Source organism: Xenopus laevis, chromosome 5L (genome assembly GCF_017654675.1).
Source record: "Xenopus laevis strain J_2021 chromosome 5L, Xenopus_laevis_v10.1, whole genome shotgun sequence".
Lineage (NCBI taxonomy): Eukaryota > Metazoa > Chordata > Amphibia > Anura > Pipidae > Xenopus > Xenopus laevis.
In genome coordinates, this window is record NC_054379.1 from 2,249,430 (window position 1) to 2,321,518 (window position 72,089).

Here is a 72,089-nt window from a genome sequence, read left to right on the forward strand (position 1 = left end):
TACCCTAACCCTAGGGTTAACAATAAAGAGAGCAACCTGACATCTGTGTTATGATGGAGGATACCCACAAACAATTTCTGCACCCCCTATCTGTGTCACCTGACTGTAGCACTGCAATATCCGCCTCCTGCTCTTTACCCTCGCCTGACACTTGTATTGCATCTCAACTCTTGCCTGACACTTGCATTGCATCTGTACCCACGCCTGACACTTGCATTGCATCTGTCTGTACATCTATTGAAAAGTTATATGATTATTATTATTATTAACATGTATTTATATATATATATATATATATATGATAACAATATCCCACTGGCTTTATAGGGGTGGTCCAAAAATAAACTTTTAGCATATTATAGAATGGCCAATTATAAGCAACTTTTCAATTGGTCTTTATTTTTTATTTTTCTTTTGTGGTTTTTGCATTTTTGCCTTTTTCTGACTGTTTCCAGCTTTCAAATGGGAGCTGACCCCATCTAAAAAACAAATGCTCTGTAAGGCTACAAATGTATTGTTATTGTTACTTTTTATTCCTCCTCTTTCTATTCAGGCCTCTCCTATTCATATTCCAGTCTCTTGTTTAAATCAGTGCATGGTTTCTAGGGGAATTTGGATCCTAGCAACCAGATGGCTGAAATTACAAACTGGAGAGCTGCTGAATAAAAAGCTAATTAAGTAAAAAACCACAAATAATAAAAAATGAAAACCAATTGCAAATAGTCTCAGAATATCCCTCTCTACATCATACTAACAGTTAATTTAAAGGTGAACAACCCCTTTAATTGGTTTCCTTTCATTAGAGCGGTGTTTATTTTTTCTGACAGACCATTTAATATGAAGCCATAATATAACAGACAGGACCACACTGCTACACAAAGCCGCCATTGTTTGTTTCTAAATAGAAATGCGCGTCTTGCGCCACTACCAATATGGCCGCTGGCTCCAGGCAGTAGACATGTTGGTGGCGGCACCCGGCCGGCAGAAGTAGGCGTCCCAGAATGCAGCGCGCGTGGCTTTGCTTGTGACGAGGGAGTTTAGGTGTCAGTGATCTGGTGCCGCAGGCCTGTGTGAGTGAGTCCGTATAATCCCGGGAGAGGATGGATACCAGCGGGAAGGAGCGCGAGGCGGTGCAACTCATGGCTGATGCCGAGAAGAGAGTGAAATCCTCTCAGTCTTTCCTGAGGGGTCTGTTCGGGTGAGAGAAACAGCAGCGGGGACATGGCGAGTGGGAGGGGTCGTTCTGCGGCTTCTTATTGTCACTGTCACTTCCTCCCCCGGTATCTTCCCCTCCCCCCTCACATCCCTCACTCTCACCTCATCCCCTCACGTCTCCTCACATCGTGTCCCGGCATCCCCCGCGCGCCTGCCAGTCTGTGTGTCTGGGGAGCTGATGTACAACTCACACACATATATACACAGTTATATATATATTCTATTCTATTCTACTCATACACTGGCCCTGTTAGATCGCAAGCTCAGTGGCACACGGTTGTCACGTGATTAGTGACCCGGCTGAAGGGAGCGCAGGAATATCAGGGTCAGATACAGATCAGGTACATCATGGGCTGAGCTAAATACTCCTGTGGGATCTGTTATCCACAAAGCTCTCAATTACAGAAAGGCCGTCTCCCCTAGACTCCATTATCATCAAATCATTCATATTTGTAAAGGAGAAGGAAAGCAGTTTATTGGCAATAGATTAGCCACAATAGTACAAGCTATAACACTATATTTATTCTGCAGAATGCTTTACCATACCTGAGTAAACAGCTCTAGAAGCTCTCTGTTTAGGATAGCAGCTGCCATATTAGCTTGGTGTGACATCACTTCCTGTCCGAGTCTCTCCCTGCTCACTCATAGCTCTGGGCTCAGATTACAGCAGAGAGGGAGAGAGGAGCAAACTGAGCATGCTCAAGCCCTAGCCCTGGAGGTTTAAGCTGAAAACAGTTAGTCTGATACAGAAGCCCATGAGTACACAATAGAAGGAAAGAAATGTGCTGTTTGACAGAGGACTCAGAGCAGCATTACTTTGAGGGGTTACTGGTGTATTTATATAGATCTTTCTGATAAACCTCACTTACTTTTAGCCTTTCCATTCTCCTTCAAAAAATAGCTTATTGGAGGCAAAACAATGCTACAGAGTTTATTTCATATTTAAATGATCCAAATGATGGAAAGACCCCTTATTCAGAAAACCCCAGGTCCTCAGTTTTCTGGATAATAGGTCTGTACCTAAAGTCCATTAGCTCCTTCCTTTTCTACTCTGATACCCAGATGTGAGATTGTCCTGTCACCTCTACTCAGTGTTCCCTCTGATATAACCCCCCGAAGCCTGAGCACCTCACACACAAACAGCCCCCCAATAAATCTTACAGCTCCCCTCTGTCATTTGTCACAAGCCACACGTTGCCAGTCTGGGCTGATACCAACTCACTTGCCCCTGGCCCAGTCTCACTAATAATGACTTGTTTCTAGAGGAAAATAATATTTCCCCTCCTGACCTTCCCTATGTGTCTTATTATTATTATTATTAGTATTATTAGTATTATTATTGTTACTCTGTGTCAGTCTGACTGCGGGACATTCACTCATTGGCACAGACACCAAATATTCAGATCTTCCCAAATCAGACGGGTGGAATAGTTTGGCCTTGGGCCTACAATTGAATCACATGGGGGAAGACATTTGGGGGGCAGTGGTTTACATGAGGGGTGCTGGGGAGGCTGCTGCATCTCTTTTTGCTGTTTCTTGTTATTGATGTAAATTTGAGTTTTTCAGCTCATTTTGGGGCACTGCCCGGATGCTGGTGCAGAACATTAAAGAGATGTTTCCGGCTGCTACTAAGAACAGTCGCCCCCACTCGTGGGTAATAATTAAATATTATATTATAAAGAGGACACAGTGTGACTGTTATGATGTTGTGTATGGCACTAAGTCACACCAAAAAAGGTGATTTTGTTGCATCCGTAATAGGAGACTGTGATTGGAGCAGCGGCACTGGGTGCTGTAAGTATTTGTGATACATTCTATAGAAGTCTCACAGGCCCCACTGGGAAACTGCAAATTAATTCAAACATACATAGATGCCAGTTGTTCTGCTTTTGGCTAATGGCACCCAGGGCAACTTGTTGTCACCCAGAGGGAAATGCCAGTGGGCAAAATGTTGCAATATTTAGTTGATCCATTTGTCAGTCGGATCTATGGGGAATAAAAGTGTAACTATTGTATCAATTATAACAGTTGCCTTTAATGTCACTCAGGGATTCTGCTCAGCAGGGACAAACATAAGAAATGGATCAACTAAATGCTCGGTGGTCTCTGAGCAGCTGTTGAGACGCTAAGCGTAGGGCTCGTCACTAATGGTGGCCATAGACACACAGATCCTATCGTACCAATCAAGGATTCGTACGATTTTCAGATCGTGTGTGGCGAGTGCCGACATCTTTCGTCTGGCGGAGATTGGTCGATCGGTCGTTTGGCCGAACAATCAGATAACCCCCGATATAGCCATGCTCGTTAATGGCATATCGGGGAAAGATCCGCTCGTTTGGCGATGTTGCCAAACGAGCGGATCTTTGCGTCTATGGCCACCTTAATTATCCAGCAGAAAATGAGCTTCCTTGGCTGTAATCAAAAATCGAATATATATAAACCCCCAAAGAGGGAATACGTATAAGAAGCGATCAGTGCCTGTGGCAACAGAAATAGAAAACAAACATAGCGCAATACGTTTGCAATATAAAATATCACCCCGTGCATGCACTGGATGTTGAGTGGATGTGTTTTCCCCTTCTCCTTCAGGTGGCTATTAATAAGTAAAAGTGGCAATACAGGTGAGCAAAGGGACGAAAGAGTGCTTTTCCTGTGAAAATGGAATATGTTCCAGGGATGCAGGTGCCTCCACCTTCTGTATAAAATTCCTACTTACAAACCACTGCCGTGGTGTGATGCGTTTAACATGAAGCTACTGGGGCATCTTTGGAGACACAGATCTTTACTGCTAAAGGGCTGTGGTTGCCTTGGGCTGGTACAGAAGCACAAATCCCAAATTTACAACATTTCTACCTACTTAATTAGTTTAACTTTCCTTGTCCCTTAAGAAATCTTGAAAATGTATTTTTCATGCGCAAGCTCCATACAGTGGATCCCTGGAAGGAGAGTATGTGGTTAGTATGAATGCCACTACACATGGCTACTCATTGGCAATATAAATATGTGACTGCCAGCCTGGTCTCATGATATGATGTGGCACAAAACATTCAGATTCATTAAAGGGACAGTACACTCCCTTTTTCCAAATCTATAGGGCTTGGGTCGAACATACTTTTTGCCTTTTGTTTTAACCACAAGAAATAAATTTTTTTCTAAATTATTTCTTGAGCTAAATAGAGAGACTGAAGCTACTCCATGTTTGGTCCCTGCGAGGCACATAATACATTTCCCATTATGCAGATAATGTTTGTGTGCCTTTATTTACAAGTGCTGAATAGTCTGTACCATGTACAAAGTAATATATACAATAAGTGCCATGTGTCAGCAGGAAAGAGGTGCCTGCCCTGCAGAGCTTACAATCTATAATAACAAAAGAGTCATATGAGGGAAGGGAGGGGGTTGTATACATGGTTATACTTCCTCTTCCAAAGCATCTAGAGGAAAGTGTATGGTTCCTTACAATCAATAAATGAATCAATGTGTCTCTCGGGAGGAGATTATTTATAATAAAAACAATGTCCCATAGTAAAAGCCTCATTGAATAAATTTCCAGATGGGCCCCTGATGTTTATATGATTTTCTAGTAGACTTAAGGTATGAAGATCCAAATTATGGAAAGATCCATTATCTGGAAAACCCCAGATCCCAAGCATTCTGGATAACAGGTCCCATACCTGCATCATTAAATCTGTCTCCTGCCCCAGAGTAACCCTAATAGAGTATAATGAGACCATCACACCACTATGTATGGAGCAGATCTGACCATGGGGTTATATCGGAGCAATTCAACTCTTCCCATGAGGAACATTCTGGGATATAATTCTCTTTGGATATTTTGGTTCTGATCCGACTCCCCTCACTTCTCAGTTTGCCCACCGTATTTATTATAAGGAGAGTTGTGTCAGTTGAAAGTTTTTCTTGTCCTTTATCAGTAGAAGGAACAGTTCAACAAAAAAGAATTCTCAAAAACCCAAATTGTTTGAGTAGAATGTGATGCTGTATTAGGGGGTGACATGGGGCGACTCACTGAGAATGAATTTGCCCCCTCTCTGCCGCCAGCTTTGCCCCATGTTGAAGTGTTTTAGTTTCTGCTTTGTTGTTGTGTTTCTGGGGCAAATGTTTCATGTCACAGACAAATCGATTAAAGGGCAACTAAAGCTTTTCTGCATTTCAATTACTGTCCAGAATAACTGCCCTTGCATAGAACTTGTGTGTGTCCCTTTCTGATAAAACTTACTTACTTTTAACCTTTCCTTCTCCTTTAATGTCCTTTTATGTGACCTGCTGTTCGTCTTCTTACATAATGCCACTGAGACATCTGATACATGCCTGTTAATATTGCAATTTGTTTGATTAGATTAAAGGCCTTGCTGTAACAATAAGGATAGTTAAAATGATAAATGAATGAAGCTGTTTGGCCAGGGATGGGCAGTATGTGGCAGATATAGAGATAATACCACTCTCAGGTGTATTCTCCGTATTGACTCTCTAGGGCCTGTGAGTAGGACGGCAGCTATATTCTTATATGGTATAAAAAAAAATATTTTCTGACCCCCCCCCCACTGCTGCGGGTGGGGGGGTCCCTGTCGTGGCACACAGATGGGCACTCACAGCTCCAGTTCCTATGGGAGCCCCAGAGCTAAATATATTATTGATAGTGCTGAATGTGAATTACTACGAATTTCAGTGCCTTTATAGCTGGAACACCAAACCATTCCTCCACGGATTGACAGTTTTTATTCTCATGACAGTTGGCAAAAGGAATCCTCTTCACCTCGTGCAAAGGGGCCTTGGATGATGCCAGTCATTTGCGTGTGCATGGGCAACTTTACACTAGGGATGCACCGAACTCACTATTTGGGATTCGTTCGAATAACAAATCCTAATTTGCATATGCAAATTAGTGTCGGGAAAAGAAAAAAGGGGAAAACATTTTTTTACTGCCTTGTTTTGGTCATGAAGTCACGTGATTTCCCTTCCCGCTTCTAATTTACATATGCAAATTAGCATTCCAGTTCAGCCAGGCACAAGGATTCTGCCGAATCTGAATCCTGTATTCTGTGCATCCCTACTGTGCACACATATATATATATATAGTAAATGAACACCTTCCTGCCCGTGTGCAAATAGAAACAGTGTATTTGTAGAGAAAGAAAACACCAGCACCAGGGCTCTTTTTGCATCAAATAAGCAGTATATTGTGTTGCAGGTAAAACCGTCGTTTCGGTCCCTATTTGGACCTTTTTCAAGATGCGTTGACTAGTGATTAGGACCTTTTGTGTTGACTAGTGTTTATTGTGATTGATTGTGGGTGTTGTTGTTCAGTTTTTTTGCCGCTGGGTGCCTGAAACACATCATTACACAAATTGATGGGTGCTCATCTAACAAGCACAGTCCTCCTCTCATCATTTTACTATTCTCTCTCTTTCTTTTTTTAACTTGTGTTCTCACACTCACATAATGTAACCTCAGTGATGAGTGGCCACACTTTCCCATAGTGCACTGCAGCATTAAAGGGGACCTGTCACCCAGACACAAAAATCTGTATAATAAAAGTCCTTTTCAAATTAAACATGAAATCCAATTTCTATTTTTTATTAAAGCATTCATAGCTGTTGTAAGATCATTTAAACATCTCAGCTGTCAATCAAATATTGTCTGCCCCTCCTCTATGCCATGGGCACTTCCTACATGTCACTGCTCTCCCCACATTCCCCCCAATCTCGTCACCATTTAATTATGTAGCCAGGACATGGGGATGGACATCAGGTCCCCCATTCTGGTGCACAAACAAGATTCTGAGATGATACAAGGCTTGTCTTAATAACAGTGTCCCACAAAATGGCTCCTGCCTGCTTGTTATAATTATGAATTCCCAGACTGAAGGAAACAAGATTCAAATAATTTATATAGTGTAATTAAAGTTCATTTTGCTTGACTAATGTGATAAAATAGGATTTTGAATATTTTTTTTGGGTGACGGGTCCCCTTTAAAGGAATCATCTGATTTTTTGGGGGGTCCCCTTTAAAGGAATCATCTAATTTTTTGGGGGGTTGGTTTGTAGCTATCATCTCCTTCTACTCAATATAATTATTATTTTCTGTATATTAAATAGTTTTCTTGTGCTGATGTATAGTAGAAACATCTCTGTAGCTATTAGTACACATTACAGTGTCAGGGGGCAGTATTTGACTTTAGAACTATTCTCACTGATTTACACATACAGTCGAACCCCATTTTACATATTTCAGGGGACCAGGAGAAAATTATGTAAAATCAGGGAAAATGTAAAATCAGGGAAATGTGTTAAAGTAAATTATTTGCCTTCTTTTTCTTCTGAATTTCCAGCTTTCAAATGGGGGGTTACTTACCCCATCTAAAAAAAACAAGGCTACAAATGTATTGTTATTGCTACTTTTTATTCCTCATCTTTCTATTCAGGCCTCTCCTATTCATATTCCAGTCTCTTATTCAAATCAGTGCATGGTTGCTAGGGGAATTTGGAGCCTAGCAACCAGACTACTGAAATTACAAACTGGAGAGCTGCTGAATAAAAAGCTAAATAAGTCAAAAACCACAAATAATAATGAACAAAAACCAATTGCAAATTGTCTCAGAATATCCCTCTCTATATCATACTAAAAGCTCATTTAAATTTATACACAAATATTCTTTTTTTTATATTTTCTAGTGGAAACACAAAGGTTGAAGAAGCCTGTGAGATGTATGCCAGAGCCGCAAATATGTTCAAGATGGCTAAAAACTGGAGTGGTAAGTATCTGTTATTACTTCTTTCTGATGATTATCAATGTCTGTGTACTTCCTTATAGACGACCAATGGAAAACGAATCCTATAGCCAAACCCCCTATAGGCACCAGTGTTCCAGCATTGTAGCCCAAATCAGTCAAACTGCTAAAAGAAATGTGGCCAATGAAGGATTATTCTGGAACAGTTATTTAAAGGGATGTTGAATAAAGCACCATGTTTATATGTCTATAAGTTTTTTCATTTAATAGAGAAGCCAGCAGCTCCCTCTGTGTATAGCCTCATTCATGGTGCAATTCTTATATAAAACAGGTGACGTTTTTGGTTTTGTCCTAATAGCAGGGGCCACATATAGACGTCTTAGATTCAAAGTGCCAGGCTTTCCAATAGTTAGAAAAACTAGCTCAGGTAGATGTGTGTGTCTGTCTGTATATGCCCAGCTGAATGGGGAAATTATAATGCGGCATAAAAACGATATATAACCATTGATACATTGTCCATTAACACAACATTAAAAACCCCAGTCAGTATAAATTCATCTTGTGTCTGGTTCAATACACAATTCACTTCAAATTCAATTCCTTTCTATAATATAATAATATAATGTTCCAAGGAAGTGTATCATTATAACTAACATGCGTGTTTTTAGCTGCAGGAAATGCGTTTTGCCAGGCTGCCAGACTCCACATGCAACTGCAGAGCAAACACGATGCAGCCACCAGTTTTGTAGATGCCGGAAACGCATACAAGAAAGCAGATCCTCAAGGTGGGAATTTTATTGACGTGTCTGTAATATTCACTGTTGACAACCAATCATTTTTACCTACTTTGTATTTTCCCTTCCCTGATCTTTTTTCATCACTTGGAATTTCTTATGACTATTTATGAGCCTGTCAATTTAAGGTAACAGTACCATCTGGAAACATTAACACAAGGCAGAGCAATCACAGCCATTCATCAGTATAAAAACATGAAAAGACACCAGTGTGATCTATAAATGTGCCTCCTCTTTACTTCCCTTGGGGGATTCAGACTGACTTGTGTTATACAAACTTGTTGTTACATGAGTTCTCCTTGTTCAGTGTTTGGCTTCAGGTGCTTCACAGTTCTACACCTGCCTGAAGCTGCTTCATTTATTCATTCATAGACAACACAGTATTGATCTGTGCACCTGCCCTAGCTAAACACAGCACGGGGTTCAGCCCACAAGCAACAAATGGACCAGAAATATCACTCAATATCTCTGCTATAGATGGTGTTTCTGATGTCTTTCCTTCTCAACCTTTATTTTCATTTACCGATGAATTAAAGGGGTTTTCACCTTTAAATGAGCTGTTAATATGATGTAGAGCAGGGGTCCCCAACCTTTTTTACCCATGAGCAACATTCAAATGGGAAAAGAGTAGGGATGCACCGAATCCAGGATTTGGTTCAGGATTCGGCCTTTTTCAGCAGGATTCGGCAGGGAGGGAAATCGCGTGACTTTTTGTCACAAAACAAGGAAGTAAAAAATGTTTTCCCCTTCCCACCTATTATTTGCATATGCAAATTAGGATTTGATTCAGTATTCGGCCGAATTTTTGGCAAAGGATTCAGGGGTTTGGCTGAATCCAAAAAAGTGGATTCGGTGCATCCCTAGAAAAGAGTGTGGGAGCAACACAAGCATAAAAGTTTTTCCTGAGTGGTGCAAAATAAGTGTTTTTTGATTGGCTATTGGAAGCTCCTATATGGCCTGGCAGCCTACACTGAGACTCTGTTTGGCAGTACATCTGATCTTTATGCACCAAAACTTGTCTCCACGCCTGGAATTCAAAAATAATCACCTGCTTTGAGGCCACTGAGAGCAACATCCAAAGGGTTGGTGAGAAACATGTTACTCACACGCTACTGGTTGGGGGTCACTGATGTAGAGAGGGATATTCTGAGACAATTTGCAATTGGTTTTCATTTTTTATTATTTGTGGTTTTTGACTTATTTATCTTTTTATTCAGCAGCTCTCCAGTTTGTAATTTCAGTCATCTGGTTGCTAGGATCCAAATTCCCCTAGCAACCATGCATTGATTTGAATAAGAGACTGGAATATGAATAGGAGAGGCCTGAATAGAAAGATGAGTAATAAAAAGAAGCAATAACAATACATTTGTGGCCTTACAGAGCATTTGTTTATTTAGATGGGGTCAGTGACCCCCATTTGAAAGCTGGAAAGCATCAGAAGAAATATAATTTAATAATGAAGACCAATTGGAAAGTTGCTTAGAATTCTCCATTTTATAACATACTAAAAGTTAACTTAAAGGTGAACCACCCCTTTAAGGTTGCTAATGTATTGGTTAAAAGAGTTCACAGAAACCCAAGAGCTTACAGCTTTTTCTAAAAAGAAACCTTCATTTTATATTTTAAGAAACAGTTTCCAGGTGGTTCTTTTGCTTTAGAGTCGGCTGGCTTGTTGGTGGTGCAATTAATAAAAGTGCTGGTTAAGATTTTGTTATTGTCTTTCCTAAACGCATCAGAGGCCATCAACTGCTTAAATGCAGCCATCGATATATACACAGACATGGTAAGGAAGGAGTTAACTTGTTAAACCGATTGTGCTTGTTTTGTTGTGACATTGTACAGTAGTTGTGCTTCTCTCTCCCCTACACAATATACATTATACTGAGTTATTATTTTATTCAATAAATGCTGTTTTATACAATTGTATCTGTACATGCAGATGTAAATGTATTACACGTAGCAGGACAATTATTTCTCATATACAGGTATGGGACCTGTTATCCAGAATGCTCTGGACCTGGAGTTTTCCGGATAATTGATCTTTCCGTAATTTGGATCTTCATACCTTAAGTCTACTAGAAAATCATATAAACATTAAATAAACCCAATAGGCTGGTTTTGCTTCCAATAAGGATTAATTATATCTTAGTTGGGATCAAGTACAAGCGACTGTTTTATTATTACACAGAAAAAGGAAATCAGTTTTAAACATTTGGATTATTTGATTATAATGGAGTCTATGGGAAATGGCCTTTCCATAATTGGAACTTTCTGGATAATGGGTTTCCGGATAACAGATCTTTCCATAATTTGGATCTCCATACCTTAAGTCTACTAGAAAATCATATAAACATGAAATAAAGCCAATAGTCTGGTTTTGCCTCCAATAAGGATTAATTATATCTTAGTTGGGATCAAGTACAAGCGACTGTTTTATTATTACACAGAAAATGGAAATCAGTTTTAAACATTTGGATTATTTGATTATAATGGAGAATATGGGAGACAGCCTTTCCATAATTGCTTGGGACCTGGGGGTTTCCAGATAACAGATCTTTCTGTAATTTGAACCTTCATACCTTAAATCTACTAGAAAATCATGTAAAAATTAAATAAAGCCAATAATCTGGTTTTACCTCCAATAAGGATTAATTATATGTTAGTTGGGATCAAGTACAAGCTACTGTTTTATTATTACACTGAAAAAGAAAATCCCTATTAAACATTTGGATTATTTAGATAAAATGGAGTCTATGGTAGAGATCCGTTCCATAATTCGGAGCTTTCTGGATAATGGGTTTCCGGATTGTGGTTCCCATAGCTGTACCAGTGAAATCTGTGGAGCCTTTAAACTAACTAGGGCCAAAAGAAGCCCAATGTAGGGTCACATCCAGCCCATGGGCCTTCAGTTTGAGTAGCTATTGTCATAGTCTGGGTTGTCTTGAAATTGGCATTTTTATGATATACGGTCATCCCAGAATTAAACATCTTTTCTACAATTCAGGCACATCAAGCCCTTCTTTTATACAAAGGAGCATTTGCTCTCAGCTCAAAGCCTCAACATGTACTCAAATGAGAAACAAATTCTAAAGGAAGAATCCGATATTTCCCTTGTCGCTAGGGATTGTGGGAGCCAGGTTGCGGGTTTATTATTGTTTGTTCTTTAAATGAATGTGTTTGTGTGTCACAGGGTAGGTTTACAATCGCTGCAAAGCATCACATCACCATCGCAGAGATCTATGAGACTGAACTGGTTGATATTGAGAAGGTGAGATTTCACATTTCTATTGTAACACTGTAACACAGATCTGGTCTTTACTGACACACAACAACACAAAACTCTACAAAGCTGAATCAGAAATGTTTCTACAGGATTGTGTAAGGATAAGCGACACCTTTGCCTGATGAAATGAAGTAAAGTATAAATATATTTCACGACATAGTCTGCAGTTAATAGTGACAACCATTGCACAAATGTCACTTCTGGGGGGAGGGGCACTGGAAACACAATTCACTATTCATACGAACAGGACACGGTTTCCATTTAGCTTATAAAATATGAAATATCCAGAAAACATTATGTTTATATTTCTGTAATTTTTGTTACCTGAATTTATGTTCATTTTAAAGCAAAACATTCCTCCTTTCTGATTAAATATTTTCATAAAGCTTATTCATATTTTATCTCCTAGGCAATTGCACATTATGAACAGTCTGCAGATTATTACAAGGGTGAAGAATCAAACAGGCAAGCTTCTGGAATATCTCTTCTTACTCCTTTACTTATAAAGCACCAACATATTCCACATCACGACAGGGACTGATTACACTTTAATCCCTGGGGAGCTCACAATCTATGGTTTCTTCCGCATTCACACACCCACACTATGGACAGTATTAAAGTTTTGAGTTAACTGTTAGTTGGATATAGAGACGGATATTCTGAGACAATTTGCAATTGGTTTTCATTTTTTATTATTTGTGGTTTTTGACTTATTTAGATTTTTATTCAGCAGCTCTCCAGTTTGCAATTTCAGCCATACATTGATTAGAATAAGAGACTGGAATATGAATAGGAGAGGCCTGAATAGAAAGAGGAGTAATGAGAAATAGCCAGAAAAAACATTTTTTTTAGATGGGGCCAGTGACCCCCATTTGAAAGCTGGAAGGAGTCAGAAGAAGAAGGCAGCAAATAATTCAGAAACTATAAAAAATAAATAATGAAGACCAATTGAAAAGTTGCTTAGAATTGCCCATTCTATAACATACTAATTAACTCCTTTAACAGCAGCCGTATAGCAGGCATAAGGGTGGGAGGAGCATACACAGTGGAAACTAATGGAGGTATGGGGAGAACATGAAAACTTGTAGATTGTACCCAGGCTAGAATTTATCCTAGGCCTCCGGCACCAGGGTTTGGGGTGTTTGCCAGCTTAAAAAATTTATTTTGAAATAATTAACTGTGATGTGACAGCAGTGGGTCAGACCATTCAGGAGGAGACCCCCATATATGGACTGATCTTTCAGTAAAAAACACCCAAGTTGTGACATGAGACCTGCTGAGTGTATATAATAGAAGGACTCATTGATTTACTTACTGTGGAGAAGAACTTGTATTTCCACTCTGTATTAATACTGCTGAAACCTCACAATCATGTCCTTACACATATCAACTTTGCTGTAGGTCTCCTGTGTGATTTGGAGCAAACGTTGTTACATCACGGGGCCACACTGACAATTCTGGGAATGTGCTGTAAATCGTCAGCTCTGCAGCCATTCACTGCTGTTATTCTTATTGGACTTAATGCTGGCTGAGACTTTTATAGGCACTCCTTAAAGGACAAGGGAAGTCTAAAATAGAATAAGGCTAGAAATGCTGTATTTTGTATACTAAACATAAACATGAACTTACTGCACCACAAGTCTAATCAAACAAATGATTTATGCTTTCAAAGTTGGCCACAGGGGGTCACCATCTTGTAACTTTGTTATACATCTTGGCCTGACCCTGACCGTGCACATGCTCAGTGTGGTCTGGGCTGCTTAGGGATCGTCATAAACAAAGCTGCTTGAATTCTGCATGGCTGGGAAGTAAGGCGGGGGCTCCCCCTGCTGTACATAAGTATGATTGTTTCCCTGCTCAGCAGTTAGGGACCGTCTGACAATTCCTATCCACAGCAGTAAATGAAGGGAGAATTTCACTGCATACAGTCAGGTTTCTTATAAAAACTGTACACATTTTTTAATTAAAGTATATTGGAGAAAGGTTTCTTTTTCATTAAAGAATGTAAAAATGGGATTTTATTGTTTTGCCTTTCCTTGTCCTTTAAAAAGGAGACCTGGTGCTAGAGGTAGAGCTATTGCTTAGACAATAATATTGACAGCAAGTTCTGGGATCACCAATAGAGCCCTTTCATATTTTGTTTTCTGATGCTTCTGTTGAAATATGTATTTCATTTCAGTTCTGCTAACAAGTGTCTGTTGAAAGTGGCGTCTTATGCTGCACAGCTGGAACAGTACCAAAAAGCTATTGAAATCTACGAACAGGTCAGTGCTTTTCATATGTGTATATATGGTATATATGGTATAAAATAGATCGTATGGTATTATATGGTAAATATATATTGTATGGTATATGGTGGTTTCAATAATACTGTCACATTGCAATCCAATCTGTTGTAACCACTGAAGGGCTGAGCAGTAAAACATAAACACTCGTTTTATTTCTCCATTGTGGAAAGATTCGTTCCAGGGTGAAAATAATTGTCTAGAAATGATCAGTGTTTTCCACTTTTAATAAATGTGGCAGTTTATAAAAACTGTTGGGAAAGCCTTGTGGAATTCCAGTTTTCATGCATAATGATTCTGCCCCACAGATTTATATCTAGCAAAATATTTTGATTTAAATTCATTTAAAAGCATGACAACATATTTGTGTAAAATCAAGTCCCTGTGGGTGCCGCATACTACTTTATGTTCTATATATCCTTTATGCTGGTATATATATATATATATATATATATATATATATATATATATATATATATATATATATATATATATATATATATATATATATATATATAGCACAAATATAATAGCATAAAGAACTCGGAGCAATCATGGGACCTACACCATTAAAGTTTTGCACTTAAATTAAATCCCATGAGTTCTCTGTGTTCTTTATTCTGATATCCTACTAGTAAATTAATATCATATTTTTCAATTATTTATCATATGTAGCCTGAGCACTGCTGGGATTTACTAGTTTCATTTTTTATTGAGCGATTAGTCTCTGTGTAGATGATCTAGCGAATAATCTGAAATAGAGGAATGGGACCTATTATCCAGAATGCTTGGAACTTCTGGATAAGGGGTCTTCTTGCAATGTAAATCTTAATACTTTGTCTACTAAAAACATTCATTTAAACATCAACAACCCAACAGGCTGGTTTTGCCTCCAATAAGGATTAATTATATCTTAGTTGATAATACTGTTTTATTATTACACAGAAAAAGGAAATTGTTTTTAAATATTTGGATTATTTGATTATAATAGAGTGTATGAGAGACAGCCTTTCCATAATTGCTCGGGACCGGGGGTTTTCTGGATAATGGATCTTTCTGTAATTTTGCTCTTCATACCTTAAGTCTACTAAAAAATCATATAAACATGAAATAAACCCAATAGGCTGGTTTTGCCTCCAATAAGGATTAATTATATCTTAGTTGGGATCAAGTACAAGCTACTGTTTTATTATTACTGGTATGGGACCTGTTATCCAGAATGCTCAGGACCTGGGGTTTTCTGGATAAAGGATCTTTCTTTAATTTGGATCTTGATCCCTTAAGTCTACTAGAAAATCATATAAACATGAAATAAAGTCAATAGACTGGTTTTGCCTCCAATAAGGATTAATTATATCTTAGTTGGGATCAAGTACAAGCGACTGTTTTAATTATTACATCAAAAATGAAAATAGTTTTTAAAAATTAGGATTATTTGATTATAATGGAGTCTATGGGAGATGGCCTTTCTGTAATTCAGAGCTTTATGGATAACGGGTTTCTGGATAATGGATCCCATACCGGTTTTGCAAATTTGATATTTCTTCTTGTTTCTAGTAGAATATGTTGTTTTTTTCTCAAATTGTCTGAAATTGTGTTTTTTTCCCAGATTGGTACAAGTACAATGGATAATCCTTTACTGAAATACAGCGCAAAAGATTATTTTTTCAAGGCTGCACTGTGTCACTTCATTGTGGATGAATTAAATGCCAAGGTGGGGAAAGCTTGTTTCTTTTCTATTGTCCTTTATATCTGCTCAATACATGTTTGCCTGTAACATTCACTTCTGTCTCGTTTGTGCTACTGGATCTCATGCAAATGATGTGCCTGTTTTATATTATTATTATTATCATCAGTCAGCTGTTAAACTATTGTATTATATATAAACTATAATGGGCCTCATATTGTATATAATATAGTGAATAAAGTAGCCCCTGTTGTAAAATAAAAGGGAACCAGGTGCTTGTATTCAGGTCATGGAACTCTGAGATTTCGGCAGGTCCTGTGAAACTAGTTACATCACTAAGCACCAATTATAACTGATGACATCACTAAACTCTGTTTACAAGGATTTAATTTGCAGGAAATTCATGACCCTTGTGTATTATAAGGTTTCATTTAAGGTTACTACATTTCTGGAGCAACGGCCTATTCAGTGGCACCTGAGTTTCACTCTCAATTTACATTAAAGGGGTGGTTCACATTTCAGTTAACTTTTAGTATGTTATGCAATGAACAATTTTTAAGCAACTTTTCAATTAGCCTTCATTATTTCTTCTTTATAGTTTTTTTAGTTATTTGCCGCCTTCTGACTCTTTCCAGTTTTCAGATGGAGGTCACTGACCCCATCTAAAAAAACAAATGTTCTGTAAAGCTACATATCTATTGTTATTGCTACTTTTTATTCCTCATCTTTCTATTCAGGCCTCTCCTATTCATATTCCAGTCTCTTATTCACATCAGTGTGTGGTTGCTAGGGGAATTTGGACCCTAGCAACCCGATGGCTGAAATTACAAACTGGAGAGCTGCTGAATAAAAAGCTAAATAACTCAAACACCATGAATAATAAAAAATGAAAACCAGTTGCAAATTGTCTCAGAATATCCCTCTCTACGTCCTACTAACAGTTAATTCAAAGGTGAACAACCAAGTAGAGGATTAAGTAGTTCTTACATTCCTCTGTTTCACAGCTCGCTCTGGAGAAGTATGAAGAAATGTTTCCTGCATTTACAGATTCAAGAGAGTGCAAGTTATTAAAGGTAAAGTAATAGTTCAACATCCCACACAGCAGAATTTGGACCTTTAAACATGCGTGTGACATGTATTTTATAATATATTGACCCCCGACACAGGATGATGCTCCTACAGCATGTTGTACTGGGGGATTAAAGGGATTCTGTCATGATGTTTTCCCATGAGAGTATCCCTTTAATGCGCGAGTTACTGAGGGATGAAGAGATGAAGGAGAATGGACTGCTGTATGTATTAAGGCAATGCTGGGAAATTCCTTTATTATTTCAGAACTAATTATATTTTCTTTTGCACAATTGTACAGAATTTGCTGGAGGCTCATGAAGAACAAAACTGTGATGCCTACACCGAAGCTGTAAGTAAAATCTGCCATTTCTCTGGGTATATCTGTATATTGTGTATCTGGATTCGGTGCATCCCTAATCTTAATAGGAATCTAAACAAAATGAATTTGCTGTAAACATGCTCAAGGTGTTTTTCTCAGCACTTTCTCTGAGCTGACACTAATTTTCTATTAGTGGTCTCTGAGATATTTGCACTTTTAGACTGCTAATACCTGGCATTCAGTTTAGCAGCTCAGTGACCTTATATGTCACCTGTAGCCATACAGGGCCCTTCTGGGCCAAGTTTAGAGTTTATTGGCCTGTTTATGGGCCCTCGTGGGTTTAAAAATCATATAAAGAAAAGGACAACATTGGCTCAATAATTTGGTTCTCATCCTGACTTCCTTCATTTACCAACGTTTGGCTCAATGTTCAGACAATTGTATCCGGTAGATATGACCCAGCTCAAGATGTGCATATAGGTGACCCTGCCAGACAAGCAGGTCGTTACAAATATATTAGAGTTGCTGATACCCTGACTTTGAACTGTAGCTGCTGAGGTGAAAGCCTGGTATTAGCAGTCTAAAACTGCACTCACCTCAGAAATCACTAATGATAGAGAATACATGTCCATAGCAAAAGTGCTTAGAGAAACAGTCTGAGTAAATTAACATAAAATAATATTTTTGGGTTGATAAACCGACATTTATTTGGATTGCTTCTCCTTTCTGTTCAGGTGAAGGAATTTGATTCAATATCGCGCTTGGATCAGTGGCTCACGACTATGTTGCTCCGTATAAAGAAATCCATTCAGGGAGATGGAGACGGGGACCTGAAATGAACAGGAGGGTGAAGCGCTGGAATGTTAACAGTTCTACCAACATTCTCACTCCAATTTTTTTTTTAAACAATTTATTTTGCAGACATCTCTTCAGTGCCAGTAAAGCCAATAGGATGACAGTGAGTAGAGATGACAGTTAACAGAGTCTCAAGGGATTTATGTGTTTATTTTCATTATATTTCTTTGTATAATTGTATCATAACAGGAATTAATATAGGGGCTAGAAAGTGACAGAACACAGATATATATATATATAGATATAGATATAATATTATTACAGGCCTCTGTATACCAAGGGGACAATATGGAATAACATCATGAGGCTGGGAGCCCACTCTCTGCTTCTAGGGCCACAATAAACTTGCTGTAAGTCGCTCCATGCCATAAAGGGAGGATGTCTCAGTAACCGCTCACTTGTACCCACACTGTAAGGGGCAGATCTTGGCATCATATGCAGGGCCTTTGCCTGTGTGTCAGGCTGCTGGGGTGCTGCCTGTGTAATAGGTGCAAATTCTGCCCATTAGTGCGTGTAACGCTTGAGCTTGACTTTAATGGGATCCTGTCATGGGAAAAAAAAAATTTCAAAACACATCAGTTAATTGTGCTGCCATTTCTCAAAAGAGCAAACAGATTTTTTTATATTTGAATTTAAAAATCTGACATGGGGCTAGACATATTGTCAATTTCCCAGCTGCCCCAGTCATGTTACTTGTGCTCTGATAAACTTCAGTCACTCTTTACTGCTGTACTGCAAGTTGGAGTGATATCAGCAGCCTAACAACAGAACAATGGGAAGGTAACCAGATAGCAGCTCCCTAACACAAGATAACAGCTGCCTGGTAGATCTAAGAACAACACTCAATAGTAAAATCCAGGTTCCACTGAGACACATTCAGTTACATTGAGTAGGAGAAACAACAGGCTGCCAGAAAGCAGTTCCATCCTAAAGTGCTGGCTCTTTCTGAAATCACATGACCAGGCAAAATGAGCTAAGATGCACCTACACACCAATATTACAACTAAATACACTTGTTGGTTCAGGAATGACATTTTATATTGTACAGTGAATTATTTGCAGTGTAATTTAGAAATAAAAACATCATAAAAATTAGGGATGCACCGAATCCACTATTTTGGATTCGGCCAAACCCCCGAATCCTTCTTGAAAGATTCAGCCGAATACCAAACCGAATTCTAATTTGCATATGCAAATTAGGGGTGGGAAGGGGAAAACATTTTTTACTTCCTTGGTTTGTGACAAAAAGTTATGTGATTTCCCTTCCCACCCATAATATGCATATGCAAATTAGGATTCGGCCTAATCCTGCTGAAAAAGGCTGAATCCTGGCCGAATCCCGGATTCGGTGCATCCCTAATAAAAATCATGACAGACTCCCTTTAATCAATGATCCCTGTAGTGCAGAGAATAATGTTTTTTTTGTCTGGGCCTCCTGTGATTTGTTGCACCTTCTTTCAAAAGGAAGTCCCAGGAAATACATTCCCCTATACAAGCAGAATAATGGAATTCATTTTGCCAATTTTTAATATATTTGAATAATTAACATTATTGTCTTGCTTTTTTTACTTTAAATCTTTTCAACTCCACCCAAGTTGGAAGAGATTTGTTTAACTTAAAGATTAGTTAAAAGAAATGCTGCGTTTTTAAATTAAAATTCAAACTTAAATAAGTTTTATTATAGCGGATTTCCTTTGCACAAGCAGAAAGGGTTGCGACAGGCTGAATCTCAATCTGCTTTCTGGGAATGTTCACATCAGAAAGTTAATTAAACCAGATCGAGTTCTGTCCACATTAAATCTGGAAATATATATATATGGGTAACTAAAGTGACATTAGGGAATGGAGTAGTGTCTTTATTATTTCTCTGCTCATGGAATGAACTGAACTTCATACTCTTTGATTTTGTGAACAATGACTTCTTTCCTGTGGTTCTTTTTATTATTCAACTGATCTGAGAACAGTATTTTTTGCACACTTGTGGAGATATGCATATTAACTTATTGTCAGTGTCATGTCGTGTCTGTGTTGTGTAACATTGTGTTAGAAATAGACTGTGTCAGCGTAACAATCGGCATGTGTGTGTTTCAGCAATCTATGGTCAGTTTCACACTATATAACACACAATCTGTCTTCCCTTTTAATGTGTAGAAATATTACTCCTACCTGAGCAGGAAACACTTATGTTGTTTGTGTGAACATGTTCATTTAATAAAGTGACAATGTGTAAGATTTGCTTTTGTTTCACTGAATAATTACATCTTTTATAAGCTAATGAAATAAGAAACTTTCTAAATACAATTAAATATTCTGCATTATTTCTGAAATAATCAAGTTTATCTTCACTATCCCTCTCTCAGTATCTGTTTCTCTTCATTCTCTCTTCATGCAGCAGTTGGGTGTCAGATATTCATTGACAGTTAGATCCAATATATCTTATAGGGGGGCTCCTTTTGCCTAGAAGATGTATTAGAGGTCACTCTATTAAACTCACCAGACATCATGTCTCTCTACATGCAGAATTTGTAGAAAAGGCAGTTATTCTGTTACATTTTGTTTGTACTGGAATCAGTTATTTGAGTGAGCTCTAATTCATCTTCTAGGAGGTTGGGTGTTAGATATTAATTGACAGTTAGATCCAATATATCTTATAGGGGGGGCTCCTTTTGCCTAGAAGATGTATTAGAGGTCACTATTAAACTCACCAGACATCATGTCTCTCTACATGCAGGATTTGTGCAAAATGCAGTTTTGTTACATTTTGTTTGTACTGGAATTGAGTGAGCTATCCAGTGCTAACAGTAGTGCTTATTTGAGAGTTGTAGTTCCCCAAAAATATTCCATTTGTTAGAGGTAATTGTGTCAAGAGCAGTGGCTTTAACTCCAGATTCACACAGAAGTCTGAATCACTCACTGCACTTGTACCTAAAAAATTGGAATTATTTGCAGAAAAGACACAACTGGATATTTTTAGCACAATTGCTATTGATTCGCATCAAAATGCAGCTGCACTCCTTTCACATTGCTCCATCATCCTACCCCCTTCATCGAGATTAATTATGCTGGTATTATGGGTAAAAACACTGCACTGTGGGTAAAAAATGGCAACTCAAAATGGCACTTTACGCTTTCAGTCGTAAGTAAGCCTTTATGTCTTATTCTAGAAGGAGTCGTTTTCTCTGCATCATATTTATTTTTGTTGGTGAACTTTGTCAATGTATTTACTCTCATTCAATTCTTCATACGTGCAGTATATAATCCCTCTGCCAATCTCTATACTGTGCATGTGCTCAGCTTCATTAGGTGAATGGGGTGCCTGAGAGCTGGTGCAGGGTAGTAGGTTAGCCATTAGAAGCACTGAGGGGTGATTTTATCTTTACTTGTCCTTTAAAAAAACATATCTTAGAAATCTGCTTTTCCACTTGCCATAGTGTTTAATGGTAATAAATAATATTTTCAAATAAAGACTGGAACAGAAATTTATTTATGCAGGAAATACATAAAAGAATTCAAACCCAGTCTGCAAATAAGTTATCTGTTTCCATTGAAACGCAAGAAGAGATTGCATTTGGGGAATTTGGTCGGACTAATTGGGAATGGTGGAAGGAGCCGCAGAACTACTGGAGATTTACGACAGCCTGAATGGCTTCTCCCTGCGCATGAAGAACAGTCAGGTGGTTTAAGGTGGTAGCGATGAAGACTTCTTGAGGTATAATGGCGCAGTCCGGCTTGCAGCCAATCAGAGAGGTCGAGCTATTTTCGGGCAACAAATCAATTGTTCCAGGAACCACAGTCAAATTGTGATAATGGCTGTTCTCTGAGTAAGTTCCTTTCTCTGCTCCGGGGTTAGGCAAGTCCTCTGGACCTTCCTCAGTCTGCTCACATTTCTGTCCTTCCTCTTTAGAGTCCAGAACTACCAGGAATGACTTCCATGGCGTGTTTTTGTCATGGATCTGAAACAAACAAACATACGTGTCAATCACATGTACCCAGAAAAGAAAAAAAGTTACTCGTGTGCTGCAGTAAGTAAAGTAGTAGTCTCAAGCCTTCCCATGCAGACTTCTTCGAAATTTTAGTGGAGGCAGATGAGAGCCTTTAGGTGATGAAAGCATTTCCTGGTCTGCTTGTTTGAACTGTATATTAAAGGGATATTGTTGCGGTTTTTTAAAAACACATCAGTTAATAGTGCTGCTCCAGCAAAAATCTGCACGGAAACCAGTTTTTTATACAATTTATAAAGATTTTCTTATATTTAATTTTGAAATCTGACATGGGGCTAGACATATTGTCAGTTTACCAGGTGCACTCAGTCATGTGACTTGTGCTCTGATAAACTTCAGTCACTCTTTACTGCTGTACTGCAAGTTGGAGTGATAGCAACTCCCTGACATCTCTGCTAAAAAGAAAGCAAGTGTATTTCTAAATAGTGTAAATGTCTCTTACTGAAGTGTGTCTGCGCAGAGTGGACTGATCAGTGAAGGTGCGCTGGCATGCGTTACACATGAATGGTTTTTCTCCGGTGTGGATGCGATGGTGTCGCTGTAATGCGTTCAGTTGGGTGAACTGCTTTCCGCACTGGTCACAGCAATACGGCCGTTCTCCTAAAAGCAAAATGACAAATCTCACAGTAGAAACAATCCTGAATATTAAGAAAAAGATTCCATTTGTTATCAATACATTACTTGTGAACAAAGAGAACACGGCTTTTGTCTAAATATTATTATTCATATCCCTCTATTGCTACAGCACTGACAGTCACAAATTATACAAGACTAGCGATGCACTGAATCCAGGATTCGGTTCGGGATTCTGCCTTTTTCAGATGGATTCGGCCGAATCCTTGTGCCTGGCCGAACCAAATCCTAATTTGCATATATAAATTAGGGCTGGGTAGGGAAATCACGTGACTTTTCATCACAAGAATTTTTCCCACCTTTTCCTTTCCTGACCCTAATTTACATATGCAAATTCGGTTCGGTATTCGGGGAATCTTTCACCAAGGATTCGGCCGAATCCCAAATAGAGGATTCGGTGCATCCCTATCCAAGACTTATATCTGTAACCTGTGTGACGTAGCCTTTATACCTGTAAGTGGGAAATATCATCATATGTAGATGTTGCAATGATCCGTTAGTGTCTAGTAATAGCCCAGTATGAATATTTTGTTTATACAGAGTCCATTATAAGGATGTCGCTGAATACTCTGGATTTACATACTGGATGAACATGCCACACTGACTCGTTGTGGAGGAACTAATTGGAGCTGAGACACAGTCATAATTTGACACTGAAGAGCTTACTATCAGTGATCGGGTGTGTAAGGCCTTCATTTACTGACAATATGTAATGTAACTTTTTTTTATCTTTGGGCGTCAGAGCAGCTAAAATATCAGACTAATTTTTACACTCGTTCTAATCATTATGCAAATATCTCAGCACAAGGAGTTCATTCTAAAAAGGGGGTTTTCACCTTCAAACAACTAGTTTTCAGATACTTAACCCGAAATAACGACTTTTTCAAACGACTTTCTATTTGTGACCATTTTTTCTAATATTGAAGTGTAAAGTGTCATTTTTCACCTTCTGAAGCAGCTCTGGTAGGGGGTGTCGCCGACCCTGTAAACTATACATTTAATTGATACATTTCTTATCTTTGTCCCTGCTGAGCAGAATCCGAGTGTCATTAAAGGCAGCTGTTAGACTTGATACAATAGTTACACTTATTCCCTATAGATCCTACTGACAAATGGATCAACTAAATGTTTCAAAATTGTAACAGTTCAGAATCTGCCCCTGAATTACTGAGCTGTCAGACTCAAACACCAGAGACACCAACATTCAACTTTACACTTAGATTTAGAAAAAACAGTAAAAAATAAATAATGGAAAGTAATTGAAAAAAGTCTTTATTTCTGGGGAACAATCTGAAAACAACTGAATTGAAAAAAAGTGTTTGGAAGGTGAACAACCCCTTTAAGGAATAAAGTGCAAGTGTGAACTCCCCCAGATGTGGCACAGGAATAACCAGAACTGAGAGGTTCACTAACTAATGAGAGGCAGTATCAGAGCTCCAGACCCCTCAGAGTCATATAAAAAACAAGGTCTGTATTTTGTTACCTGTGTGGACCTTAATGTGCTGGTAAAGGGAATTCCTTTGTGCAAATGTTCTACAGCAGAAATCACATTTAAATGGTTTGGAGCCGGTGTGGATACGATTGTGATGCTTTAAATATTCTTTGGAGGCAAAACTCTTCCCGCAGGTTTCACACATAAAAGGCTTTTCTCCTAAAACACAAAAACAAAAGTCAACACAAAAAAAAAAAACATTTATGGGAGGCTCGAAATAGAATTTCTGGTTGCTGAAAGTTTTCCCATTAGCATTTCATTGGAGGAAAAGGACCATTAATTGCTTCCCATTCCAGTCCATTAAGAGTCTTATGGCTTTTTGGCCCATAATATTAAATAATGTGAGAGACGAGGGACTTTTACTTAAGTTACCCATAAGGCAACAGCTTCTTCATACCTTAAACTAAAGAGCAGATTAGAGAATCAGGGTCATCATCTCAGACATGGATCAGGCCCAGTTGAGAATGCTCCAATCAGAAGACCTTAAAGGAAATGTTAAAAGAGAACTATCTAAAAGTAGTAATTATGTGTATAAATGACTAATCAGCCTTATATTGTGACATTTCTATTCTATGTGTACTGTATATTGTGAGTGGCTCCCTAAGCTCAGTAAGTGACAGCAGCACAGAGCATGTGAATCAGTGAATCAGCAGAAAAGAAGATGGGGAGCTACTGGGGCATCTTTGGAGACACAGATCTTTACTGCTAAAGGGCTGTGGTTGCCTTGGGCTGGTACAGAAGCACAAAACATCATGTACAACATTTCTACCTACTTCTTTAGTTAGGCTTTAGTTCTCCTTTAAAAGTAAGTAAGCTTTATCAGAAAGGTCTATATAAAATACACCAGTAACCCCTCAAAGTAATGTTGCTCTGAGTCCTCTGTCAAACATCACATTTCTTTCCTTCTATTGTGTACTCATGGGCTTCTGTATCAGACTAACTGTTTTCAGCTTAAACCTCCAGGGCTAGGGCTTGATCATGCTCAGTTTGCTCCTCTCTCCCCCTCCCTGCTGTAATCTGAGCTCAGAGCTATGAGTGAGCACGGAGAGACTCAGACAGGAAGTGATGTCACACCAAGCTAAGATGGCAGCTGCTACCCTAAACAAACAGAGAGTTTCTAGAGCTGTTTACTCAGATATGGTAAAGCATTCTATAGAATATAGTGTTATAACTTGTATTGTTGTGGCTAATCTATTGGCAATAAACTGCTTCAGTAGCTTTCCTTCTACTTTAAGTGGTGTGAGATGGTGACCCCCAAACCCACTGTGCTACTCTACACTTAAACCATGCTGTTCTGGAGAGGGGAGGGATCTGGAGGGCAAAAGGAATTAGAAGAGGCTTTTGTTCTCCTTTAAACGCTATTACTATTGGTTGGTGAATCCTGATCCCCAGACCTTTTGTGTAACATTCCGTCTGTAGCAATGACTTACCTGTGTGGCACCTTTTGTGGTAGATGAGCATGTGGTTCTGTGTGAATCTGGCATCACATTCATCACAAACAAACGGCTTCTCTCCAGTGTGAGTTCTGAATAGATACAATAAATAAACACAATTGCTTTATGACTGTATATATATCGGCATTGTCTCTGTGTGGCACACATTCTGCCGTTCCATCTTCACAGACTGAGCATTTCAGAAGCCGTGAATAAACTGCCATAACGACACATTCATGGGACACGTTACTCACCAGTTGTAGACAGGGGCGATTCTGGCTATAATGCCGCCTGAGGCGGCCTTCTTTCGCCGCCCCCACCCCTCCCCACGGCACTAACCTTTATAGCGCCGGAGAGGGCAGGGGCGGTCCACGACGCTTAGTGCAGAGAGCGCAATAGCGCTCTCTGCACTAGAAGAGCCGAATTTCCGGTTTGAAAACCGGAAATTCGGCTCTTAGTTACCAGGAGCGGCATTTTTGCCGCCCCTGGCAACCAGGGGGGCGCTGCCGCCTGAGGCGAGTGTCTCAACTCGCCTCATTGGTGGAGCGCCCCTGGTTGTAGAGTTACACACAGCACAGATACAAAGAAACACCACGCCATTGGCTGACAATTCCATTCTTTAAACCACATCATATTTTAGTCAACCCCTTTTCCCCACAACAGTCAGCAAGGAATCAATACTCAACGGGGTGAGAATTCATGTTACACTAGAAGGGGTCTAACACGTTAGGAATCAGAGCTTCTCTTTCTGCCACTAGTCACACTATTACACAACCAAACTTTCCCTGTATATCAGAATTTACTTTTTTAATATAGAAGGAATGTGCTTAAAAAAAAGTAGTGTTTTGGGCTATTTATTGAAAACTTCAGCAAAACCTCTACTAGTCCGGCTCATCTGTTCCAATTCCCACTGCCTCTATTCCCAGGCTGTGCAATCAGCTCACTGCACTGTAGGACAGGAACCAATCAGCAGCTAGCAGGACCTGATAGGGAACTGAAGCCTGTCTGTGCTTGTGTGACTGCAGGGCTGTGATTGGCTGTCCCCCTCCTACTGTGCTTCTGGCAAGGACCAATAGAACACATCCATTCTTTCATTTGAAACACAGAAAAGGACAGTAGAAGGTCAATAGGGAGCTCCAAAAAAAGGGGCCATTCTTAAAGATATTATTATATTATTACAGGTACGGGACCTATTATCCAGAATGCTCGGGACCTGGGGCTTTACGGATAATGGATCTTTCCGTAATTTGGATCTTCATACCTTAAGACTACTAGAAAATCATGCAAACATTAAATAAATCCAATAGGCTGGTTTTTCTTCCCTGAGGCACAAGAGCTAGCAGTGTTTGCATTTCGATTCTTGCTTTTCCCAGACTGCACTGCAGCTGTGATGTCATTCCATACCTTAAATGTGTTTTGAGGGCAGATGTCTGAGAGAACTTGGCTTGGCAGTGTGTGCAGCTGAAAGGCTTGTCGCCTGTGTGTGTTCTCTCATGGAGACTCAGTGATGTCTTTGAGCTTAACCCTTTCCCACAGAGCTTACAATAATGTCTCTCCCGCCCGCCCTCGTGGACCTGGATGACGTGGCGCTTGATGTCTTTTTTCCGCTTGAACTTTTTTCCGCACATCTCGCAGGGGAAGCGCCGCTCGTTGCTGTGAACGTGTCGCTGGTGACTCTTCAGGTTGCAGCCGTTGGCAAACGTCTGGCCGCAGACGTCGCATCGATACACAGTCTCTGAGTCCAAGTGATCCTGTCTCGAGTGTTTCAGGAAACTTTTTTCATCGGCAAATGTCTTTCCACACACGGGACAGGACACCGCGGCGGCACTTTGGTCGTTATTGTCGCTGTTTTTGGAACTCTCGCTGTCCTCACAGTGACTGTCATCCTCAGCCCCATTCTCAGCTCTAACACTCTCCTCGCTCTGCTCCTCTGCTGCCGCCATATTGCTTGAGAGCTGCACACCATCACCGCTGTTTTCCATTGGCTGAGTCTGAGCGACGTTCTGCTGCTCGCGGAGCTTCCTTGTATATTTCTTTTTAGGGATCTCTACCACAGCTTTTTTACCAGACACCCGTCCTGTGGATCGTTTTGGTTTGGCTTGTGACCTTTTCAGCCCCTCCTTTTTCTTTTCTGTATTTCCTTCAGTTGCTATAAAAGCTGTATCCATACACTCCTGATCCACACACTCCTGATCCACACACTCCTGATCCACACTGAACAGAGGAGTGGGGTCAGTGACCCGTGTGGGTGCTGCTGGAGCCTGTAGTCCAGTCAGGGGGTTTAACGTCAGCGTGTTTATATCTTCTTCCACTTCTTGCACCTCAGAGATATTCTGGAGATCTAACCACACGGACTCGAGCATCTGCTTTTTTAGCTGGAAACAGGTTTCGGCTAATTCTGGGCATCGGAGTTTTTCCGCCACGTCCATCATTCGCTGCACCCGTTCTTCCTCCACCTCCACCTTGGCGGTGTACACGAAATCAAGGAAAGAGGCAAAATCCTCCGAGGGCATTTCGCAGAGGTTTATATAAGCGTTTGGACAATCCAGAATGTTCTGGTTAATAAACAGCTCCTTGAAGTATTTGCTGGAAGCTGCGAGGACAGATTTGTGGGCGCTGAAGTCCATTTTGGAGCCGTGATGCTCCACTCGCACAGTCACGTCGCAGAGCTGTCCCAGTAATCGCAGCTGATACATTTCATTCAGAAGTTTCCCGGGTAACGACTTGGACTCCAGCAGGACGCCGCTGCTTTCCATGGTCATTCTGGGATGGGACGCGGCTGCAATAGAAACAAAATGAGGGATCAGGGGAAATAAAATGCATTTAAAGGGCAAGTCCCATTAGTAATGTGGCCGGGGGTCTGAGAGTGAATTCATCTCATTCTAGAACAAACCCCCATATGGAATAACAGGCAGTAAGGTTTGCAGGAGGGAGCAGTAACCAATGGCAACCAATAGGCTGTTTGCGTTTAATCAGGTGACCAGACAACGCTTGCTGCTGATTGGTTGCTATGGTTACTGCTCCTGGTCAGACGCAGCGCCATTTATAGCAAAACCCCCAATATATGAGCACCCCCGGCCTCCTCTCTGTCTTGTGCTCAAATAAGGGGGGTCGGGTTTGTTTCCAAATGAAAGGACGTGAGACTGGGGGTTCCCGAATAGAACAGCGGCTTGGTGACAGCAGGAGGGGGATAAACGCACTGCCCCGCACCCCGAAACCGCTACTTTCACGTCCCTCAAAGCTCTTACCTACAAATCCTCCCGTCTCACAAAATATCTCCACGCCGGAAGTCTCATCACGCGATAATGCGGCGTCACGACTACACGTAGAGGCAGAGACGCGTCACGTAGCCGCCTTGTGGGCGTGACGAGCAGCGACGGCGTATGTTACGTAAGCGGAAGCGGCAGTTCTCACACACGGTCTGATTTCCTCTGCTTTTGTCCTGGAATAAAGAAGTGTTTCTATTGGTTGCGCGCCATTAGCTGCCAGTGTTACCTCACAAGTCTGTGACATTATGTGATTCCTACAACACGTCTGGTGCAGAGATGGAGCAGTGACAAGAGTACGACGTTATTATTGTGCTACAGACATTGGGCCCAACTCCTTATTGTACTCGAAGTGCTGAGAAAGTTCTGCTGTAAAACTCACTATTCAACTGCTGCTTTAGCTTTACATTAGTAACTTATACACTGGCTACTTCTAAGCAGCTTTGCAATTGGTCTTTATTGTTTATTAATGATTTGCCTTCTGACTCTTTCCAGCTCTCAAATGGGGGCCACTGACCCACCTAAACACAAATGCTCTGTAAGGCTCCACATTTAGGGGCAGATTTATCAAGGGTCAAAATTTCAAAGTAAAACAATTCAAAGTAATTTTTTGAATACTTTCTACCATCAAATAGGATACTACGACTTCGAATTTACATCGACTTCGATTCAAAGTAAAAATCGTTCGAATATCCGACCATTTGATAATCGAAGTACCGTCTCTTTAAAAAAAACTTCGACTTCAATACTTGGCCGAATGAAACCTGCCGAAGCGCAATGTTAGTCTATGGGGACCTTCTACAGCAGTTTTCTATGTTTTTGAAGTCGAAAGTAAAAATCGTTCGATTTTACTTCGACCGCACGCAGAATAGCCAAATTCAATGAAAAAAAGTTTGAATTCGAAGTATTTTAATTCAATGGTCGAATTTCGAAGTATTTTTTACTTCGAAATTCGACCCTTGATAAATCTGTCCCTTACTGTTACTGCTACTTTTTATTCCTCATCTTTCTATTCAGGCCTCTCCTATTCCAGTCTCTTATTCAAATCAGTGCTTGGTTGCTAGGGGAATTTGGACCCTAGTAACCAGATGGCTGAAATGACAAACTGAAGAGCTGCTGAATAAAAAGCTAAATAAGTCAAAAACCACAAATAATAAAAAATGAAAACCAATTACAAATTGACTCAGAATATCCCTCTCTGCATCATATTAACAGTTAATTTAAAGGTAGCATCTCCTTTAATTTAACGTTTAGTATGTTATAGAATGGCCCATTCTAAACAACTTTTTAATAGGTCTTCGCTATTTATTTTTTATAGTATTTGAAGTATTTGCCTTCTTCTTACTCTTTCCAGCTTTCATATGGGGGTCACTGACCCCATCTAAAAAACAAATGCTCTGTAAGGCTACAAATGTATTGTTATTGCTACTTTTTATTCCTCAGGCCTCTCCTATTCATATTCCAATCTCTTATTCACATGGGATGATAAACGTTGCCTTAAATATGTTGTTCCCCTTTAAATTAACTGTTAGTATGATGTACAGAGGGATATTCTGAGGCAATTTGCAATTGGTTTTCATTTTTTATTATTTGTGGTTTTTGACTTATTTAGCTTTTTATTCAGCAGCTCTCCAGTTTGTAATTTCACAAATCTGGTTGCTAGGGTCCATATTCCCCTAGCAACCATGCACTGATTTGAATAAGAGACTGGAATATGAATAGGAGAGGCCTGAATAGAAAGATGAGTAATAAAAAGTAGTATGGGACCTGTTATCCAGAATGTTTAGGACCTGGGGTTTTCCAGATAATGGATCTTTCCATAATTTGGATCTTCATACCTTAAGTCTACTAGAAAATCATATAAACATGAAATAAAGCCAATAGGCTGGTTTTGCCTCCAATAAGGATTAATTATATCTTAGTTGGGATCAAGTACAAGCGACTGTTTTATTATTACACAGAAAAAGGAAATCAGTTTTTAACATATTTGAATTATTTGGATAAAATGGAGTCTATGAGAGACGGCCTTTGTGTAATTTGGAGATTTCTGGATAACCGATCCCGTACCTGTAATCACAATACATCACAGGTTACTGAGAAAGAGCAATATAGCTGAGTGTTAGCCTGAAACAAGTCATGGGAATAAAGTGATTATCTTGAGCAAGTTCTACCCTATGTCTCTCTCTCAGTAACTGCGATGCCTATAATTATAATGTACAGCAGTGTATAGAATATATAATACACAAGAGCCATGAATATCTTGTAAATTATATCCTTAGAAACGGTAAATTCTGATGTCATCAGTTATAAACGGTGAGTTCTGATGTCATTCCTGTCACATGACTCACTGAAACTTGTGTATTATAATAAATAAAGTTCCCCCAGTTGCAAAATATAAGGATATTAGACATTAAGCCCGTTAAATTAACGGGCGCTAGAACATATGTAGTCAAATTTACGATTTGGTCGGCGAACGGTAACGTATTTACATTTTTCAGACTAACACCCACAATGGTAAAACACGCCACATCGTAAGGGTGCGAAGTTGCGCGTCTATCTACTTCGCTAGCGTAAATTCGCCAGAGACGGTCCGTGGCGCACATGCGCATTAGCGCAATCCCACGGACACAGGGACTGGACGCAGAGACACTTCAACTTTATTATATAGGATTAGAAGTTACCTCGGAGTTCCATGACCTGTATAAAAACACTTGGCCTTCAGCCTCGTACTTTTATATGGTCATGAAACTCCTCGGTAACTTATAATATCCTTATATTTTACAAGAGGGGGTACTTTATTCACTATATAATCAATCTAAGGCAGAGTTGTGATTGGCTATAGACATTCTAATCTAAATCTGAGGACTGCATGCGTACCCCTAATGTGTAACACAAGACAGGGTGTATAGGGTAGGGATGCGCTGAATCCACTATTTTGGATTCCGCTGAATCCTTCGCGTAAGATTCGGCCAAATACCGAACCCTAATTTGCATATATTTGAATATGCAAAGTAGGAGTGGAAAGGGGGAAACATTTTTTACTTGTTTTGTGACAAAGTCACACAATTTCCCTCCCCACCCCTAATTTGCATATGCAAATTAGGATTCGGTTCGGCCGGACAGAAGGATTTGGTGAATCCGAATCCTGCTGAAAAAGGCCGAATCCTGGATTCAGTGCATCCCTAGTATAGGGGGATCTGTGGGTGACAATCCTGACTTATTCACCAATACAACTGATCAGATAAACGTCAAGAGGCGCTTAAAGCTTTGGGGAATTGCCTCTCTGGGGTGCTCATTTTCATGAATAATATTTAATGAAATGACCAGTTTAAAGGGGTTTGTACCTGAGCCCTGACTGCTCTCTGCCCATTACATTGTGTGTCTGGGCCAATACTTTTCACTTGAACTTGTAGAAGTCAAATTCATAAATCTGCTGAAACATAAGGATCCCAACATTATCTGATGCCCAATCCTTCTGTTCTCTACCATTCAGTCCAGTTGTTCCCCCGAAATTCATGAGCTCTGACTCCAGCCCAATCACAATAGAGAACAATATGTTACAATATTCTCTGAGATAATTATATTTCTATGTAGGGGGCACATCTCCCTTTTCAATAGGAAAGTATTTCTGTTGCTGGAGACTTAGAGCTGTGTGTGTATCTACAGACAGACCCAGAAATCCTTGGACAGACACAACTTTTTTCTAATTTTGGTTCTGTACATGATCACAGTGAATTTTAAATGAAAACTCCAGACTTTCAGCTTTAATTCAGTGGGTTGAACAAAAAGATTGTATATAAATGTGACAAACTAAAGCCTTTTTTTAACACAATCCCTTCATTTCAGGGGCTCAAAAGTCATTGGACAAACGGAAAATCAAATGTTCATGTCTAATAGTTTTTTGCTGACAATGACAGGCTGAAGTGTTGAACTCATGGACATCAGCAGATTCTGGGTTTGCTCCTGTTTAAAGGAACAGTAACACCAAAAACTGAAAGTGTTTTAAAGTAATGAAAATATAATGTAGTGTTGCCCTGCACTGGTAAAATTGATCTGTTTGCTTCAGAAACACTACTATAGTTCATATAAACAAGCTGCTGAGTAGCAATGGCGGAAATTGAAAAAAGGCTATATGGCACAGGATAAATAATGGATAACAGATAACATTGTGTTCTACGGAGCTTATCTGCTATCTGCTGTGTAACTTGAGCCGTTTCTCTTTTGAATGGCTGCCCCCAGGGCTACACAGCAGCTTATTTATATAAACTATAGTAGTACTTATCTGTTATCTACTGTGTATCCTGTGCTTGAATGGCTGCCCCCAGGGCTACACAGCAGCTTGTTTATATAAACTATAGTAGTACTTATCTGTTATCTACTGTGTATCCTGTGCTTGAATGGCTGCCCCCAGGGCTACACAGCAGCTTGTTTATATAAACTATAGTAGTACTTATCTGTTATCTACTGTGTATCCTCTGCTTGAATGGCTGCCCCCATGGCTACACAGCAGCTTGTTTATATAAACTATAGTAGTACTTATCTGTTATCTACTGTGTATCCTGTGCTTGAATGGCTGCCCCCAGGGCTACACAGCAGCTTGTTTATATAAACTATAGTAGTACTTATCTGTTATCTACTGTGTATCCTGTGCTTGAATGGCTGCCCCCAGGGCTACACAGCAGCTTGTTTATATAAACTATAGTAGTACTTATCTGTTATCTACTCTGTATCCTGTGCTTGAATGGCTGCCCCCACGGCTACACAGCAGCTTGTTTATATAAACTATAGTAGTACTTATCTGTTATCTACTGTGTATCCTGTGCTTGAATGGCTGCCCCCAGGGCTACACAGCAGCTTGTTTATATAAACTATAGTAGTGTTTCTGAAGCAAACACAGCAGTTTTACTAGTGCAGGGCCACACTGCATTATATTTTTATTACTTTAAAACAATTTAATTTTTTGATGTTACTGGTCCTTTAATGCTCTGCCAGGTCTTTACTGCAGCCGCTTCTTTCACTTGCTGTTTGTTTGTGGCCTTTCTGTCCCAAGTTTAGTCTTCAACAAGTGAAATGCAGCTTAATATATATTTATGTGAGCACATGCCTTAAACATCCATTTAATAACCTTTATATCACAATAAAGGGTTTGTGCTGGATTGGAAATAAAAAGGCAGATGTAATGTTATATAGTTTCCACCTGGGGGAGCTCTAGGCTTTCTCAGACAGTGAATACATTCCATGTACAAGTTGGGGTTCATATCATTTCATGAGCCAAAGCTGCTTGTAACTATGGTTTAGAAATGATTATTAGAAAATGAATTGGCCATTTACACTCAAAAGAAATATATTTACAGACAACTGAAGATATGAGAAAAAATTCTTTATATTTTAAATAGTAAAACATACATCAAAAACATTTTTGCCATTCAGTATAGTACATGTACAGCAGTATAAGCAAAGATATAAATACCAACCAGCAAAGTATTTCAAGGCAAAAAGGAAAAAAACACAAGAACTTACTCCTTTGTAGTCGTGTTTGCAGAGCCCTCCATTAATCTGTATTTTAGATATTATTTATCTGTCCTCTGTTTCTTAATTGGAGTTATCAAATTTAAATGGTTAATATTCCTATTTCTCAGCCATTTTTGGAACATTATACAGGTGTGGGACCTGTTATCCAGAATGCTCAGGACCTGGGGTTTTCCAGATAAAGAATCTTGTAATTTGGATCTTCATACCTTAAGTCTACTAGAAAATCATATAAACATGAAATAAAGCCAATAGGCTGGTTTTGCCTCCAATTAGGATTAATTATATCTTAGTTGGGATCAAGTACAAGCGAATGTTTTATTATTACAGGTATGGGACCTGTTATCCAGAATGCTTGGGACCTGGGGTTTTCCAGATAACAGATCTTTCTGTAATTTGGATCTTCATGCCTTAAGTCTACTAGAAAATCATATAAACATGAAATAAAGCCAAGAGGCTGGTTTTGCCTCCAATAAGGATTAATTATATCTTAGTTGGGATCAAGTACAAGTTACTGTTTTATTATTACAGGTATGGGACCTGTTATCCAGAATGCTCGGGATCTGGGCTTTTCCAGATAATGGATCTTTCTGTAATTTGGATCTACTAGAAAATCATATAAACATGAAATAAAGCCAATAGGCTGGTTTTGCCTCCAATAAGGATTAATTATATCTTAGTTGGGATCAAGTACAAGCGACTGTTTTATTATTACACAGAAAAAGGAAATTATTTTTTTAAAAGTTGGATAATTTCAATATAATGGAGTCTATGACAGCCTTTCTGTAATTTGGAGCTTTTTGGATAATGGGTTTCTGGATAACGGATCCCCTACCTGTATTTAATAAATGGAATATAAATTGGGGTGTTGCTGGTTAAGTGAGAAGGTGCGAGTGAGCAATACATTGTGATCATGAGTGTGATGTTGTGAGGCTGCACAGTAAGTGCTGGAGACAAGGTTTAAAGGGGAAGTAATGCCCCTGAGTCAGAGCAAAGAGAGCTGGAGACAGCGGATCCTTACTGTATATCAGCTGGAGGCATGCAGCTCCTTGTTCCTAGATGTTGTGCTTTAGTTAGTAGGGCAGTGTTAGTTGTCTTCATTGTCTGACTCCCAACTGAATGGTTATTTGGGAAGCCTCTCTGCAGCTGGATGTAATGAATTCATCTCTGGCACTTGCTACAAGTCCTATTTATCTGCTCGTACATATGGACTGAGGCACAAGATACCTGTAAGATTCGCCTGGGGTGTGTCTTCGTGCAGGAGGGGCGCAGGCACGGCCGACGGTGACGTCATCTCTTCTGAAGTGTCGCTGGCGTCATTGCGTCGGTGCAGATACTGAGCGTTGTGACACCTGCGTCATGACTTCATCACTAGTCGCCAGATTTGAATTTTTGGAGCCAAATTACCTTTAAATAGCCAATTCTCCATTTTGGCAGTGCCCAATCTGGCTTCAGTTTACTGTTCCTGCGAAGTGTTACTATTGTCTTTGAATTCCTGGTTTTTGACTCCTGCTTGACTTTCACTTAATTCCTGCCTTGACCTTTTTGCCTGTTCTTCGACTACGTTTTGCCTAATCCTTGCCGGTACCTCGTTTATGGACTTTAACCATTTTTTCACAATATCTCCTTGTTGGTTCCGCAGCAGAAAACCCAGGGCCCCAAAAGGACGTCGGGGAACATCAGAATCCGCAGGGGTGCCCTGTGCATCCGAGTGTACCCACGGCTTTAAAGGAAAACTATACCCCCAAAACAATGTAGGTCTCTATAAAAATGTATTGCATAAAACAGCTCATGTGTAAAACCCTGCTTCATGTAAATAAACCATTTTAATAATAATATACTTTTTTTGTAGTATGTGCCATTGAGTAATCATAAATAAAAAAATTGCCATTTTAAAAAATAAGGGCCGCCCTCCTGGGATCATACGATTTACTGTGCACACAAACATACCAACAAACTATACATGTTAGGTCACATGAGCCAATTAACAGACAGAGTTATGTCTTTTGCTTCAACACTTTTTCCTGTTACAGTTAGAGCTGCAGTATTTCTGGTCAGGTGATCTCTTCCTGTTACAGTTAGAGCTGCAGTATTTCTGGTCAGGTGATCTCTTCCTGTTACAGTTAGAGCTGCAGTATTTCTGGTCAGGTGATCTCTTCCTGTTACAGTTAGAGCTGCAGTATTTCTGGTCAGGTGATCTCTTCCTGTTACAGTTAGAGCTGCAGTATTTCTGGTTAGGTGATCTCATCCTGTTACAGTTAGAGCTGCAGTATTTCTGGTCAGGTGATCTCTTCCTGTTACAGTTAGAGCTGCAGTATTTCTGGTCAGGTGATCTCTTCCTGTTACAGTTAGAGCTGCAGTATTTCTGGTCAGGTGATCTCTTCCTGTTACAGTTAGAGCTGCAGTATTTCTGGTCAGGTGATCCCTTCCTGTTACAGTTAGAGCTGCAGTATTTCTGGTCAGGTGATCTCTTCCTGTTACAGTTAGAGCTGCAGTATTTCTGGTCAGGTGATCTCTTCCTGTTACAGTTGGAGCTGCAGTATTTCTGGTCAGGTGATCTCTTCCTGTTACAGTTAGAGCTGCAGTATTTCTGGTCAGGTGATCTCTTTGTGTTACAGTTAGAGCTGCAGTATTTCTGGTCAGGTGATCTCTTCCTGTTACAGTTAGAGCTGCAGTATTTCTGTCAGGTGATCTCTTTGTGTTACAGTTAGAGCTGCAGTATTTCTGGTCAGATGATCTCTTCCTGTTACAGTTAGAGCTGCAGTATTTCTGGTCAGGTGATCTCTTCCTGTTACAGTTAGAGCTGCAGTATTTCTGGTCAGGTGATCTCTTCCTGTTACAGTTAGAGCTGCAGTATTTCTGGTCAGGTGATCTCTTCCTGTTACAGTTAGAGCTGCAGTATTTCTGGTCAGGTGATCCCTTCCTGTTACAGTTAGAGCTGCAGAATTTCTGGTCAGGTGATCTCTTCCTGTTACAGTTAGAGCTGCAGTATTTCTGGTCAGGTGATCTCTTCCTGTTATGGTTGAGCTGCCAGTATTTCTGGTCAGGTGATCTCTTCCTGTTACAGTTAGAGCTGTAGTATTTCTGGTCAGGTGATCTCTTTGTGTTACAGTTAGAGCTGCCAGTATTTCCTGGTCAGATGATCTCTTCCTGTTACAGTTAGTAGCCTCGCAGTATTTCTGGTCAGGTGATCTCTTCCCTGTTACAGGTTATGAGTTTGGCAGTATTTCTCGGTCAGGTGATCTCTTCCCTGTTATGGTTAGAGGCTGCAGTATTTCTGGTCAGGTGGATGCTTCTTCCTGTTATTCAGTTAGAGCCTGTATGTATTTCTGGTCCAGGTGATTCTGGTACTGTAGGCTTCAGTATTTCTGGTCAATTCTTCCTGTTACAGTTAGAGCTGCAGTATTTCTGGTCAGGTGATCTCTTCCTGTTACAGTTAGAGCTGCAGTATTTCTGGTCAGGTGATCTCTTCCTGTTACAGTTAGAGCTGCAGTATTTCTGGTCATGTGATTCTCTTCCTGTTACAGTTAGAGCTGCAGTATTTCTGGTCAGGTGATCTCTTCCTGTTACAGTTAGAGCTGTAGTATTTCTGGTCAGGTGATCTCTTTCTGTTACAGTTAGAGCTGCAGTATTTCTGTCAGGTGATCTCTTGTGTTACAGTTAGAGCTGCAGTATTTCTGGTCAGATGATCTCTTCCTGTTACAGTTAGAGCTGCAGTATTTCTGGTCAGGTGATCTCTTCCTGTTACAGTTAGAGCTGCAGTATTTCTGGTCAGGTGATCTCTTCCTGTTACAGTTAGAGCTGCAGTATTTCTGGTCATGTGATCTCTTCCTGTTACAGTTAGAGCTGCAGTATTTCTGTCAGGTGATCTCTTCCTGTTACAGTTAGAGCTGCAGTATTTCTGGTCAGGTGATCTCTTTGTGTTACAGTTAGAGCTGCAGTATTTCTGGTCAGGTGATCTCTTCCTGTTACAGTTAGAGCTGCAGTATTTCTGTCAGGTGATCTCTTTGTGTTACAGTTAGAGCTGCAGTATTTCTGGTCAGATGATCTCTTCCTGTTACAGTTAGAGCTGCAGTATTTCTGGTCAGGTGATCTCTTCCTGTTACAGTTAGAGCTGCAGTATTTCTGGTCAGGTGATCTCTTCCTGTTACAGTTAGAGCTGCAGTATTTCTGGTCAGGTGATCTCTTCCTGTTACAGTTAGAGCTGCAGTATTTCTGGTCAGGTGATCTCTTCCTGTTACAGTTAGAGTTGCAGTATTTCTGGTCAGGTGATCTCTTCCTGTTACGGTTAGAGCTGCAGTATTTCTGGTCAGGTGATCTCTTCCTGTTACAGTTAGAGCTGTAGTATTTCTGGTCAGGTGATCTCTTTGTGTTACAGTTAGAGCTGCAGTATTTCTGGTCAGATGATCTCTTCCTGTTACAGTTAGAGCTGCAGTATTTCTGGTCAGGTGATCTCTTCCTGTTACAGTTAGAGCTGCAGTATTTCTGGTCAGGTGATCTCTTCCTGTTACAGTTAGAGCTGCAGTATTTCTGGTCATGTGATCTCTTCCTGTTACAGTTAGAGCTGCAGTATTTCTGGTCAGGTGATCTCTTCCTGTTACAGTTAGAGCTGTAGTATTTCTGGTCAGGTGATCTCTTCCTGTTACAGTTAGAGCTGCAGTATTTCTGTCAGGTGATCTCTTTGTGTTACAGTTAGAGCTGCAGTATTTCTGGTCAGATGATCTCTTCCTGTTACAGTTAGAGCTGCAGTATTTCTGGTCAGGTGATCTCTTCCTGTTACAGTTAGAGCTGCAGTATTTCTGGTCAGGTGATCTCTTCCTGTTACAGTTAGAGCTGCAGTATTTCTGGTCATGTGATCTCTTCCTGTTACAGTTAGAGCTGCAGTATTTCTGTCAGGTGATCTCTTCCTGTTACAGTTAGAGCTGCAGTATTTCTGGTCAGGTGATCTCTTCCTGTTACAGTTAGAGCTGCAGTATTTCTGGTCAGGTGATCTCTTCCTGTTACAGTTAGAGCTGCAGTATTTCTGGTCAGATGATCTCTTCCTGTTACAGTTAGAGCTGTAGTATTTCTGGTCAGGTGATCTCTTCCTGTTACAGTTAGAGCTGTAGTATTTCTGGTCAGGTGATCTCTTCTGTTGCTTAAGTATTCATTTTGGGTGTATAGTTTTCTTTTAAAAGTTTCCAACTGACTAGTACATTCCAATACCCCCCACCCCAGGCAGATTTTGGCCAGATGAAAATCCTTTCAATCCCTAGTACATTATATAGGCAAAACTACCTTCCTTACCTTACTGACCTTACCTACCCTACTTACCTTACCAACGCACGTCTCCTCCCAAAACTGAGCAGAAGACTTCAGTTACAGCTTCAGTTATAGCGGCACTTTTCCCTGTGCAAAATGAGTGTTAGCTCTGCATTGTGTCAACTTCTGGCCTCTGGCTTCTTCCCTTAGTCACCATGTTACTGTCACGTGTTACATATGAATTCACTCATTACTATAACATGCGTTTGTTCCAAGGAAGAAAATACATGAAACTATTATTAGCTCTGCAGTATGAGTAGCAATGGCAATATACATAATGCAAAGACTCTACTAATGCTTTTGTACTTAGATCCAGCCGAATGTTTCTTGTATACAGTTAATTCTATCTTATATTACATGGATACTGTCATACATATATTAAATAATGCTCAGCTTGTAGAGATGGAGTCAGGCAGTAGCAGATTAGGGGCAGGGACACGTGTAGTGACTGTACCCGGAATTATTTGCCCTTGACTTGAACAGAGTCTGAAGCTGAGACAATTGAGTGTGAGATAATTGTAAATTTGTAAATGGTGAGTGTAAGCTCTGGAGCTGCAGTTATTCCCACCCACTAACACCCCAGCACTCAGCATTCAATAAACGTGTGTCTGGGACAGGGATTCTAGTGGTGTAACTACATAATACTGGGCCCCACAGCTAATTATTTTTTAGGCCCCCAAAATGTCTAGAGGTTGACCTATTTGACCTATATTTATTGAAACTGTATATGAATTAGAGCCTCATAGGGCATCGTGCAATAAGTTCACTATATAAAATATGACATTTTTAACCACATTCATTTTAAGGGTTTAGTTCTCCTTTAATTAATGCTTAAATGATTCTTTAGTAGATTTAAGGCACGAAGATCCAAATGACAGAAAGACCCTTTATATGGAAAGCCCCAGGTCCCAAGCATTCTGTATAGCAGGTCCTATACCTGTACTTTATTAACCCCTACAATGGTTCTAACTAGGGATGCACCGAATCCAATATTCGGTTCGGGATTCGGCCAGGATTCGGCCTTTTTCAGCATGATTCGGATTCGGCCGAATCCTTCTGCCCGGCTGAACCGAATCCTAATTTGCATATGCAAATTAGGGGCAGGGAGGGAAATTGCGTGATTTTTTGTCAGAAAACAAGGAAGTAAAAAATGTTTTCCCCTTCCCACCCCTAATTTGCATATGCATATGCAAATTAGGGTTAGATTCAGTTCATATTCGGCCGAATCTTTCATGAAGGATTCGGTGGGTTCGGCCAAATCCAAAAAAGTGGATTCGGTGCATCCCTAGTTCTAACTTGTTTTGTTAATTCCTTTCCATTCTGCAGGAATTAATTACCAATTAGGTTAATGCTTCTCCACTCCATTAAAATTCACCTCCTTAGTGTTTATTAATTACTTAAAAGTTTCACAGGTTTAAAATTTACCAGCTTCACAAAAATGGCACATTTAAAAATTCAAAAACAGACTTGTTTCTTTTTATATCCATAAAATTAGCTCCTGCGCCGAAATTCCTTTTAATCGTTACATAGACGACAATTTCCCTTTGCTTAAATCCCAATAGTGGATTGTTATCTGATGGTATTCCCATAGTAATGATCTAAATGGATTATATCACTTTAACAGGGTGAGTAACCATTTAACAGATATAGACCAAAGGATCACCCCATATGCCCATTTATCAAATGTCGAATTTTAGCGTATTTTAGACCTAGAATAAACTGCCAACTCAAATGGTGTGACATCACTTCCTGCCTGAGTCTCTCCCTGCTCACTCATAGCTCTGGGCTCAGATTACAGCAGGGAGGGGAGAAGGAAGGGGAGAGGAGCAAACTGAGCATGCTCAAGCCATAGCCCTGGAGGTTTAAGCTGAAAACAGTTAGTCTGATACAGAAGCCCATGAGTACACAATAGAAGGAAAGAAATGTGCTGTTTGACAGAGGACTCAGAGCAACATTACTTTGAGGAGTTACTGGTGTATTGATATAGACCTTTCTGATAAAGTGTACTGACTTTTAGCCTTTACTTCTCCTTTAAAGGCCATGTAAAGGCAAAAAAATTAAAATCTCATTTTTACTTTCTTTAATGAAAAAGAAACTTATCTCCAATATACTTTAATTAAAAAATGTTTACAGTTTTTATAAGAAACCTGACTGTATGCAGTGAAATTCTCCCTTCATTTACTGCTGTGGATAGGAATTGTCAGACGGTCCCTAACTGCTCTGCAGGGAAACAATCATACTTATGTACAGCAGGGGGAGCCCCCGCCTTACTTACCAGCCATGCAGAACTCAAGCAGCTTTGTTTGTTTCCCTGTAGAGCAGTCGGCGACTGTGTAGAGATTTGTATTGGATTTTATTTTTGCCTTTACATCCCCTTTACTGTTTCCAACTCCAGCTGCAGGACAAAGATCATGGAGCCAGATTTAAACAGATAAACTGGGATTCTATTTGGGGGATTATTTTGCTGCAGCCACTGGTTCTGCAGAGTTGGAGAAAGTTTATATTAAACAATACAAAAACTATAAAATCCACATTAGATTACATGACAACACAGGAGCCAGTGCAGTCTGTATATTCTGATTATTAATCAGTCTTGCTGTATCCGCTTCTGGCAGATATAGTTTGAGTTGTGCTGTTTTGATCATTTATGACGATCCCTAAGCAGCCCAGATCACACTGAGCATGTGCACAGTCTTGGTCTTGCAAATATGTTACAAAGTTACAAGATGGTGACCCCCTTGTGACCAACTTTGAAAGCATAAATCATTTGTTTGATTAGACTTGTGGTGCAGTAAGTTCATGTTTATGTTTAGTATACAAAATACACCATTTCTAGCCTTATTCTATTTTACACTTTACCTCCCGTTTTTAAAGAAATCTCCGCTCAAGTTTTTCAATTGCCACTTCCTCATTCGCGGCAATCGCTCGGCGTCTTGCGTTACTGCGTCCTCTTATGATACAGGTTATTTGGAGATCAATGAAACACATAGAATATTGTTGGGCAAAGAACCCGTATTATGGGGGGACGCAGCAATGTAAGACCCCGAGCAATAGCCTGAGTGGCAGTTCTACAGCTTAAAGGAACAGGGATGTTTGCTGGAGCAATGTTGGCGCTGGCTCTGCTTCTTACAAATACTTCTAATTTGAGGATCACTAATCATTCCAAAACAATAATTACTTGAAAACTTGGATAGGGAGTTTTTTCACTTTTCTGCCATACTTTTGGGGCATCTGCAATTGTCCAGTTTTTTGCAATTTGAACAGTGGGCAGAAAAAGACAGTTTCTCTAGTGTATTTTTAGCAATGTAATTGCTTCACGACAGGTCTGAAAAGAATGTATTTTTAACAAAAATTAAACGTTCATTTTTATAAATTATACCTTGTTCTTCTTTGTGTCTTTTTTTCCCTTCAAACCAAATGGACACGGAGTACAGCTGCCGTCTATCAAATTATATGTTATTTATAACTGTCATCTGAGCTTTCAGCGCACTCCCAGGCAATGGCAGATGATTTCCCTGCGCGCGGTGCGATGGAGACGGACAATAACTGCCACGACCAGACGCAATTACTTGGCTAAAGCTGAACACTGGAAATAATGGCGCCTATTGAAATTCTCCCAGAACTGCGCTCGTTTGCTGTCATTATACACTGATTTTACTATTGATCTGCAGGAAATACTTCTTTACTTATATTGATTAAGGGGGATTTACATTTATAAAATCATTTGCAGTTTGAAATAATAGGTCAGTGCCATCAATGGGGGAGAGATTTAGATCTGTAAGTGTCACTTCTTTTATACATACGAGAGACACAAAAGCAATTTGTGACGTCAGCAACAATCGGACTTTTATTTTGCAGGAGCAGGTGAAATTGTCACTTTTGGCTCAATTCTAAGATACATTCCAATTTGAAGATTAAGGGGCACATTTACCTAGGGTTGAATATCGAGGATTAATAAACCCTCGATATTCGATCGTCGAAGTAAAATCCTTCGACTTCAAATATCGAAGTCGAACGATCGAAGGAATAATCATTCGATCGAACGATTAAATCCTTAGAATCAAAGGATTTTAATCCATCGATGGAAGGATATTCCTTCGATCAGGAAATTGTTAGGAAGCCTATGGGGACCTTCCCCATAGGCTAACATTGGCCTCGGTAGGTTTTAGGTGGCGAACTAGGGGGGTCGAAGAATTTTTTAAAGAGACAGTACTTCGACTATCGAATGGTCGAGCGATTTTTAGTTCGATTCGAAGTCAAAGGTTGTAGTCGAAGTAGCCCATTCGATGGTCAAAGTAGCCAAAAAAAACATTCAAAATTCGAACTTTTTTTCCTCTATTCCTTCACTCGAACTAAGTAAATGGGCCCCTTAAAATTAAACTTTTTTAAATATTGCATCGCCTGTTAATAAATATCACATTCATTTGTCCAGCACTTTAGAGTCACACGACTTTAGGGGCTTATGGTTTAGCAAAACACATCAGCCAGATCTCAATCCTGCAAATTAGTTGGGATTTAGCCCGGAGTATTTGGAAATAAAAACAGAATGTTTGTATGCTGGCACGTTTTAACAACAAGGGGCAGATTTATCTAGGGTCGAATTTTCGAGGGTTAAAAAACCCTCGAATTCGACCCTCGAAGTAAAATCCTTTGAATATCGAATTCAAAGTATTTTAGCGCAAAAGCTTCGATCGAACGATTGAATAAAAATCGTTCGATCGAACGATGAAATCGTTTGAATCGAATGATTCAAACGATTTTAAGCAATCGATCGAATGATTTTTATTCAATCAAAAAAAACATAGAAAAGTGTTCTGGAAGGTCCCCATAGGCTAACATTGCACTTCGGTAGGTTTAAAGTGGCGAAGTATGAAGTCAAAGTTTTTTTTAATGAGACAGTACTTCGATTATCATATGGTCGTATAGTCGAACGATTTTTACTTCGAATCTTTACTTCGAAATTAGAATATTTTTGCATTCGAATTATTCACTCGAGCTTAGTAAATCTGCCCCCTAGAGTTGGTTCTTTTAGAGACATATAACATTATTGTTGCAGGTTGTAAATATATGCAGACACAGGCTGATATTTGTAATTTTCTAATTTATCTGGTCAGGTATTGTGTATTTTGCCATATAAATGGGTGGTCATATAGCATGAAACTGATTGTCCATATCATAAGATCACTGTGCTGATGTGCAACATTCTTGGTTGATTGGTGACCCCCGTGTTTGCACCAGTAGTAGCCATTAGTTGGTCATATTTTCAACACGTGTGCAATATAGTAACAGTAATTCAGGTTAAAAAAATACGCACATCAAATTCAACCTCAATTCACTGATTCCAGTACAAACAAAATGTAACAAAATAACTGCCTTTTGCACAACTCCTGCATGTAGAGAGACATGATGTCTGGTGAGTTTAATAGAGTGACCTCTAATACATCTTCTAGGCAAAAGGAGCCCCCCTATAAGATATATTGGATCTAATTGTCAGTGAATATCTGACACCCAACTGCTGCATGAAGACAGAATGAAGAGAAACAGATGCTGAGAGAGGAATAGTGAACATAAACTTGATTATTTCAGAATGATGCAGAATATTTAATTGATTGTATTTAGAATAGTTTCCTATTTCAGTATGATGAAGATTATATTAAATTTTCATTTTCACAATAGTTCCCCTTTAAGGAGCCGAAGCAATACGTTGGTCCCTTATTGATAAAGGGTATAAAGGTCAAGTGAACATGAGTTTCAATTGGTGTAAAAATAGGCTTTGCATGTTGTTCATTGGTTTAGGAGTTTATCAAGGTAATAGCCTGGCTATAGAGGGTGCAACGTCTGTTACTGCAAAACGTCATATTCTTAGTGTTATTTGTTACTTTCTCTTTAATGACAAAAAATGTGAAAAATACAGGATTCCAGGCAGGAGGTCCACTGTAGTTGATTGTGCTAGTTAAAATCCCAGAAATAAATACATCTAAGTCCTCAGATGCCTCCTTGCTCAGTAAGTATAATTAAAATATGAAGCTGAATTAATAGCAAGAACTATGTGACTTTCCAGCCCGCAGCGTTGAAAACACACAGCACGACCTGCTCAGCAGATACATCTTCTTCTTCACTCTCAATAGCTCTTGGGTCAGTGGGGATCATTGCTGTGATATCACATTGAGATCTGCATTTCCTTCTCATTTCAGTACAAATGTTGTTCTAAATTCAGGCTCATACCGTCTGCAGGCAAAATATTAAAGCTTAAAAAGCCTTTGTAAAGGCCGTTGCATAACTGCTCGAAATATACCTGTTAGCCAATACCCGTGTACCGTATATACTCGAGTATAAGCTGAGTTTTTCAGCATCCAAAATGTGCTGAAAAAGTCTACCTCGGCTTATACTCGAGTCAGTGGGCAGTAGCTGAGATTGCAGTCACTTTTAATCATTCCTATACCAACAGTTCGCTTGGGGAGAGACTGCAATATCCCACAATGCCCTCTGTTGGTTATATGAAAGAATAACAGTGACTGTAATATCACACAGCGCCCTCTGTTGGTTGTATGAAAGAATAACAGTGACTGTAATATCACACAGCGCCCTCTGTTGGTTATATGAAAGAATAACAGTGACTGTAATATCACACAGCGCCCTCTGTTGGTTATATGAAAGAATAACAGTGACTGTAATATCACACAGCGCCCTCTGTTGGTTATATGAAAGAATAACAGTGACTGTAATATCACACAGCGCCCTCTGTTGGTTATATGAAAGAATAACAGTGACTGTAATATCACACAGCGCCCTCTGTTGGTTATATGAAAGAATAACAGTGACTGTAATATCACACAGCGCCCTCTGTTGGTTATATGAAAGAATAACAGTGACTGTAATATCACACAGCGCCCTCTGCTGGTTATATGAAAGATTAACAGTGACTGCAATATCACACAGCGCCCTCTGTTGGTTATATGAAAGAATAACAGTGATGGCAATATCACACAGTGCCCTCTGTTGGTTATATGAAAGAATAACAGTGACTGCAATATCACACAGTGCCCTCTGTTGGTTATATGAAAGAATAACAGTGACTGCAATATCACACAGCACCCTCTGTTGGTTATATGAAAGAATAATAGTGACTGCAATATCACACAGCGCCCTCTGTTGGTTATATGAAAGAATAACAGTGACTGCAATATCACACAGCACCCTCTGTTGATTATATGAAAGAATAACAGTGACTGCAATATCACACAGCGCCCTCTGTTGGTTATATGAAAGATTAACAGTGACTGCAATATCACACAGCGCCCTCTGTTGGTTATACGAAAGATTAACAGTGACTGCAATATCACACAGCGCCATCTGTTGGTTATATGAAAGAATAACAGAGACTGCAATATCACACAGCGCCCTCTGTTGGTTATATGAAAGATTAACAGTGACTGCAATATCACACAGCGCCCTCTGTTGGTTATATGAAAGAATAACAGTGACTGCAATATCACACAGCGCCCTCTGTTGGTTATATGAAAGAATAACAGTGACTGCAATATCACACAGTGCCCTCTGTTGGTTATATGAAAGAATAACAGTGACTGCAATATCACACAGTGCCCTCTGTTGGTTATATGAAAGAATAACAGTGACTGCAATATCACACAGCGCCCTCTGTTGGTTATATGAAAGAATAACAGTGACTGCAATATCACACAGTGCCCTCTGTTGGTTATATAAAAGAATAACAGTGACTGCAATATCACACAGCGCCCTCTGTTGGTTATATGAAAGATTAACAGTGACTGCAATATCACACAGCGCCCTCTGTTGGTTATATGAAAGAATAACAGTTACTGCAATATCACACAGCGCCCTCTGTTGGTTATATGAAAGAATAACAGTGATGGCAATATCACACAGCACCATCTGTTGGTTGTATGAAAGATTAACAGTGACTGCAATATCACACAGCGCCCTCTGTTGGTTATATGAAAGAATAACAGAGACTGCAATATCACACAGCGCCCTCTGTTGGTTATATGAAAGAAAAACAGTGACTGTAATATCACACAGCACCCTCTGTTGATTATATGAAAGATTAACAGTGACTGCAATATCACACAGCGCCCTCTGTTGGTTATATGAAAGAATAACAGTGATGGCAATATCACACAGCACCCTCTGTTGATTATATGAAAGAATAACAGTGACTGCAATATCACACAGTGCCCTCTGTTGGTTATATGAAGGATTAACAGTGATTGCAATATCACACAGCGCCCTCTGTTGGTTATATGAAAGATTAACAGTGACTGCAATATCACACAGCGCCCTCTGTTGGTTATACGAAAGATTAACAGTGACCGCAATATCACACAGCGCCCTCTGTTGGTTATATGAAAGATTAACAGTGACTGCAATATCACACAGCGCCCTCTGTTGGTTATATGAAAGAATAACAGTGACTGCAATATCACACAGTGCCCTCTGTTGGTTATATGAAAGAATAACAGTGACTGCAATATCACACAGCGCCCTCTGTTGGTTATATGAAAGAATAACAGTGACTGCAATATCACACAGTGCCCTCTGTTGGTTATATAAAAGAATAACAGTGACTGCAATATCACACAGCGCCCTCTGTTGGTTATATGAAAGATTAACAGTGACTGCAATATCACACAGCGCCCTCTGTTGGTTATATGAAAGATTAACAGTGACTGCAATATCACACAGCGCCCTCTGTTGGTTATATGAAAGAATAACAGTTACTGCAATATCACACAGCGCCCTCTGTTGGTTATATGAAAGAATAACAGTGATGGCAATATCACACAGCACCCTCTGTTGGTTATATGAAAGAATAACAGTGACTGCAATATCACACAGCGCCCTCTGTTGGTTATATGAAAGAATAACAGAGACTGCAATATCACACAGCGCCCTCTGTTGGTTATATGAAAGAATAACAGTGATGGCAATATCACACAGCGCCCTCTGCACATGGTAGTGGGACAGTGGGACAATGCACACAGTAATCCGTTTGGCAATTCTCTGTCACCATCAACTTTGCAAAGAAGTCCGGTTGATCGCTGGGGGGTCGTTTTGGCGGAATGTGCGCTGCTGGGAGACAGGGCTGTAGTTGTGTTAAGGCTTATACTCGAGTCAATAAGTTTTCCCAGTTTTCGTAGGTAAAATTAGGTACCTCGGCTTATACTCGGGTTGGCTTATACTCGAGTATATACGGTACTTGAATATTTTATGTGCAGAAATTATTTGCCCAATGCTGTTAATGGGCCAGTTTCCTTTTATAGCTTTAACTGCCAAAGGTAAATTATTTTCTGTATTTTTCTGTCATTGTGGCTTGAAAAATATCATATTCCTTAATTATTTAATGTACAGCAATTGACTAGAATTGATTAATACAATACATGCCATTGTCTCTGACCATAAGACAGGCTTGATCAAGGGCCAAAACCTTGCCATCTCCTCATCCTGGGACCTTAGATTGTAAGCTCCACTGGATACAGTAACTGAATGATGTCTAACCTCTGCAAAGATCAGCAGAATATATGTAGGTACAGTTAAAATAAATGAAACAGAGACAGATAAAATGAGGTTTACAATCAGCTTTTCACTTCTTTACATGGACGCGCAGAATTTGATACACAAATGATGATTTAATGGCCTATAGTTCTACTATATATTGTATTTCTATGTTGTATTTCTTATTGCATGAGGTGTTTATGGATTACTGATCTTTTGTTATTTTACTGAACTCTTTTGGCATAGAAAATCATTTTTTACCCCTTGCAATATATGATGTTTTTGAAGAATGTAAAGTTAAATTATTCTGGATATGATCCCCTTTCCCCAGGCCCAATGCTTTGGGGGTTTCTTTGGTTCTACCCCTTCCTTAACTCCTCCTGTCCAATCAATAACAAAATCACATCACTTTTATCTAAAGAAAGTCCCATTTATCAAAGAAGATGGAATCAAAATTTCTAATCCACTCTTTCATCAAGTCACATATTGACCACTGTATCTCACTATAGATTGGCCTTTCTCCTTCCAGAGACTCTCGTGTCTCCAGCCCATAATTAATGCTGCCGGACCCCTCACCATCTTCTCTCCATCTCCCATGATACCACTCTTGCATTCCCTCTATTCACTTTCATAACCTTTCAGAATACAAGTCAAATTAGCTCAAAACACTGTCCCACCCTACATCTCTAGACTCACCTCGAATGACTCTCCATACAGGTTACCATGTTGTCCTAAAGGTCTGCACCTCACTTGCTACGTGTGAACCCCTTCTCTGAAATTCACTTCCAAATTCCAGGAGATTTTCTCACAATCCTTCTGCCCTTTAAACATTCTCATAAAACACATTTCTTTAGAGAAGCTTCCCCTCGTCCAGCCTAAAATAGATTCACTGTACACTATTGGCCACTGCTCAGTTCCACGTCTTTCCACTCCACACCTTGAGGCAGATTTATCAAGGGTTGAATTTCGAAGTTAAAAATACTTTGAAGTTCGACCATCGAATTGAAATACTTCGACTTCGAATATCGAAGTCAAAGTTTTTTTGATCGAATTTGGGTATCCTGCGGTCGAAGTAAAATCGTTCGATCGAACGAATAAATTGTTCGAATCGAATGATTCGAAGGATTTCATCGATCGATTGAATGATTTTACTTCAACTTCCAAAAACGTAGAAAAATGCTCTAGAAGGTCCCCATAGGCTAACATAGCACTTCGGCAGGTTTAATTTGGCAAAGTATTGAAATCAAAGTTTTTTTTTTAAAGAGACAGTACTTCGATTAACGAATGGTCGAATATTCAAGTGATTTTACTTTGAATCAACTTCTAAGTCATAGTATCTTATTCAATGGTCGAAGTATCCAAAAAATTACCTCGAATTTCAAATTTTTTTACTTCGAAAAGTCCCTTGAATTCACTTCAACCCTTGATAAATCTTCCCCCTGGTGTCTTAGATTCCCCTGTCTCTATTTTTGTATTGATTTGTATAAAATATATATGTTTGATGTACTTCTGTTGTTTAGAACTGAGGCGCTTTATAAATATGTTTTAAGAATAATAATTCAGCTGTCGTTGGAAAGTCATCATAGCAGTTGTATAGGTATGGGATCCGTTATCTGGAAACCTGTTATTCAGAAAGCTCCGAATGACAGAAAGGTTGTCTCCCATAGACGCCATTTTATCCAATTAATTGAAATTTTTAAAACTGATTTCCTTTTTTTGTGTAATAATAAAACAGTCGCTTGTACTTGATCCCAACTAAGATATAATTAATCCTTATTGGAGGCAAAACCAGTCTATTGGGTTTATTTCATGTTTATATGATTTTCTAGTAGACTTAAGGTATGAAGATCCAAATCACAGAAAGATCCATTATCTGGAAAACCCCAGGTCCCGAGCATTCTGGATAACAGGTCCCATACCTGTAATAATAAAACAGTCGCTTGTACTTGATCCCAACTAAGATATAATTAATCCTTTTTGGAGGCAAAATCAGACTATTGGCTTTATTTCATGTTTATATGATTTTCTAGTAGACTTAAGGTATGAAGATCCAAATCACAGAAAGATCCATTATCTGGAAAACCCCAGGTCCTGAGCATTCTGGATAACAGATCCCATACCTGTAATAATAAAACAGTCGCTTGTACTTGATCCCAACTAAGATATAATTAATCCTTATTGGAGGCAAAACCATCTTATTGACTTTACTTAATGTTAAAAAAAAGGCTAAATCATTTTCTAGTAGTCTTAAAATACGGAAAGATCTGTTATCCAGAAAACATGAACATTCTGGATAACAGGTCCCTTTCCTGTACCTAGTATTGTGCGTAACTGAAGATCATTTTAAAAAAAAAAATATTTTAAAAAATTAAGATTACAAATAATCCCCTAAACAAAATGTTGGAAAGGAAGATGTAGAGGGTTATTTACTAAACTCCAAATGCTAAAATCACAAATTTTTCAGAATTTATTAAACCCCGATAATGGAAAAGTCCAAATCAGAAAATCTGGTATCTCAGACCTGTCGAGGTTGTATATAAGTCAATGGGAGAAATCTCAATGCTTTTTTGATGTGTGCTGGGTTTTGCGCAGTACCTTGAAGTTTTGCAAATTTTCGGGAAAATGTAATAATAAATAAGTGTAAAAAACCCGAGCGGATTTTGCAGCAGAAGATGTTGAGATAAAATCGGACTTTGATAAATAACCCCCCTAAACTAGGAGAGGGCAGCGTTGTGGAGGCCCCCAGCATGGAAACGATGAGATACGTTGTATCTCTAATTGAATCTCATCCACGATTTTTCTCATGATAAACCTTTTTCTCACTAAATTGAATTTGGCTCATTATCTTTAGTTGCTGGCGGCTTTTCAAGGTGTTGGTCATGGAGGCGCATCAGCCAAACTCAACCATTTCCATCATGTGTATTTATTTCTCATCCCCAGTGTTCACCGATTCACAGATCCACTTTACAGACAGGTCAGGGGGTGTAGGCAGAGCAATGGAAGGACATTTCAAGTCAGAAATGAATAGTACGGGAGATGGACCCAAACCCAAACCACGGGATTCTATTTATCACAAACTACTAGGGATGCACCGAATCCAGGATTTGGTTCTGGATTCTGCCTTTTTCAGCAGGATTCGGATTCAGCCAAATCCTTCTGCCTGGCCGAACCGAATCCGAATTTGCATATGCAAATTAGGGGCGGGGAGGGAAATCATGTGACTTTTTGTCACAAAACAAGGAAGTAAAAAATGTTTTCCCCCTTCCATCCCTAATTTGCATATGGAAATTAGGATTCGGTTCGGTATTCGGCCAAATCTTTCATGAAGGATTCGGGGGTTCGGCTGAACCCAAAATAGTGGATTCGGTTCATCCCTACTAACTATTAAACAAGTCAGATATTCCCTGATAGAGGATTGATAGGGTATATATATATATATACAGCAGACAAAGCTATAGGAACATTCAGTTCTTTATAATTTACCACCAATCTGCTCTTTCTATAACTTATACACATAAAGTGCACGGAGCTGCTACACTTTCTATACAAGCTTTATAGACACCTGTTATTTCCTCAGCTTCTCCGACATCGATAGTTTAATTCATTTTTAGTCTTATTTGAAGTGACCCCAATGAGATGCGATGAGATATTTGTGTTTAACACGACACAGAGATGTTTGTTAAAGACTTTCCAATGGCTCTTGTACCTAATTACTCTCATTACTCTCATTACTCTCATTACTCTCATTACTCTCATTACACTCATTACTCTCATTACTCTCATTACTCTCATTACACTCATTACTCTCATTACTCTCATTACTCTCATTACTCTCATTACACTCATTACACTCATTACTCTCATTACTCTCATTACTCTCATTACTCTCATTACTCTCATTACACTCATTACTCTCATTACTCTCATTACTCTCATTACACTCATTACTCTCATTACTCTCATTACACTCATTACACTCATTACTCTCATTACTCTCATTACACTCATTACACTCATACACTCATTACACTCATTACACTCATTACACTCATTACTCTCATTACTCTCATTACTCTCATTACTCTCATTACACTCATTACTCTCATTACACTCATTACTCTCATTACTCTCATTACTCTCATTACACTCATTACTCTCATTACACTCATTACTCTCATTACTCTTATTACTCTCATTACTCTCATTACTCTCATTACTCTCATTACACTCATTACTCTCATTACACTCATTACACTCATTACTCTCATTACTCTCATTACTCTCATTACACTCATTACTCTCATTACACTCATTACTCTCATTACTCTCATTACACTCATTACTCTCATTACTCTCATTACTCTCATTACTCTCATTACTCTCATTACTCTCATTACACTCATTACTCTCATTACACTCATTACTCTCATTACACTCATTACACTCATTACTCTCATTACTCTCATTACACTCATTACTCTCATTACTCTCATTACTCTCATTACTCTCATTACACTCATTACTCTCATTACACTCATTACACTCATACACTCATTACACTCATTACTCTCATTACACTCATTACACTCATTACACTCATTACTCTCATTACTCTCATTACACTCATTACTCTCATTACTCTCATTACTCTCATTACACTCATTACTCTCATTACTCTCATTACACTCATTACTCTCATTACTCTCATTACTCTCATTACACTCATTACTCTCATTACTCTCATTACTCTCATTACACTCATTACTCTCATTACTCTCATTACTCTCATTACTCTCATTACTCTCATTACTCTCATTACTCGCGTCCCTACACCAAGGCTGATTGTTGTTTTGTCATGAAGCTCAGTTGTGTTGGAATTACACTGATTGAAAGACACAATAGGCCGTTAGCTGTGCAAACATAAAGTGAGTGGGAGGCAATGTCGTTATCGTTATGGTTTTGTCAATTTACTGGTTTAAATTATTCAAAGAGTCTACAATACTGAAAATGTTATTATGTGTTATGTGAAGGCAATTTACCATAAATAAATGCGTATCGGTGTCTGGAAGAAGAAAATGAACATGTCCTTGTTGGGCAAAAAGCCAATTGGTGGGACCAGATTATTCAGACGCTTGTAGCGTTTACGCCCACGTTTTTTGGCCACGCCTCTAAATACAGCACCCATTGTACTACAACACAATCCAGATAAACCAGTATAATTACTTAACAAAATGAATAATGAGGATATTAACCCCAGATGTGCCAATTTAATCCATAAGTAAAATGGATAACGGGAACATTAACCCTAAAATGGATAACGGGAACATTAACCCCAGGCGTGTCAGTATAAATACTACAGAAAATAAATAAGCAGTATAATTACCCCCGAGGTGCTGCTACAATTACTACAGCAAATGGATTATCAGCATATTAACCTCAGCTGTGCCAGTATAATCACTGTAGAAATGTCCAATAAGCAATCCATCAACCCTAGACATACCAATAAGATCACTGATAAGCAATAAGTCCAATCATCACTCCATTAACTGCCAGTAAGACCAGTGGATATATGGAAAGCTTTACATTACAGTTGCAGAATTCCAGTAACAAAGTTTTCCTCTTTCATTGTCCTCTCACTGCTGCTTGGCACCGGCTCTCTGTCTGATGACTCTTTACGCTGCAGAAAAATCCAAGATGGCCGTGCGTTTCACAGTGGAACACCTTGTAAAGAACAGAAGAGTGGCGGGGGCAACAGGAATAGGGAGAAAAATATATTTCATGGGCCCCGGGCAATTGACCCTATGGATAAAGTGTCCCTGTCTCTGCTCTCAAGGCCAAGGGGTCACAACTTGACTGGATTTGAACTGGTGACCTGTTGTCTTCTGTGCAGTCTACTTGCTACACCTCTATGTGAGGAGTCAGGAAGATGATTAGTTCAGGCTTTAGTTTCCAGACAGACATAGTTAATTTAACTTTGGTCAATTTGGCCACAGGTGCTCAGAGCTTGCCGCCGGCCAGTGGCTATAAAGATGAGGCTCACTTGTTCCCCGGTGCTGATTTCCTGGACCTGCTTCTGAATTCTGCGTCTTGTGATTTTCTGGTTCTGACTCGGCCTGTTCCTGACCTAACATTTGTCTCACGTCTCAGTGGTTGTATCTTTGGTACTGACCCGACTGACTATGATTATTCTGTATGTTTGGCTCCCTCGCTTGCCCCTGTGGGAGTTGCTGGATTCTTGTAAGGTAAGACCTGGGGGTAGGGTTGTCACGTTTTAGCTCTGGCCTTACTGACCAGTGATGTAGAGGGTGGGGTCGGGCCAGAGAGTGGCGTGGTTTGGACATTTCAGGGGTGGGGATGTGCCATTTTGGGGGCATGGTTGTTATATTTCAGGGGTGGAGTCATGAAGTTTCGATGCCTATTTGGCCAGGAAGGGACTGCAGCGCTTGGATTAGGTGAGATGGGGAGCTGAGAGGAGCGGACCAGGAGCAGATCTGAGGTGGGCAGGGGCGGAACAATGGGGATTACAAATTTACCAGCTAATACGATAAATTTGTAATACCAGCCCCGACCTTGACTGGTATTTTTCCGGCTAGACCTGGGAAATAACGGCCAAGTGGCAACCCTACCTGGTGGCACCCGAGTAGCTGAGGGCTAGGCCTGTGGCCAAAGGTGACTGTTATAGGCAGAAGATCAAGCCTAGACTGGAATCCAGTGACTCCTTCTGGGGTTTGGGTTCCCCATACGTAACACAGGCTACTAGTGACCAAGACTAACTTGAGAACTGGATCCCTCAGGAGATACATCAGGGGGTCTCACAGGTGAATCTGCAAACACAAAATTGTATTCTCAATCAGTTACAATATATTAAACATCATCACTAAGGTTGACTTTGTTTTCCTGTCATTTAAGACTTTACATGATCATAATTTAACATGTTTTTGTTTCAGAATTATGCAGAAATCTTAGGTACCCCCAGTAGTAGTGGGGAGCGAATATGTCCCGCGCAATACATTGAAGTCTATGGGCATTTTCACGCACGTCATTTTTTGTCGCTCCAAATGCAATTAAAGTTAATGGGCGATTTTTCTTATGCGACTTTCTTTGGTTCGAATGCATTAAAGTCAATGGGCGCTTTTTCTGAGGGTGACTTTTTTTTCTCCAAATGCATTTCTTATGGCCGTTTTTTTTTTTTTTTGCTGAAAATTTTTGCAGCGGTTTTGTGAAAAAATTCGCACATAGCTTAATTTGGAATATTGCCGCAAATTCATGGCTGGCGATTAAATTTACTCATCAACACGCGGCAGCATAAGATGCACACGTTTTTTTTCCTGACTTTTCTCCACTTTGTGTTTGCCTTTATTTTTCTTGTTCCCAACTTATACGATGCTTTATTTATACCTCCTTTATCTGCCTCACAATATCAAAATACTTCTTCTAAATTTACTACTGGGGCCGGTTGGTTTCCTAAAGATTCGGGACACGTGTATCACTGCGTATCTTGACAGCGCTATATAAATAAATGATGATGATGATGTGTCTTTCAAACTTAGAACTACCTTGAAATGTTCGGACTTCCTTCCCCTGAAGGTACTTAGGGGCAAATTTACTTATGGTTGAATAACGAGGGTTAATTAACCCTCGATATTCGACTGCCGAATTGAAATCCTTTTCTGATCCTTCGATCAGAAAATTGTTAGGAAGCCTATGTGGACCTTCCCAATAGGCTAACATTGGCCTCGGTAGGTTTTAGGTGGCGAACTAGGGGGTCGAAGAATTTTTTAAAGAGACAGTACTTTGAATGGCCGCATTGTCGAACGGTTTTTAGTTCGAATCGTTCGAATCGAAGTCGAAGGTTGAAGTAGCCCATTCGATGGTCGAAGTAGCCAAAAAAAACATTCGAAATTCAAAGTTTTTTTCCTCTATTCCTTCACTCGAGCTAAGTAAATGGGCCCCTTAGTCTCCATTTCAGTAAAAGGTCAGTTTTTCCAAGAACATTTTCTTGCATTTTAGTGAATAGACTTTAGTGCATTTTAATAAACAGCCGGTGGCCATGGAAAGAGTTCAGTGTGTTGCACTGCCATTTATTTAACACACACAGACTCAATAGAAATGTCCCTGTACCTGTTCAATGTTAGAGAATGAGACAATAGGGTGTAACTACAGAGGAAGCAGACCCTGCGCCTGCAGGGGGGCCCAGGAGGTATAGGAGCTCCATGAGGCCCTAATTAATGAGCAATTTCAACATATATTGGTAAAAAAGGGCAACTTGTGGTTATGTTGGGGGCCATAAAATGAATTTGCTATGGGGCCCAGTAACATCTAGTTACACCACTGTTCAAATTAATCATCTGCTCCCAGTGTGTGTGTCACATAATAAGAAAAATTGGAATTGGTAAGTTGGAGTAAATAGTTTTTTAAGATTTCTCCAAAAAACATGTTCATATTTCTTGATTATGTTATTTTTCTTATTGTTGATATTGACATATTCTGCATTGGTTTGTAGGCTTAATAAACATTCATGTCAGTGTCTAACCCAGTGGAGCTTACAATCTAAGGTCCCTATCCCACACTTTTTTTGGGAGCCAGTTAACCAGCCTGTATATTTTGGGAACGTAGGAAATACCTGCACACAGGGCTAAAGGGCGCACCCCACACCTGCGAGGAACTAGTGCAAATACAGAAATGAAACTTATAACAGCCCTGAAACGAGGAGTTTATTGCTGAATATTCTTTCCAAAACCCAATGGCTAAAAGTTCAATTGAGTCGACCTTTTCCCACTGTGAGTCATTTAGCGGTGGGTTTGGGAGAACGATGGCCCGGCTGCAGCTCTGCGACTTTACTCTAATAAATCACCACCGTGACAAGAGAAATTTGCCTTGTAAATGATAAGTCACCAGGGTCTATTTCGGAAACCCAAATTATAAAATCTGTTACCTGGCCGCTCATCAAAAAGGCAATTAACCTTTCCCACCGTCTAATCTGTTTAAGGTGGTGACTTTCAGGCTTCACAGAAACAACAGTGTCATGGATTGGTTTTATTTCTGTTACAATGAAGCCCTTCGTTCCACCGCAATCAAACTAATGTTCTATTTTCCACTGTTGGGAGGAAATTTTGAATCCTTAATCAGGAAATATGAGGCTAAATAATTCATCGCTTACGCTTGCCAAACGCTGCTAAAATAAATACTTTGCTCTTCTCATTTCAATTTGACTTTCCCATCCATCAGGAACACATATATATATATTTTTATTATTATTTTTTTTTAACAGTGATTTTTTGATCTGTGTATTCTGATTAAACACATAAGAGTCTTCAAAACTCTTTTTAGGCATAAAAATGGTATATTCTAACCAGGACCGCCCACCGCAAGCCCCACCTACAGGTCCGCCCTCCCCACCACACAATAAATAAACAAAAAAAATATTGGTGGCTAGGGTTCCCACATGTTAATAAAAAATAAAAAGATATTGGTGGTCAGGGCCCCCCATAAAAAAACATTTGTGGCCAGGGCCCCCCCCATTCAAAATATTGGTGGCTAGGACCCCATAGGAGAAAAAAAAATTGGTGGCCAGGCCCCCTTAAACGTCCATGTCTTCCCGAAGTCAGCAGTTCTCAGAAAGATGGGTGCCTGGCTAATCAAGTAAGTTTGGCGTGGCCAGGGCCCCGCTTACCGTCGGGGCCCCCTACAACTCTCCCCCCTGTCCCCCCCTGATGGCTGCCCTGATTCTAACATATCTGCAATTGGTTGCATATCCGAAGGAAGGAATGGGTTGAGAGTATTAGATGATTTCAGTGGGGAAAATTGTGCAGCCCTATACTTTTTAAATACTATTTTTGTTTTAAACTCGTACCTTAATCGTACTTGTATTAGGGCTCAGTGTGCAAAGTGCAATTTCGAGGGTTACAGGCTGCACGTATTTACCCACAATTCAGCATGTTACCTCTAGAATTCCATCATCATTGCGGTTGCATTTGCTACAATAGTGTGTGATGCATCACAACAAACCCAACTGCGGGTTCTAGTTTTGACAAGTTGGATACAATTGAGTCCTGAGTTTGTCAGAGTTGGGATTGCGGCACTTGTCATTATAAAGACATTTGCCCATTATTTACTAGATGCGCTGGGTGCAAGTGCGCTGCGGCTGTTGATGCGACCTGTACAAGGCACCCTGAAATTACCATCAGCTTTAAGGTGGCAGTAGCTCCAGTGTACCCCAGAATCAAGAGGTGCCCATGTGCAAAATTCATCACTGCAGAAAAGAGACACAGAGGGGCCGAAAATATAGGCAAGTGTCTTTGGACACAAATAGCTTTAAGGAATGCCAATGACTGTGTCTATTTCTGCACAACCACAACTACGGCTGCTGTGGGAAATGAGCCCTTGTCACTCTAATCCTCACACTGGATATGTTTTAGTACCAACTGCCAGTGTTCTTCATAGGATTGAAACTGAATGTTGCCAATATCTGATCTGATACTTTAGATACGCCAACTTTTCCCCAATGTCAAGGATTAGGTAGGGGGCGCTGTGGAGACTGAAGGGAAAGGGCGAGTCCTTGAGGCAGGAGCTGTATGTGCCCAGGGAACACTTGAAGGGAAAACAGGAACAGGTTGATGAGGGCGAAGAAGTCAGTCTGGATCAGGTGCAGAACAGGACGGAGAGGGCGAAGATCAGGACTGGACTGGACTAGGCAGGAAGAAGAGGGCGACGACTCAACAGGAACAGACTGGACGGGGCAGGACAGTGCGGGCGTAGATCAGATCAAACTGGGGAGTGCAGAGGGAGACTGGAGCGGATAGCAAGACAGGAGCAGAAGGAGATTAGAGTGGATAACAAGAGAGGACTGGAGCAGGATAACAAGAGAGCAGAGCAAGAGAGGACTGGAGCAAGATAAGACTGGAGCAAGATAACAAGAGAAGACTGGAGCAAGATAGTAAGAGAAGACTGGAGCAAGATAGCAAGAGAAGACTGGAGCAAGATAGCAAGAGAAGACTGGAGCAAGATAGTAAGAGAAGACTGGAGCAAGATAGCAAGAGAAGACTGGAGCAAGATAGTAAGAGAAGACTGGAGCAAGATAGCAAGAGAAGACTGGAGCAAGATAGTAAGAGAAGACTGGAGCAAGATAGCAAGAGAAGACTGGAGCAAGATAGCAAGAGAAGACTGGAGCAAGATAGTAAGAGAAGACTGGAGCAAGATAGCAAGAGAAGACTGGAGCAAGATAGCAAGAGAAGACTGGAGCAAGATAGCAAGAGAGAGACAAGGTACAAGGCAGGGTCAGAAAGCAAGAATCAGGAACAGGCGAGACAAGGTCGGTACAAGGTGAAGTCAGGGCAAGGTACAAGGTGGAACAGGAAGCAGAAATCAGGAACAAGCAAGGCAGGGTCGGGTCAAGGCTGGGAAGGTACAAGATAAGGTAAAGCAGGACAAGACAAGGACAGGCAGACAAGGCAAGGAGGAATAATAATAAGGGAAAAAGGGCAAGAGCTAGAACTACCTAGTTAGGGGCGCTGCCGCAGTACTAGGGAAAAACCATGCAATGCTCTGGCAAGGAGTGGTCTAAGTGCTGCCCTTAAATAGGGAAGAGTCAGCCCTGGCAGCTGGACTGGGACTGCAGAGGCCAGGTTACACCCTACAGGCTGCTCACCTGGCCAAATGTTTAAGGTATCGGGCCAGAAACCCAAAGGTCCCCGGCTCGAATCCCAACAATACCTGACACCCAAAAGGTCATGGAACCCTCATCTTAATCAGTCTTAGTAACTCTACAAAATCTCTTTAAAGACATCTTAAACATACAGTACATTGCAAGCTTTTCTTCATACCTTGAAGCTGAAAGATACCTGCCAACATGTTCCTGCCAACCTGCTTACGTATGTGACCCCACGAGCAACCAGACAGACAAGGAGTTTTCAGCATTTTAATCCTTTTCCATTTAGTCTTGGGTACCTGCTAGCTCATTGATATTAATCACATCATTGGGTGATTAGGAATGATCACAATCACAAAAGATGATTTAATGACAACGTTCTAGCACAGGCGTGAGTCAACCATATACGAAATCTGAATGATGACCAAAGGATAATGAAGCTGATTGATGTGGAGAGGTTCTTCTTTGGAACGTGGTTGAGGGACTTGATGGAGCTGATGATAATGATAATCGTATTCTTCTCACCAAGAAGTGGCGATCGGATGTAATGTTTCCAATTTTCCTGTGTCATATGAAGGTTAATCGGAATGATGGGTTGCTAGGTCTAATAGCCAGTTCCCAATTACAGTCTCTTCTGCAACTGCACCCTTGAAGGGTTTTCTCATTTCATCTTACAAATCTGCAGATGACTTAGACTTAAAATATGCATACACTTGTAACCCTGTAACCTGCTGCGGGCTGCTGTGACACTCATATTGACGTCAGAGATTTTTTTCAGGCAGTGCTTAAATATTGTATGAGTGATATGTGGAGGTGACTGTCTACTCTCAAACAAGTATATATAAGGAACTATATCAATCCTTGCTAAGAGAGAACTACCTTGGTGTTCCTTCTTTTGTATCTCCATTGAAAATTATTGTTCCCACCATCAGTTTTATTTTGGACAGTCATTGTATGCTCATATACCTCCATCTGACTTCATTTTAATTTAGTTCTTCCTTTGGGAGTTCACTGAATTTGTTCAAACCAAAGCCATTGCTCTCCTGCCACCAATATGTCTAAAACAAAACACACCAAAAACAAACAATTTGGGCATAGCCCACTTTATAGAGCAGCCAAACTAACAAATTGTCTGATTCTCAGACAAAAACCTCCTTATATGCAGATAACGGTGAATTATTTCCATGTTGGTAATGTTTGGCCCAATACATTTTAGACTGGCCAGCAATCCAAGTCATTTTATTATTGATGTGGGTGAAGGAACTACATTTGTGGAAAGAGGGTTCATTGTAAACGCAACAACAACTAGTTGACCTTGGTTTGTTGCTTAGTTTTGCATTAGCTTGATTTTCAAAAGGTTGCTGCATGGTGGCCAGTAGAAGCTGCATGGTGGCCAGTAGAAGCTGCATGGTGGCCAGTAGAAGCTGCATGGTGGCCAGTAGAAGCTGCGTGGTGGCCAGTAGAAGCTGCATGGACCATTAGATGCCCAATAGGATGATTTTATTGTTACATCTTTTACATCTAGTCCCTCTGTGCTTAAGTTTTATCTTTACATATATTTCATTATACCTGAATAAAGGTATCCAAGCCCCTTATTTTATCTATCGCTTGATGGAGATCTTTCTGTTCTGGTGGCTCCAAACTTCTTTCTATCTCCATGTGCTGACTGGCAGGACTAGATTCTGGATCAGGTTGGGATATACCCTGGGAATGTACATTGATTGCAATGCCTGGTTAAGGACAGCTGCCATTATGATTGGATCATCTTTGCTAATTGAGAAAGAGCCAAATTGAGTGGAGACAGATGTTGTCATAAGATCTCATTCTCTTCTGTTTTATGTACTTTGGGGCTTTTACTTAAAACAAGAAGATTCTCATTGAATGGAAGGCCACAGGGTTAATGCCACTTATTCAGCCAGATAATCTAAATTTCTCCCCAAGCTGTTACTGCTGCCCATTAGGATGGGGCTAACGACATATGCAAATATATTAAGTGAAATATTTAATACATAATTTAACAATCAAGAAAATAAAACGGCGGCGCGTTTGTTCTTTCTTTTTTGATGAGATTGTTACTACTTTAGTGAAACAGCTGGTGAGTATAATGACTTTAACGTTTATGTTTTACCATTAGCGACTCGCAGATAATTGCAGTAACAGCCGCAGTAAAACTCATTCAGCAAAGAAAGTCACACTCGAAAATTCCTATGAAAATAAAATATTAAAGGTGTTCTAGTCAATGTCACGTATCTCTGAGGGCAAATATTAAAAAAAATATTTGTTTAAAGAGAATAGAACCCTTTCGCACAACATTGGTCTGTTGCAGAATCCACCCTCCACCTTCCCGAAATGCACCCCCATATTACTTTGCTCCCTTGTGCCTCAGGAATAGTTGTAGCCTAAATGAAGCTTTGGGGCTATGGGTGCAAAGAAGAGACCACTTGGCCCTGGTGATCAGTAGTGTTGTCCTACTTTACTGACCTATAGACGTGTGTCATCAGCCAGTGTTGTGTTGTTGCAGAGTCCAGCGTGGGAAGCAACCCCACCCCAAGTCATGATGTTAATCTCTTAAATTATATTTTCCTACAATGGTCGATTTTTATTGCATGTAGCTGATTAAACAGGAAAAAGGCAATAAAAGAGCCCCTTTAAAAACAGTAATGGAATCAATTTGGGTTTAAAAGGCAAATACCTGCTTTCAGATAGAGAACAATATAATAATGAGATTAGAGGAGGGAAAGGGGTGTTACAGGGAGAGCTGGGAAGTGAATCAGGGGTACAGGCTGATACATTAGATAGGTACAAGGAAGGGTCGGATGCTTTATTCACCAGTAGCTCCTCCCAGCAGACAGGAGGGAGCCAATGAGATTAGAGGAGGGAAAGGGGTGTTACAGGGAGAGCTGGGAAGTGAATCAGTGGTACAGGCTGATACATTAGATAGGTACAAGGAAGGGTCGGATGCTTTATTCACCAGTAGCTCCTCCCAGCAGACAGGAGGGAGCCAATGAGATTAGAGGAGGGAAAGGGGTGTTACAGGGAGAGCTGGGAAGTGAATCAGTGGTACAGGCTGATACATTAGATAGGTACAAGGAAGGGTCGGATGCTTTATTCACCAGCAGCTCCTCCCAGCAGACAGGAGGGAGCCAATGAGATTACAGGAGGGAAAGGGGTGTTACAGGGAGAGCTGGGAAGTGAATCAGGGGTACAGGCTGATACATTAGATAGGTACAAGGAAGGGTCGGATGCTTTATTCACCAGTAGCTCCTCCCAGCAGACAGGAGGGAGCCAATGAGATTAGAGGAGGGAAAGGGGTGTTACAGGGAGAGCTGGGAAGTGAATCAGGGGTACAGGCTGATACATTAGATAGGTACAAGGAAGGGTCGGATGCTTTATTCACCAGTAGCTCCTCCCAGCAGACAGGAGGGAGCCAATGAGATTAGAGGAGGGAAAGGGGTGTTACAGGGAGAGCTGGGAAGTGAATCAGGGGTACAGGCTGATACATTAGATAGGTATAAGAAGGGGTTGGATGGTGTTTAGCAAGTGAGGGAATACAGGGATATGGAAGATAGCTCATAGTACAAGTTGATCCAGGGACTGGTCCCATTTTGGAGTCAGGAAGGAATTTTTCTCCCTCTGAGGCAAATTGGAGAGACTTCAGATGGGTTTTTTCCCTTCCTCTGGATCAACTGGCAGTTAGGCAGGTTATATATAGACTTAAAAGGTTGAACTTGATGGACGTGTGTCTTTTTTTTTAACCAAACGTACTATGTTACTACATTAGCAGGTTATAGTTAGAAGATATTGGCTGCTGCTGGGAAGGAGTAACATTTGATATTGGCACTTGTTCTAATTAAGCAGAAACTTGTGGCTTAAGATAAACAATACAGTGCGGGAAACCTCTGGGGATTCGGGAATGAGTTTCCAAAGAGCAATAAGCCCCCAGGCTACAATTCATTTATGTCAATTCACCTGCTGCTCTTTTCCATTCTGTTCCTGAGCAAACTATTCGTGACCTTGTGCTGATCGTGTCTAGAATGGAATTATTTACAGCTATTTCTCCACCGTTCCCTATTCCCTGTGCCAGAGGCAACAGTCTCCATTGAGCCAACAACTATCCCAAGTATTTCCTGACACATTCTATCATTCCAGAAAAAAACAAGAGTTGCCAATGTTCAATAAGTTAATTAGAAGAAAATATCTGTTCTCTGCAAAGTTAGACCCAGGTCTGTTACATAGAGCGACACTGTCTAGTGAACAGGTAAATGGAACATAGATCCTTGTTTTAGTTATAGAAACAACAGCCTAGAAATAATATCAGACTCCAGTAATATTGCAGCTTCTAAAAGTGAAATGTATTTTTCATGACTGGATAACGGCAGTTGTTTTGTCTTCAGACTAATCACTTATGACATTTATTCTTCTCAAATATGAGATGTGTCTCGTGAAACTTCCAGTGTCGCTTCCCAGGCTTCTCTCAATGTCACATTCCATTTGGGCTGAGAAATCCTGAAATATCTGCTTTGTTTTTCCCTTAGAGACACAATGACTTTTCACCAGAACTTGAGATTCACATTCATGAGGCTTTACTGGTTATGAGCCACACGTTGGCAGCGACTGCTTCATGTTTATTGTATCATTTACCCATTGTTATATAATGAGACATAATCAATGCTGTGATCTTTACTAGAGATTGTATAGAGGGCTGGCAAAGTTATGAAAAGCTGTAACTAAAAAGGACTAGTTTTAAAGTGACTAAATTGCAGTAAAGAATAAAGTCTGCATGAATTACACGCTACTCACAGAACAACTATTTTTTTTGTGAGTTTTTAAAACAATGGAGAAGATCAAATATGTTTTTAAAAATGGCGGTTGGTGAATTGAGGGTTTGGGGAAGAAAATATTAATATTGGTGTTGGCGACACTATTTCATTCAATAGTAATGGTCCTAAATTCACATTCACTGACATGTATAGACTTAAATTGGCATTGTTGATATGGATAGAAGATTGGTAAACAAGGGAAACACTGTACACAACATTTTGGGGCTTTGTGGATGCAAACTCATAAAGTCAACTAAAACTGGCCTTGGTCTATAACAGGTTCCTCTCTTTCATCTCTGCATTTGTGCTAAGCCTTGAAAATATTCCTCTCCAAGCCGTCAGCAGGTGAAGTTCATGTGCTCCTATGTGAATCCAGTAGGATCAAGTCCTTCAGCTACTAACTGTGTCTTCATTGGTTGAGCTGGTAAAACCACCCTGCAAGTGTCTGGAGCAAGCGTGGAATCTCACACAAGGGGAGATGAGAGTTGACTGCCTTTAAAGAGGTGTCCAGCCAACATGTACAACCAGGACAAAGGCTGAAAGCAGCAACCAGTATAAGGGTGAAGACACACAGAGTTACTCGTAGCAGCTATTCAAGCATCTGAGATCATAGAGCCAATATGTCATCTGCCCTTAACCAGGGATTGTAATAAAAATACATCTCCATAGGTGATACCCCAACCTGATCAGGAATGAACACAACAGCCATTGTTTGTTTGCAGCCTCTGAATCAACACAATATGTTCAGCCCATTCATCTGCCTTTCCACTGTTGCCCTTGTTGTTCAATTTGTTATGTTATGTCTTCATATAGTGAAAGGAGACCCATAGCAGTAAAGGAGCAGCTTGACTAAAAGCAATGATTGGCGAATTGTCGCCTGGCGATAGAGTGTGAACGACCACTAGTGTCTATCTCTTTTGCTAGCGAAGTGACGCCTGCGCCTGTTAGTAAATTGGTGATGTAACTAGATGCTAGCGTTAGCCACTTCGCCCTCAAGTAAATCTGGCCCTAGAAGTCTATCTGGGGCCTCTCCGGTCTTCTTGGCCTTCCTAAAAGCTGAAATCATGTCCTTCTTTTTCATTTCGGACGTCAGTTTCACCAGCAGAACTGAGCTGTGACATGTTATTTTCGTTGCATTTGGAGATTGTGTAATTTAAAGCCTCTTTTCTGATTAAACGTTTTCTCTTTCCCGTGTTTACTATGCGAAAGTAGGACCAAGGTCACTTCCTTCATGAATTCGCACATTAAAAAACAACTCGCTACAGTGTGTAGAACATTTACTGTTTAATGAAATTCTGTATATTACTGTATATCACATCATTTAGGGAACCTCATGTGTTTCCTGGTTATGGTGTTTAATAGGTCTAATGGCCTTTTCATGTTACAACACAGTAATGTCCTGATTAACAGGTAATTCCTTCTTCTCCCCCCTTAAATCTACACACAGAGTGAGCTGATTTGCAAATATAATTGACTTTCATATGCGTATCCTCATCTAGAAATGAAATTGTTATAATGCCTAGCGTTTGTCTCTTGTCGTGATTACAGAGAATTGTGTCTGCTCATACGTTTCATATGTTATATGTAGATGTTATATGCATTCAATCTGACTCCCACGCCTACAGATTTATTGATCGTTGAAGGCCCCTTTACTTAGTAAGTTTTATAATATACATTTATTTCGACTCAGTCTTCTGCAGTCTTCTGCCGTATGGGTTCCACCTGGTTGAGACCTTTGTACAAGGAGAAATAGAAACATCTTAGAACATTAAAACTTGGCTTTTCCCACATTCCCCAGGATCCCCAGCCCTAGAAACATGGAGACATATTCTAGAGATCAGTTTTAAAAAGACCAAGGCAGAAGGCTCTGGTCAAGTCTGCTCTGGACTAGAGCCAACCAAAACAATATGTTGATTTTAGAAAGAGTAACATAAGTTTATGGTCTGAACTCTGACAATAGGCTTTGAGATTGAGACGCTGATAGCAACACTCTTTCATGCAAAGCCAATTACTTGTGATTTTTATAAGCTCCTAAAATGTAAAGAAGGTGCAGAGTATTAACAAACATCTCCCACGGCAGAGCCACTGGACCTGGGTTAGTAGACTAAATAGGAAAAGATACTCAGAAAATGATACGTGAGCTTGGGGTTGGAGGTAACCATTATGTGATCCATGTAGTGCAGACGTAAGCAGTTGTGTTACCTTTAGGGATATGGCAGGTGAAAACCTAGTGTAGTTTTGCTTTGTGTATATTTTGTGTGTGTATGGGGAGGAGTTGTTATTTATTTAGGGAATATTTCCCCATACTATGTGGCTGACCCACCTTGGAGGACCCAAAGCAGTGGTCAGGAGATACATCCTCAGGGCCTCCACTCTCATACAGAGGGGTCCTTTTATCCTAAAAGTTGTACATCCACTGGTGTAGATTTTTTTTGGTATGGGTTAGTGGGTTGTGATTGGCTGTGTGCAAATGGCTGTATGCCAATGAGGAGGAGGTCAGTATTTATGACCAAAGTAAAGGCCTACTCCAATTTATATGTGTAACCCTACTCATGACAGTATTGGCATGGCTCATTCTTGTTTTTTTTTATATGTATCATTTTGTTGCAAATAAAGGCATTTTTACAAAAATATCTGCCCTATACTATTAACATTATTTCATACAGTCTTTATGCAAAGGAATGATTTGTTTTCTTGCTGAAATAAATGGTAGAATTTAAGCATTGCTGATTGGAGGGTGGTGTCTGCATGTTCCTCCACTTCAGTGGGCAGTTTCCAGCTCCTGTAGAACAATTCGTTTCATATCAGTAATTCGTTTGCTGGTTTTGGAATGAATACGCGGAAGCGACTGATGATTGAAAGATAATTGTGCATAAGGAATAGCTGGTAAAGTAAATAACCCCCTTACCTCACGCTCAGCAACCAGTAAACCCCCCAGGCTGGATGGCCCCCTCGTGGACTCACATGGTGCAGAGAGGGGTGTTGTTACCAAGGTTACAGGAATTTAGTTGTTTATTATGTGAGTTTCCCACTGACCAAGCGAATGAAAGAAATGTGTTTATTTTGTCAGTACATTTGATTAAGAAACAAAATATTTCAAATGTTTTCCTTCATGGAGCCTGGAAATGGATTGGAAATTAATGTTCAGTGAGTGTTAATAAAAAGGTCCCCATTCTTGTCATATCATATAATACGGCGTGTCGGTGATAAATGCAAAACTGATTCGCTGGTTATGAGTTCTACATGTGCAGCTCTGTATATTAACAACTCAAATAACTGACGTGGGTCTCATTTCAGTATCTCAGACAAACTCCATCTCCAGCAAAACTTACCTGAAAACTGCACATTCCCAGCCAAATGTTCATGGATGATATTCCAGTAAAGTTTTCCTGATGTACATGTTGCTTGTGGCAGTGTTTGATCAACCGTGGAATGAAATGAAACAACTCAACTTGCTCTTATGAGACCCTTATTATGAGATGGTTTTGCTTCTGTACAACTGGGAGATGGTGGGGACACATCGTGATGTCATTGCGTTTGCACCAAATTTCAGATATTTAAAGGGGCTATGTCCAATTGTTCATTGCCCAACATCGGTCGATATGATTATAGTACCTAGGTGTGCCTCAAGTTTGATATCTGTTCTTTGACCCTTGCCTTTCCCTGACCACTGCTTGTTTGCTGCCTGTATCGACCTTTGCCTGTTACTGACCATTCGCTCAGATCCTGACTTTGTACTGCATTACTGATATGTCTCCTGATTCTGTACTGAACTGCCTGATTTGGTTTCATCCTTGGCCTGACCCTAGACCACACTCCTTGTTCTCCATTCTTCCTGTATTTGTTACGGTTCCCTTGTCTGCCCAGAACTCTCCCCTTGGTCCTCTCACATTAAAACCTGATAGCAAATGGCTCCTTCCAAAGCAAAATACGGCGGAAGTGTGAGCTAAGACCATGGCCTTGGTGTTTCTTCTGGGTTTTGAGATACGTTACAGCTTCCTTAATACCTAAAAAAAGAAGTGTTCTTGTCCAAGTGGAATTTCCAAGTGGTTTTCTCCCTGAGATTGCTACCTTTCTTAAGGCTATAGTAAAATGAGCGGCACTATTACTCTAACTATGAGTTTTACCCAAATAATTGCTCCAGTTGAGACCTACTATTCTCGGGGGGGGGGGTGCTCACAATGGTGTGGAGGCAAGGTGCAATACACTGAAATCAGTAGTATTAAAAATTAATGAGCACCAGTGGTTCTTTGAACAATAACTGAATTGATCACAGATCCACATGGGAGTATAGAGCAACAATACAGAATACAACCATGGAGCAGTAGTCAATACATACTCACAATGCAGACCAATTGTGGGATAGTGTTGGAGAGGGGAATATCAATTCACCCAGAGTTTCTTCTGTTTCCTCTGGGGACACTTCTGAGTGGGATCTATCTAAGTCCCTATTACCTGTCTTTGGTTCCCTGACCAATACTCCTTGGTGGAGCCAAGAGATGCTAATCTAGGTAGCCCTAATCTCTCCTAGAGGGACTGGTGACTGAATTTAGCTGCCCTTTACTAGTCCTGCACTAATGCAGGTTCCATGGGAGATGCCAATCCACTTAGGAGTGTCTGGCAAAGACCTCTGGCAAAAAGCCCTAAGACCGCATGGCGCAGTCATTATATATTATTACACAGTGCCACCCAAAGTTGGGATAACTAGGGGTCATGCTGTGACCCACGAAATGGAGAATTACTCCCTTCCTTAGACTAAGGATTTCCTTTGTGCCCAATCTTTAGGGGAATGCAATGGGGATACATTTATCAGTACAAACCTATTTGTTGCTTTTATTTTGTGGTTCAAAATCAATCTTGCTACTCTTTAGGCCGAAAGAGATTATTCTGGTCTTCCTAGATTTAGGTTTTCTAGAGCAGCATAGGAAAGTAGTAGGTCTTAAGAACTGACGCTCATATATTAGTATAGGAAGGGAAGCTTGAGGATTAGCTCCTTAGTTGTGAAGGCAACTTCCATATTCTCTACAGATCGGTCATTATTACGTAAACATTTTCTGTTACTTTTTGTGTGTGTGGAACAGGCCACACTGGATTATATTTTCAAACTTCATGAACAATCTTTACCTCCTAGTGAAGCCTTTCTAGGTTTTCAAGTTTCCTATTTCAATCGGACTCTTCAATACTCACTGGAGGTGACGTTCTCTGTTCCCAGTCGGGTGCGGTGCTGCCAGTGACAACATCGAAGCTGATGTAGAACCGTCAATGTCTTCTGAGCAATCCAAGAAACTCTTAGATAAATATAAGGTCCTGCTCTTCATAATGACCCAATTCTACAATAAATCCGACAATAACAAACCTCTGTCATTGCAATTCAGACCTCTCCTTGCAATGGAGGAACTTATATTTACACACACACACACACACACACACACACATATATATATATATATATATATATATATATATATATATATATATATATATATATATATATATATACATTGAAATATTTTAGGATGTGAGTGTTTTTAATGTGGACACTTGTATTTACCACTGATGTAACGGAAACTAGAAAACCTGCAGTTTATATGAAAGGCAAGCTTAGATAAACATTTTAGTATATGGGATATTCTCACTGGAAAGGGTCTAATTAGATCAAATCTGTAATTAAGATCATATGTCTAAACATAATTAAGAAAATCCGTTTGTATCAGTCATGGAACACCAGCAATGGTGACAGACATAGGCAAAATAACACTGAATCCAAGGGAACAGCCAACCCTGAAGGTTTTATATATAAAATACCAGCGATTGTCTCCTTGGTACAGTTTTATTGTGCCCTTTGTACATTCTTATCTTTTTTGGGGGTCATTTTTCCCCTTGTGTCCCTATTCACAAGAAACCGCCTGACCTCTACCGGACACCACATAATGGTCAAATGGGGTTAAAAACATGAAACACAGAAAGGAATGACCAGGGCTCGGTGTAGCCCACATTCTGGAGTTGACCGGCTGCTAGAACAGATAAAAAGTCATTATAGTTAAGATAGTTACACTCACCCTTGTGTACAAATTGTAGCCAATTATTGCCTCTAGCTGCCGCCCAGACCATTATTTCTATGCAGATTTTAGTTTCCATGGAGCTGTATCAAATGATTGAGTTTTGATTTGTTTAGT

At 40.0% G+C, this 72,089-nt stretch overlaps 2 protein-coding genes across 2 annotated transcripts; one reads left to right on the plus strand and one right to left on the minus strand.

The window, feature by feature from the left end:
- Nucleotides 1-938: 938 nt before the first annotated feature.
- On the plus strand, nucleotides 939-18,809 carry LOC108716403 (beta-soluble NSF attachment protein). The gene is made up of 11 exons (XM_018262497.2): nucleotides 939-1,198; nucleotides 7,908-7,987; nucleotides 8,632-8,748; nucleotides 10,494-10,540; nucleotides 11,948-12,025; nucleotides 12,450-12,505; nucleotides 14,220-14,304; nucleotides 15,935-16,039; nucleotides 17,017-17,085; nucleotides 17,382-17,432; nucleotides 18,137-18,809. The coding sequence occupies exons 1-11, from the start codon at nucleotides 1,101-1,103 to the stop codon at nucleotides 18,239-18,241; spliced, it is 891 nt and encodes a 296-aa protein (XP_018117986.1). The 5' UTR covers nucleotides 939-1,100; the 3' UTR covers nucleotides 18,242-18,809.
- A 2,913-nt stretch (nucleotides 18,810-21,722) lies between these two features.
- On the minus strand, nucleotides 21,723-29,189 carry gzf1.L (GDNF inducible zinc finger protein 1 L homeolog). The gene is made up of 6 exons (XM_018262498.2): nucleotides 29,065-29,189; nucleotides 27,221-28,595; nucleotides 25,814-25,908; nucleotides 24,375-24,542; nucleotides 22,701-22,858; nucleotides 21,723-22,210 (listed from the first exon to the last, which is right to left on the minus strand). Exons 2-6 carry the CDS (start codon nucleotides 28,576-28,578, stop codon nucleotides 21,875-21,877), a joined length of 2,115 nt encoding a protein of 704 aa, XP_018117987.1. The 5' UTR covers nucleotides 28,579-28,595; nucleotides 29,065-29,189; the 3' UTR covers nucleotides 21,723-21,874.
- Between the last annotated feature and the right edge of the window lie 42,900 nt (nucleotides 29,190-72,089).

Bases quoted from the DNA above. Each gene is read 5' to 3' on its own strand.
- LOC108716403 (XM_018262497.2), top strand. From the start codon at position 1,101: ATGGATACCAGCGGGAAGGAGCGCGAGGCGGTGCAACTCATGGCTGAT. The intron at 12,506-14,219 runs GCAAGCTTCTGG...ATTTCATTTCAG, and splicing joins AAGGGTGAAGAATCAAACAG to TTCTGCTAACAAGTGTCTGT. The intron at 14,305-15,934 runs GTCAGTGCTTTT...TTTTTTTCCCAG, and splicing joins CTATTGAAATCTACGAACAG to ATTGGTACAAGTACAATGGA.
- gzf1.L (XM_018262498.2), bottom strand. From the start codon at position 28,578: ATGACCATGGAAAGCAGCGGCGTCCTGCTGGAGTCCAAGTCGTTACCC. The intron at 25,909-27,220 runs GTATGGAATGAC...GTATCTATTCAG, and splicing joins GCCCTCAAAACACATTTAAG to AACTCACACTGGAGAGAAGC. The intron at 22,859-24,374 runs GTAACAAAATAC...TTTTGCTTTTAG, and splicing joins GCACATTAAGGTCCACACAG to GAGAACGGCCGTATTGCTGT.